This window comes from Silene latifolia, chromosome 10 (assembly GCF_048544455.1).
Source record: "Silene latifolia isolate original U9 population chromosome 10, ASM4854445v1, whole genome shotgun sequence".
NCBI lineage: Eukaryota > Viridiplantae > Streptophyta > Magnoliopsida > Caryophyllales > Caryophyllaceae > Silene > Silene latifolia.
This window is the reverse complement of record NC_133535.1, coordinates 134,211,936-134,284,024: the sequence shown is the minus strand read 5'-3', so window position 1 is coordinate 134,284,024 and position 72,089 is coordinate 134,211,936. Positions and strand designations below refer to the sequence as shown.

At 40.4% G+C, this 72,089-nt stretch overlaps 1 protein-coding gene and 1 non-coding gene across 2 annotated transcripts; both read right to left on the bottom strand.

The window, feature by feature from the left end:
* Positions 1-30,528: 30,528 nt before the first annotated feature.
* LOC141609611 (small nucleolar RNA R71) lies at positions 30,529-30,635 on the bottom strand. Its single transcript, XR_012527536.1, has one exon. It is a non-coding gene; the product is annotated as a small nucleolar RNA R71 (small nucleolar RNA).
* A 6,340-nt stretch (positions 30,636-36,975) lies between these two features.
* LOC141608269 (uncharacterized) lies at positions 36,976-39,135 on the bottom strand. Its single transcript, XM_074427634.1, has 4 exons — positions 39,103-39,135; positions 38,315-38,949; positions 38,044-38,195; positions 36,976-37,940 (listed from the first exon to the last, which is right to left on the bottom strand). Exons 1-4 carry the CDS (start codon positions 39,133-39,135, stop codon positions 36,976-36,978), a joined length of 1,785 nt encoding a protein of 594 aa, XP_074283735.1.
* Between the last annotated feature and the right edge of the window lie 32,954 nt (positions 39,136-72,089).

Here is a 72,089-nt window from a genome sequence, read left to right as displayed (position 1 = left end):
CCAAGGTCACAAAACAGGGGGGTTTGAGTGGGTTTTACTAAACTAATAACAGAATTAAAGGCAGTAAGAGAGATAAAGATGTGGTCAATGGAGAGAAGAAAGTGCTAGGATTGTCGGTTCACCATGGTTTCCTAGGAATGCAAAACTAGAATCAAAGGTCGGCATAAATTCGGTCTGCAGGGTAGTGAAAAGGTCCTCTCGGTTCGCTATTCGCCCTAAAACATTACTAACTTAGCTTTCACCCTCATTAGAATGCCCTAATGTTCACTGCAGGTCTTACCCCTTCCAATCTCTCGATCTAGGTCAAGGCGTAACGCAATTAACTAGCTAAATGTGTCGACTTAAGCAGCTAATTATAGTTAATTGTAGTAATTAACAACACAACACAAACCAAATTTAACCAAACCTAATCATCTAATCTCAGTTTCCTTAATCACCATGGCTCCCCTATGCCCTAGCACAAGGGATCTAGCTATGCATAATAATGAATAAAACAATAGAGAAAGATAAAGCAACAGTTAGCATAGTATAAAGATGATAAAAGAGAAATAGTACTTAGAAGAGAAGAAAGAATTACAAAAAGTTTGAGATCCGGAAGAGAGAAGTAAAGCAACGTTCAACGAGAAAAAGGGTTCAAGAAATATGAAAAGAGATATCCTAAACCTAATTATTTCTATCCTATTTATAGGATAAACAATTATTAAACCTAAGATATGATAACAAGATATTAAAATCTTGCGTCAGATAGAAAAGTACTCGATCGTGGACTTTAGAACTCCTCGATCGAGTAACTTCTAGAAAAAACCTCTCGATCGAGGACATTAGATACTCGATCGAGCACTATCAAAAAGGCAGCACTCGATCGAGGACATTAAGTACTCGATCGAGCACCATCTGACTCGATCGAGTGGTTTCCAGCGCATAATTTCTGCTTCGCGCACTGAACTTCAAACGACTGCCATTTATTCGTTATTGGTCAAATAGAGAGTTTTTGGTGGCGTTGGAAAGCTAAGAGGATAAGCTTTCATCTCCAATTGGAATCACCTAGATATCAGTTGTATAACTCAAGATATGGCTCCTCAAAGTAAGCACTAGTAATTTAAAGCTCTTCCTTTGCTCGCCTAGCTACCTTACTTCTACGCGCATCACAATTAGTAGTTTCCATGCTCCGAATCAACTCATATCCTAAATGCATGTATAGGGACATGTTCTAAGCTTGATTCCACTTCTCCTTGGTTCATTTCCGCAAATAGGACAAGAGAAACCAAAGTAGACAATTCGGGGGATATTTGTAGCTAAACACTGCTAAATATGCATAGAAATAGCAAATACGGTACAAAAAGTCTATATAAAATGCACGCATCAGCCATAATCATTGATTAAGTTTTTTAATTCATTCTATAAGTCGAGAGGCACGGAATCGAATTAGGCTAAACATGTGTTAGTAGGACGACCTAGTCATAACGAGAGTTCTCTAGGATCCGGTCTATGGTTGACAATAAGGCCGAGAGGTGGTTGTCATAAGACCTAAATAATTAACAATGTTATTTATTCTGAATTTAACATGAACATCTATATACAATTGCATGTGTGACCCGACTCCCCTATCTAGACTCTTTTATCATATATATTTACATCATTTTAAGTACAAGTTTTAAAACCAATCAAACAACCAATCGTAATCGACCTTGATAGAACTCTATTCGTAGCATTTCATAGCGCAATTCCCATCTCCTTGTGTTCAACCCCTTGTACTACATTCATTTGTGTCTAGAGAATTTTATCTTTGATTAGGTACATGATAAACCTATCAAATTTTGGCGCCGTTGCCGGGGAGCACGATTTTATTGCGTTTAGAATTGCTGATTTCTATCTTGTTTACTTTTATCCTGAAGAATACTTGTTTCTTGAGACTGTTGCTTACAAATTTCTTAAGATTGTTGTCCTATGCCAAGTGTAATACTACGGTTTCTATGTCTATGAGTACTCTATCGATTAGAACTTACCCTGTCGAGTAAGTAGCTTTTTACGCAAAACAGTAGTCTGCCTGACGAGTACTCGATCGAGTAAGTGTGACACTCGATCGAATAAGGGGCACTCGATCAAGTAAGTTACTTACTCGATCGAGTAACTGTGTTTTACGGGTTTGATTAGCCGGGTTTTGTTAATAACACGAGATTAATATAAAAGCTTCCATCATTGTTTTCTAAACACTTTTATCATTCTAAACTTTTCAAGAGAACATTAAAAGTTACGTTGTTCACATCTCTCGCATTATTAGCAAATTCCAAGGCTAGGATCGTCGGATTGTCTCGTTCGTTATACCGTTGTGATCATTGCGTCAAGGGTAAGCTTCTTGTATAATTTTTATAGTATTTCATTGAGTTTGGTTAAACCTTAATTGGGTAGATTTGGGAGTTTTGGGAGTGTTTTGATGTGTTGGTAGTAATTATATGTATACATGTTATAGGAGGAGGATTCGTAGAGGAGAAGTTCTGATTGGCTGCTAGACGGTCTCGTGTGATTGCTATTCCAGGTAGGGTTTCCCTACTCAGTATTGATGAGCGGATGTGCACATTAAGGAACATGGGTTTATCGCTCGGATGAGATAAGCGGGGCTTAGGTAGGAACAGCTGTGGTCCCCGACTGGCGGTGTGGAATACTTGTTGCGATGAGTATTCTGGATGGACTACACACTTTAGTGTGCAGTCAGGTGTGTGGTGATGTGACGGAGTTGGGTTGATTGGATTGATTTGTAGTATTGTTTTATTGCAGCTGTTTGTTTTGTGTAATCAGTACTGAACCCGTTTAATTATTTTAAAAACTGTGGTGATCCATTTGGGGGCGGTGAGCAGTTATTGAGCAGGTATGCGTTGATGCGCATGGGATAGCTGTGTTGAGTCATCACGAGCTGTTTTAGAAGTCTTCCGCTGTGTCGAACATTCTTTCATTTTGTTTAGTTGGTTTAACATTTTGAGAATAGTTGTACTTTTTACTTTATCAGTTTTGGTTGGACTTGTATCACGTTAAACTGTTTAATAAAGTACGTTTCGTTATTGTTTATTTGATATACATTGCCTCGGGTAACCGAGATGGTAGCACTTCAATGCCTTAAGTGGTCTTGGTAAGGCACTTGGAGTAGGGGGTGTTACAAAGTGGTATCAAAGCGACGCTTTTGGAACCTGTAACTAATGAACCTAATGAACTTAGGGAGTCAAAAATAAAATGAACCCGGGTAGGAGTTTCTAGGAGTTAATGCAAAGACTTGGGAGACGTCCTAAAGTCGCGATCTCGCCCTACAACTTTGAACCGGTCACTATGGGGTGTGTGTCGGGATCGTTATGTGTTTACCTTGTGTGTTGTATATCTATATAGTAATGTGTTGTGTGAATTGGTGGATGAATGCATGTGGAGAATGAGGAAAGTGATGGTGAAAGACGATGAGTAGTATGAATGTGTATGATCATTGTCTAGCGGGAATTGTATGATGAATAATTTATAATGTGGCATTTTAGAAACATGTGGAGTAGGATTGTTGTTTGTGATATATATATATATATATATATATATATATATATATATATATATATATATATATATATATATATATATATATATATATATATATATATATATATATATATATATATATATATATATATATATATATATATATATATATATATATATATAAAATGCTATGTTGTCGTTTGTCGTTTTGTATATAAACATAGCTGGTTGGTAGTGTTGAGATACGCATGCGGGTATTATACGAGTGAGCATGAATCGATCGAGTGGGTGTGACTCGATCGAGTGGGTTGTTTTTCGTTTCTGGGCAGTAATCTGTTTTTGGGCACTCGATCGAGTAGGTTTGGGCACTCGATCGAGTGGGGTCAGCTCGATCGAGTGAGGAGGTGGCTCGGTCGAGTACGTTTTTTTTGGATGCATTATGGTCAGGTTGTGGAGTCGAGGAACTCGATCGAGTAAGTGGGCAACTCGATCGAGTGGCCTCAACTCGATCAAGTGGGTTAGGTACTCGATCGAGTGGGGTCTGTACAGGTCGTTTTTGTGTTTTGAGTATGGGATGTGTGTTTATGTTTACCTTTTCTTATATAGTTTCAAGATGCCGCCAAAGAGAAACGCATTGTATGCCAGGGCTGAGAACATGAGCGTAAATGAGATAGTTAAGATGTTGGAGCACCAAGATGCTCTTACTGAGGCTTTAAAAAAGTTCGGAAAGGATAAACAGGCGGGTGTAGATTTCTCCAAGATGAGTATAAATATAGCGAGGTTTAACCCTAAAGAGTACATGGGCACTGAGGCGCCAATTCTGCTGGATAATTGGCACAGGGAGATGGAAAACATACTCAATGTGGTTCATTGCCCATAAGACTTTCGAGTGGAACAAGCTGCATTCTACTTGAGGGAAGCAGCCGGATAGTGGTTGGATAAGGTTAGTGTGAGTGCTCTTGATCTATATGTGAGACAGGGGTTATCTGCTATACCTTGGGATGAGTTTAAGAGGGCTATGAGGCGAGAGTTTGTGCCTGAGCATGTGCGTAGCAAGCTGAGAGAAGAATTTCATGACTTCAAGATGACTTCTGATATGACATTTGCTGAGTATTATCACAAGTTCAACGAGAAGTCTAGGTACTCAGAGGATATGGGGCTGAGCCAAGAGAACTTGGCATTGAGATTTGAGAAGGGGTTGACACCCAAGATTATGGAGAAGTTGCCGGTAAGGGTCCTTACTGGTGTTAAGGAGGTATATGAGCGTGCTGGGAGAGCTGAGAGGTTGGTAGAGATGACTAAGGAGAACAGAGAGAGAGCTTCTAAGAAGAGGAAGGCTGAGAGTGAGGGTGGTGGTCAGTCTAGTTACAAGAGGGGCGGCCAGAACCAGGTGAGAGCTTACTCTTCGGGGTCGGGGTTTAGCGGTGGAGCTTCTTACGGGCGTGGCCGTGGTGGTGGTAGTAGCAGATGTGGTTTATCTTGCTTACTTGTGAAGGTGTGGGCCACAAGAGACACGAGTGTACCAGTGCTATGGGCAGGGGTTTTCAGAGGCAGTCACAGGGGAGTTTCTCTCAGGGTCCATCTCAGAGCTATGCTAGTAACAGACCGACTGGGTCGTGGAATAACAACAATGGTGGGGCTAACCGCAATGGCGGTAATTCATATCAGAGACCGGCGACGAACAATAACAGGGGTCGGCTGCTAAGCCGTCTACTTCAACTAGTACTGTCCAGGGAGGTGGACAGAAGACCAGTGGTAAGCTGTTCATGATGGAGAACAAAGCAGCTGAGGATGATGCTCACGTTATCACGGGTACTTTTCTTGTTAATGGAGTCTTTACCTTTGTTTTGTTTGATTTGGGGGCGTCACAATCTTTTGTATCGTCGAGTCATGCTAAGCTTTAGGGTTTGAGAGAGTTTGACTCTGTAAAAATTGGAGGTGTTCATACCATCGGGTGAGTCTGTATCTTGTGGGAGGTTGTATAAGGGTGTGTCTATGATAGTTGGGCAGGTTGACCTACCAGTGGACTTGTTAGAGTTTCCCTTAGATGGTTTTGAGATAATAGTTGGTATGGACTGGTTGGGTAAGTACAAGGCTAAGATAGACTGTCATCAAAAGAGAGTCTCTTTAAGAGGTCCTAAGGGAATTAGTGTGTCTTATCGTGGGTTTGTTGTCAAACCCTACATCAAGTTGATTGCAGCAGTGACCTTGATGTCTTATCTGAGGAAGGGATGTCCGTTGATCTTATGCCATGTGAGAGATCATAGTATGGTGAGTCCAACAGTTGACCAGATACCAGTGGTGGGAGAGTTTCCAGATGTTTTTCCAGATGAGATACCGGGTTTGCCACCGAAGAGGGAGATAGATTTCAGTGTTGAGTTAAAACCAGGGACGAGACCAATCTCTAAGGCCTCGTGCCGTATGGGTCCTAAGGAGTTGTAGGAGCTGAAGAAACAACTGGATGATTTGATTGAGAAGGGGTACATTAGACCTAGTGTATCACCGTGGGGAGCACCAGTCTTGTTTGTGAAAAAGAAAGATGGGACTTTGAGGTTGTGTATCGACTACAGAGAGCTGAATAGGGTTACCGTGAAGAACAAGTATCCTTTGCCGAGGATAGATGATTTGTTTGATCAGTTGAACGGTGCAGCGGTCTTTTTCAAGATTGATTTGAGGTCGGGTTATCATCAGATGAAGATTCGAGATGAGGACATACCGAAGACAGCTTTTACGTCGAGGTATGGTCACTATGAGTATGTTGTGATGCCGTTTGGCTTGTCTAACACACCTGCAGTGTTTATGGATTTGATGAACCGGGTCTTCAGTCAGTTTTTGGATCGGTTTGTTGTGGTCTTTATTGATGATATCTTAGTCTACTCTAAGACTAAGGAGGAGCATGAGGAGCATTTGTGGTTGGTGTTACAGAATTTGCGAGACAATCACCTATATGCAAAGTTGTCTAAGTGTGAGTTCTAGTTAGAGGAGGTTGCTTTTCTGGGGCATGTGATTTCAAAGAAGGGTGTAGCTGTGGATCCGACAAAGATAGAGGCAGTTACTCGGTGGGAAGCACCGAAGAATGTAGCAGAGATCAGGAGTCTCTTGGGTTTGGCAGGGTATTATCGACGGTTTGTGAAAGATTTCTCTAAGATAGCCAGACCTATGACAGCGTTGATGAGGAAAGAGAACATGTTTCATTGGGATGAAAGTTGTTAGACGGCGTTCCAGACACTAAAAGAGCGTTTGACCACAGCTCCAATCTTAGCATTACCTGAAGGGTGTGAGAACTTTGAAGTGTGTACAGATGCTTCAAAGAATGGCTTGGGTTGTGTGTTGATACAGAATGGGAAAGTAATTGCATATGCTTCTAAGCAATTGAAGCCTTATGAGGAGAACTACCCGACACAAGATCTGGAGTTGGGTGCAGTTGTGTTTGCTCTTAAGATTTGGAGGCACTATCTTTATAGGGCGACCTTTAAGGTGTTTCAGATCACAAGAGTCTCAAGTACATCTTCACTCAAAAGGAGTTGAACATGAGACAGAGGAGGTGGATGGAGCTGATTGGGGATTATGACATGGATATTATATACCATGAAGGGAAGGCTAATGTGGTTGCCGATGCGTTGAGCAGGAAGACTGTGCATTCTCTTTGTACAACTATGTCTTTGATGAGGTTGAGAGATGAGGTGGGGAAGATGGGGATACATATAATACAGAAAGGGGATGCTAGAGGGGACTTGATAGTGGTGCCAGACCTTTATGATGATATTCGCAGGAAACAGGCTTTGGATCCTAAGATTGAAGAGTGGAGAGCTGGAGTGGAGAATGGGACAGTGTCTAGATTCTCTATTCATACAGATGACAGTGTGAGATTCGATGGTAGGTGGTGTATACCCAATAATGAGGAATTGAGAAAGATGATCATGATAGAGGCTCATTGCACACCATATTCGGTACATTAATCCAGGCGGTGTCAAGTTATATAAAGATTTGAAGAAGACTTTCTGGTGTCCTGGGATGAAGAAGGAGACAGCTGAGTTTGTGGCTCGATGTTTGACATGTCATAGATTTAAGGGGGAGAAGCGACGACCACAAGGTAAGATTCAGTCACTTGAGATACCTGAGTGGAAATAGGAGTCCATCTCTATGGATTTTATAGTGGGTTTGCCGAGGAGCCAACAGGGTAATAACATGATATGGGTTATAGTTGATCGGTTGACCAAGTAAGCTCACTTCGTGCCGATGAAAGATAATTGGACCAAGATACAGTTAGCTTTGGCTTATAGGAAGCATGTGGTTTATTTGCATGGGGTGCCTAAAGATATAGTGTCAGATAGAGATGTGAGGTTCATATCACGGTTTTGGAAAGAGTTGCAAGAGTTGATGAGAACTACTTTGAAGATGAGTACTGCATTTCATCCTGCAACAGATGGACAGACAGAGAGAACCATTAAAACTTTAGAGGATATATTGCGAGCTTTGATACGTGCAATTTATATAGACTTTTTAGCCTCTTATTACACGCATTTTTATGTCATTCTCGTTGTTTTGTATTGCAAAATGACCCGAATTGGCTACTTTTGTTTGTTTCGTCTCATTTGCAGGAATGGACCTTAAAGTGGTGGAATCGTACCTAATTCGTTCCTCCTAGCACGTGTTTTAAGGAGACGAAGATTTAGAGCGGAATGCCGTACCACGGGAAGCGTGAAGGAGGTCCTTGAAAGCTAACCAAACGGAGTCCAAGCTGTTTTCAGTGGCTAACTGCTCGATCGAGTACTTTATTGGTCGATCGAGTATGGTTTTGACGATTGCTAGTATTCGATCGAGTCCCTGCTTTACTCGATCGAGGTATGTTGTATTGGAGATCTTCGATCGAAAGCTATACTTGTTCAATCGAAGGGATTGGCTGAGGATTCACTCGATCGAGAGGAATGAAATGCCTCGATCGAGTGATTTACTTTATTACTCGTGATTTTTATTCCGTGTTTAGTTTTATTCTAGTTAATAATATCTTCCCTATATAAGGAAGACGTCATTAGGTTAACACACACATTACACTACTCTTAATTACTCCTTAAGCAGACAGCTTTCTTTCTCTCTTTTGGGTTTCACGTTGCTTCGCCCTTTGTTTTGCCGGATTCATCTTCTTGTAATCTTCCCTTACTCTTACTCTTAATTTAATCTTTATTTGTTCTTCTCTTAATCTTTATTCTCTAATTTCTGTTTTTATTGTTTTCTTGAATAGTTTATGATTCATCCCTTTAATCTCTTTAATGTGTCTTTCTTTAGTATATTCAATAATTGTTATTGTTAGTAATATCAATAGCATGAGTAGATAATTTACTTTATGTTAGGATTAGGGGAATTATGATAGTGAGTCAACGATGTTGTGAATAGATCAGATAATTAATTGTGAGAACTGTTTTTATAACAATATAACTGTAATTGTTTAGATGAGTGCACGCTTCTAAACCCGTTAAATTGGTTAAATTCAATCCTAGATCGGAAGATTGGAATGAACAGACCTGTTATGAACTGTAGACTACCCTAATGAGGACGGAAGTTAAGTTAGTTGTATTCTAGGGTGGATAACGGACCGGAAGGACCTTTCCCTTGCCCTTCTCACAGTAGATCGTATGACCTATTTATGACTGAGTTAGTAAACTGCCATGGTGAACCGAATTCCTAACATATCTTTCTTTAACTGATCACATTTTCAATCTCCTCTGCTTTTATTGCTCTTTAGCCTTATTTCTCTTACCTTAATTCTTTATTAGTTTAGAAATCATTTAAAACCCCCAATAGTTACTAGACAGACTTAATTAGCAGATAGATACAATAGCCTCCCTGTGGAGATCGGCCCTACTTCCGCTAACTTCTGTTAATTGTTCTAGGTAATTATTTTTGGTACTAAAACGACGGTATCAAATTTTGGCGCCGTTGCCGGGGAGGCAATTAGCCTATTTATCTGTCTTATTTTTGTTTGTCTTAGTCTCAGGGAATTTTTAATTCCTTGAGACAGTTCTTATTTATTTTCTCTAGTGTTGTTTATGCCCAGATCTAACAGGTCAGAGTTAGTGCCAGCTGATCCTCAACTAGAGCGGGCCTTTCGCTATAGACAAAGACTACTGAGAAAGAATCAAAAGGAAGTCTTAAGTACTTTTGAGCCTGATTTGGAACACTTTTCATTTGCAGAAGATCAGTCTTTTCAACAAGACAATTCTATTTCTGCTGCTATTCCTGTGAAGATGCATAATATCGCGAATCATTCGGAGCCAACAGCTACTTCTATCCCTAAAGGTTTCAATCTTGCAACCAAGGATGGGAACACATTTGACATTCGGCCGTCTTACATCAACCTGGTCGAAAGAAATTTATTTCGTGGGGTAGCTGGAGAGGACCCGCGGAAGCATATGGAGGTGTTCATAGACTACTGTTCTACCATTCCCGCCACTAAGGGAGTAACTCAGGACAGGATTAAAGAGGTCTTATTTCCTTTCTCTTTAACCGATGGAGCCCGAGAATGGCTCACTGATCTTGACAGAACCGCGGTTGGGATCAACAACTGGGAGACCCTGGCTCTTGCTTTCTATAAAAGGTACCTTCCTCCACAACAAACTAATCAGCTAAGAGGAAAGATCATGAGCTTCAAGCAGACACCAGATGAGAATTTTTATGAAGCTTGGAGCCGGTTTAAGAAATTGGTGCAGTCTCTTCCTCATCACGGTTTCGACCAGTGGTTTTTATGCAACCAGTTTCATAATGGGTTGTATGACGACCACCGTGCTATTTTGGATGCTTCATCAAATGGGCGATTCCGAAAGAACATTGACGATGACAAGAGATGGGGAATTATTGAGGAGATGGCTACCCATTGTGCTGAATATGGGAACCCGAGCGGAGGAATTAGAACAGTTTCTTCTGTTAATAGTGCAGTTGTGGCTCAACTGGAAGCCATGAATGCCCATTTTGACAAATTAGAGTTGCCGAATGCTAGAGATCAACAGACGGTTCACTTGTTGACTAGACAAGAAACCGTCTCATCTGAGAGATGTGGAGGAGAAGATGGTCACACTGCTGTTGACTGTCTAGCTGAGAAGGAGCAGGTGTATGCCTTTCAACAATTTAGGCAAGGAGGCTCCTATTACAATAATCAGAGTGGAGTCCATCCTAACTTGAGATGGACCAGTCAGAATGTATTGAATCCTACCCCTCCACCGCACTAGCAACAACAAGTCTACGTTCCGCCTCATAAAGCTCATCAAGGCTTTCAAAAGCCTTTGTCTTTTCCACCGCTGCATCAAGGTGCTTCCTCTAGTTGTGTAAGTGAGATGACTGAGTTGAAGTCAATGATACAAGCGTTGACTGTCCAATTGCAAAAGAGTGACCAACAGAAAGATGCATCCATCATATCAATCGAGTCTCAAATAGCTCAACTTGCCACTAATCAAGCTTCAAGGAAGCCAGGTCATTTACCATCTCAACCTGATAAGAACCATCATGAGACGGTGAATCTGATAAATTTGAGAAGCGGTCTTTCCTACGAAGGACCAAAAATGCCGACTGACGATGACAAATCAGACCCGGAAATCACTGTTACTGAGAGTGAACATTCGTCATTGGACGAAAGTATGCTGAACCCGAGAAAAGTGCTCGATCGACTCATTTCATGTGGTCGATCGAGAGGAATTGCAAAGGATAATGCTCGATCGAATGAAATCACTATTCGATCGAGTAATGTTGAAATTGAAGACTTCGATCGAGTAGATGATAGTCCTCGATCGAAGGAAACTGCTGAAGAAAGTACTCGATCGAAAGGCAGAAGAGGTCGATCGAGTAAAAATGCTGAAGACCGTGTTGAAACCTTAGAGGAAAGAAATAAAGGATTGGAAATCCCCATTACGGTCCCTTTCCCTAGGCAATTGCAGAACAAGAAGGCCTAACAACAGTTCGGATAATTTGCTGATATTTTAAAGAGCCTTCATGTCAACGTTCCATTCACCGAACTGCTTACCCAGGTACCCTCTTACATGAAATTTATGAAAGAAATATTAACGCGTAAGAGGCATATTAGTGATCATGAAACGGTAGCTTTGACTGAAATAGGTTCTGCCTTAATTCAGAATAAGACGTCACCCAAACAATCTTACCCGGGTAGCTTTTCTATTCCATGCCATATAGGGACCCACTTGATTGATAATACGCTATGTGAATTAGGAGCTAGCGAGAGTGTCTTACCGTTGTCTCTCGCTAAGAGACTGGGTTTGACCAAGTTTCACTACACCAACATGACCGTTCAGATGGCCGACCGTACATTATCACGGCCACTAGGTGTCTTAGAGGACATACATGTAAAGATCGGGAAATTCTATATTCCCGTTGACTTTGTGGTTTTAGACATCCCCGAAGATTCTCATACTCCTATTATTTTAGGACGACCATTTTTATTCACTGCTCGTGCAGTAATAGATGTCGGGGGGGAAGACCCTTACTTTTTAGGTAGGTGACGAGGAGCTGACCTTTTATCAGACCAATGCTCGTAGGGCCCCTATGCAAGTTCAACCTTGCAATGCCTTACCCTCCATAGACCCCGAGACAGATTCTCCAATTAATAATGTTGAGTCTTGTGCTGCTATATTGACACCTCCGCCTCAGACTGAGAGCGATATGGAGGACCATTCTGTTATTTCCATTGTCGCAGGTATAAACAGAGTGGATATTGGAGACTCCGTCGGTCAAGGTGCAGTGAAAGGCAAGCTAAATGATGGGAATAATGCGAAAGAAGGTGCCAAAAAGAATGTCAAAGGGAAGAAGAAAGTGAAGGCGTATGTAGACGCGAACTATTCTTCTTCAACCAGTTCAAGCTCATGGCGATCCAAGAGGACGGTCCGCGATGCTGAAGGGACCTCCTCCCGTCAGAAACCCTCTTTTGGGCTGTCAAAGTGTTTCGGAAGATAAACGGGAAATGTCCCGTTGTAAAAATGTTGTATTTTTGAATTTTTGTTAGACTTTTTATTTTGCATTTAGACTTTTAGACAATAGCGTAGTTAGTTTTTAGCATAAGACCGAATATAGACTGCGTTTTGTGATTTTGGTATTTGCGGGAAGTGTTTTGCTGTGTTTTTATGCAGGTTTGGGGAGGTTAGAAGCTTTGGGATGCGTGCCAATGGAAATAGCCTCGATCGAGCACTTTTTGTACTCGATCGAGCAGATTGCCCAGACAAAGTCTTTAATCGAGTAAACTAGAGTACTCGATCGAAATGCCAATAATGAAGGTCCCTCGATCGAGTTGTCCTGTACTGGATCGAGAAGAATGGGAGGGCAAAAGTCCTCGATCGAACGTGTTGCTGTTTTCGATCGAGTAGAATTAAAGGAGGAGAAGGAACCTTTCGATCGAGCCACTCTGAAAAACTCGATCGAACAAGGATGATAAAGGAATGTCTCGATCGAGTGGTTTCAAATCACTCGATCAAGTGAAAATGCTGATTATACCACGGGAGTGTCTCTATTCCCTTTTCTATTTTTATTCTTACTTCTTCCTCTTCCTTTTGTTTTTGCGAAAATCCATTAAAATCCCCCAAAATCTCCATTTTACTTCCCCTTTTTCCAAATCAAATACCCACATTTCATTCTTTGCAATAAACTCGACAAAAGCCCCTCGTTTTCCCCTTGAACATTCGTACTTTTGTGGGTTTTTCGAAGGATTAGAGTTCGAAAAATCGTGATTTTTTCGATTATTTTGTGCTTAATTTGTCGGATTAATTGCCTATTTTTCTTGGGTATCTTATCAAGTAAGTTCTTCTCCCTCCTCTTTAATGGTTAATTTCATGATTTCGATTAATTTGTGCAATTAGGGTTTCGGATTTTTGTTCGAAATTAGGGGAAAATCATGCTGTTATTGGTTTAATTCGCTGATTTTAGGACTTGTTTGTTTAATAGGATGGTTAGTAGTATGCCTTCCTCTAGTTCTCCTGCTATTCTGTCTAGTTATGAGACAGTGGTTCCTGCTGCCACCACTATCGCTAGCCCTACTGTTGCTCCTGCTGTTACAGTTGCTGCTACTGCTACTTCTACTGTACCATCCATGGTGTCGATCCCTGCTGCATCGACACCCACTGTCATAGTTTCTACTTCGTTTGCGCTTGTCCCTAGACCAGTCTCAGGCCGCGCTCCTGGACTGGCTGCCTCTGCTTTGGGTGCTGCTGCACAAGGACGGGGACGGGGACGAGGGGTCCATACTGCTGCTGGACACACAGCTGCCAGGTTCGTGGCAGACAACTCCTTGGACTCGCTTCCCGAGTTCCCTCAGGTAACTTTCGTGAACTCGCTTCATCGTAAACATTTTAAATATTTGATGAACTGTAACATTACATCTACCAAGTTTTTGTGTCGTTCTTCACTTGAAAAGTTGGGGATTTTAGAACCCGTGGCTGAACTTTTAAACGGGACGGGGATGAATGGGTTGACCACAATGAGTGCACTAACCTATGAGCAATTGACCCTTGAGTTATTTACCTCTTTTACTTTCTCAGCTGGTGCCTATGACACTGACCCGGAGAGTTCATGTGTCTCCTTTTGACTGTTTAACCAGACCACCACTTGGAGTTTAGCTGAGTTTGGGAGCGGTTGGGTTTGTCTTCTCACGGCCATCAGGACCCTCCTCGGAAGGTCCTGGCTCTACTTTGGTCCACTTTGGCACAGACTCCCTACGACCAGCGGAAGGTGGCTCACATCCATCTTCCCCCGGCCCGTTACTTTCTTCGTCTCATCAGAGGGACGATTTTCGTCCGAAAGGAGCCTAACAACGTTAACAACATTGAGTTGTCTATTTTAGGGGGCTATTTGAACATTGATAGCGCTGGCCCCTTCGTATTTAGCATTGCTTATCTGACAGCTCAACATTTTAACGCTGCCGGGCAGAAGAGGACGGGCACGATTTCATGTGGAGGGATAGCCTCATTTATTGCCCGTTACCTCTTCACTGAATTCCCCCGAGGCTTGACACATGTAGATTAGGATGTGTACTTAGATATTAACGCCATGCGGGCGATGTTTTGGTTAGCTAGGGATCAGCGGACTTGGAAGATCTATAGTTCCGAGTCCGTGACCTTACCGTTTCTCGACCTACCCCGTCTTTTACCTTTGACCACTGTGTCGGGTAGGTTGCCTCCACCTTTACCTTCCTACCACCTTACACTTGCTCCTTCCACTTATTCCGCTTCTAAGAAGCGGAAGCGACTTGAGACTGGAGAAGGGTCCACACCGACTAAGGCTGGTCAGACGTCCACGTCCACGCCCACGCCGACCGCTATCCCTACTCCTTCTGTTACACAGACGGTTTTGCCGGTTAATTTTGTTCCTCCTCCACCCTTTGAGGCGCCCGAGGTTATGGACCATGGGCGTCGTGACGGTTTGTTGCTTGAGATGTGTAGTAGAGTAGCTTGTATGGAGCGGGACCAAGCACTTGCCTTGTTTCCTCTATACGAGTACCACATGAGGAGAGAACGTCCCGTTCCAAACGGCTGACCACACCCTTCTTTCTACCGCTACTCGGCGGAGGGGTACCCATAGCCAGAGAGTGAGGCGAACACAACTGAGCAGGAAGAGAGAGCTAGAGCTGACGAGAGGAGGAGACGGGAGCAGGAGCGAGACCCTAGCTTCACGGTAGTTCCTGAGGTGGAGGAGGCCGACGAGTAGCTACTGGCCTACTCACTTCCCTAGTTTTCTGGCTGGTTTGGCGAAGTTTGCTTATTTTGTAAGTATTTCTGCTTTTCTTTATTTTTTTCATCTCCTTTATTTATTTATTCATTCATTTATTGGCTGTAATTATCCCCTTCCCCGTATATATACTGCTGGTGTATGCTTGAGGACAACGAGGGCGTTGTCCGTTTTGGTTTGGGGAGGGTATTGCATCCTTTGAGTCTGCATTTGCATTTGTTTTGCATTCACGTTTATTTTCTTGCTTGCATTTGTTTTAATTTTAAAAAAAAATCAAAAAAATAGTAAATTTCGAAATTCAAAAAATATCACATTTATTTTTGCATATAGGTCGAGTCGGAACGGTAGATTTCTGTGATGATATTGCACTGTAACTTGTCATTTCACTTAAGCCTTGCATCAGATTGGCACTTTATTAGCTTTGTCATGCGCATTGTCTACGAGTTAATGTTAAAAATACAGCTGAACATATGGATTTGACCTGAAAAATTGGCAAACTACTTTAAAGTTTCTAAGTTATTAGAGCCGTATAACTGGTGTCATTTATGACCAGTTCATGTAGGAATTGAGAGTAGTATACTCCTTGCATAACATGTTCATCACTTTGCACTTTTATGACATTCGATTGCTTTTTGCTTGCATACATTCAGGTTTGTGGTCGGTGTCACTTGCAGAGAGGTGGTTTCAATATTTCCCTTTCTTTCATTTTCACCCATTTAGCTCCACATTAACCAAACTTAGCCTTTTGACCTATTAACTACACCCAAATTAAGCCTGCCTGTCAAGCTAGTTTAGTGTAATTTTGTGGTATATTTTCCATCAATGCAAGTTGGTTCTTTCTATTTCGTATGGAGTTGGTAGAAAAGAAAAAGAAAGGAGGATATGTTTGTATTGAAAGGAAAAAAAAAGTTGTGAAAAATGAAAAAAAAAAGAAGAAAAAATGGGCAGGAAAATGAGAAAAGCATGGAAAAGAAAAAAAAAAGAGAGAAAAAAAAAGAATAGACCGTATAAAAAAGGGAAGTTTGTGACGGTCTTCCTCCTATATTTTATTTATATCTTTTTGAGGAGATTGTGTATTGGTTAGTGAGCTTTGTGCCAAAGAAGGGCACTTGTGTTTGATTCCATAATCAGCTGAGAATCGGATTTGCTTAATATGGTTCTGTTTAGGTGCTAGCTTGACGCTCTACCTCCACTTTATCCATAACTGTTCTGCCTTTTCTTACCTGTAGCCTCACTTTCCCATGACTTTTGTAAGCCCTCGGCTGTGACAGACACTGTTTGGTTGGAATGTATGTATGGCGTTTAGAATCGTCTATCATTTTTGTTGCGAGCATGTTTATGTGGGTCGTAGTTTAGGTGAGTGACTGATTTCTCTTCTTTTCTTACACATTTATACTTACCCCTTGCTTCATGAGAGAAGAGTGACCCGTGAGAGTCTGATTTTAAAGGTCTTGCAAGGTCGACAGTTCAACTTATTTATAGACATCATACAACTAGTTTGCGCTTGACTGTTGTAGCTATAATTGTTAGTCTTGATTGCATTAAACGGTTTAAGTGGACAAGTTATAGCTAGCTATGAGTTTTCGTTTCCGTTCCATTAGATTGCATTTAGTTTACTCGAGGACGAGTAAAGGTTCAGTTTGGGAAGATTTGATACGTGCAATTTATATAGACTTTTTAGCTTTTATTGCACGCATTTTTATGTCATTCTCGTTGTTTTGTATTGCAAAATGCCCCGAATTGGCTACTTTGGTTTGTTTCGTCTCATTTGGAGGAATGGACCTTAAAGTGGTGGAATCGTACCTAATTCGTTCCTCCTAGCATGCGTTTTAAGGAGATGAAGATTTAGAGCGGAATGCCGTACCTCGGGAAGCGTGAAGGAGATCCTTGGAAGCTAACCAAATGGAGTCTAAGCTGTTTTCAGTGCCTAACTGCTCGATCGAGTATTTATTGGTCGATCGAGTGGTTTTGACGATTGCTGGTGTTCGATCGAGTCCCTGCTGTACTCGATCGAGGTGTGGTGTATTGGAGGTCTTCGATCGAAAGCTATACTTGTTCGGTCGAAGGTATTGGCTGAGGATTCACTTGATCGAGAGGAATGAAATGCCTCGATTGAGTGATTTACTTAATTACTCGGGATTTTTATTTCGTGTTTAGTTTTATTCTAGTTAATAATATCTTCCCTATATAAGGAAGACGTCATTAGGTTAACACACACATTACACTACTCTTAATTACTCCTTAAGTAGACTGCTTTCTTTCTCTCTTTTGGGTTTCACGTTGCTTCATCCTTTGTTTTGCCGGATTCATCTTCTTGTAATCTTCCCTTACTGGTACTCTTAATTTAAGCTTTCTTTGTTCTTCTCTTAATATTTGTTCTCTAATTTCTGTTTTTATTGTTATCTTTAATAGTTTATGAGTCATCCCTTCAATCTCTTCAATATGTCTTTCTTTAGTATATTCAATATTGTTATAGTTAGTAATATCAATAGCATGAGTAGCTAATTTCCTTTATGTTAGGATTAGGGGAACTGATAAAGTTATTTTCAGTCGTTTGCCTTAATCAAAATAAATCCTAGCTTAGTACTAACAAAATATCTAGCGGTAAGTAAGGGTCGAATCCACAAGGAGGCGGTGATTATCTATTTTGTTTATATTTAAATCCGTCTGAAAGGTAACAAGTTATGGGGTTTTGATTGGTTTGATTTCTAACAACTAATAGCAAATTAAATAAAGATGATAAACAATAATATTAAAGAGTCTAGGGATTCGGGTTCACTAGGTAGTCATCAAAGGGTAGGATTTAATTCATTGATTGAGCAATTTATATTGTTGAAGGTCATATGATCAGTTGATTCTAATATGTCTTCTTAGATAATCTAACTTAACACGCAATCGCTATCATTAAGTCGGTCTAATTCAATTATCGTGGCCTATACTAGTCTTAACCATGTCGGTGATAATCCAAGTTTATACGATACTAATTAATCAATTCTGATCAGTAATCAACTAATTAGAAGTAATACGATAATTGAACAACAATAGAAAGCAATTTAACAATCAATTCATAATAATCCCTTTTCTAACAACCTAGACCCCCTTTCTCCATAGATTATAGAATTTAGATACTCATACTAATTATAATAGCAACAATGGAATGCATAATTAAGAACATGATGAACGATAATAAAGATGAATAATGAATTAAACAATAATTGAGGAAAGATTAATAGTAATACCGTAGTAATGAAGAACAAACTTAGATCGGAACAATAATAATGAAACTAAACTAAACTAAAAGTATTTGAGAGAATTTTAGAGTAGCTACACTAAACCTACGGAAAATAAAGCATAAAATAACCTAGAGTACGAGTTTTGGTATTTATAGTAGTCATAACCGACTTAAGGAAATTTGCGAAATATTATGGAAACTAGTGGTTCCTTGATCGAGCCTAGGTGCACTCGATCGAGGCACCAATTCTCAGATACCCCAACTCTCGACATTGCGAATTTAATTATTATGGAGGTTCCTTGATCGAGCCCAAGGTGTACTCGATCGAGTATGGAGGTTCCTCGATCGAGCCTCACTGTACTCGATCGAGGCATCAATTTCCTGCTTTGCGCACTGAACTTGAGACGGCCGCCATTTCTTCGTTACTTGTCAAAAACAAGCGATTTTTATGGCGTTGGAAAGCTAAGAGAATAAGCTTCACCTTCAGTTGGAATCAATTGAAAATAAGTTGTAGAGCTCGAGATATGGCTCTTCAAAGTAGGCACTTATAATAAGAAGCCCTTTTCTTCGTGTTTTCTTCTTAACTTCTCTTCCTTCATTCTTATGGATTCTCGTGCCATGCTTCGTGTATCCCTTCATGCCTACTCCGCGATGCCCATTTCATTCCTTTGCTCCTCAAATGCATCATTCCTGCATTAAACATCAAAAAGCGGAAGTATCGACATTCAAACATAAAAGGCATGTAAATGATATAAACTAGCACGAAAATTGTATCAAAAGTAATTAAGGGGAGGCATAAATAAGTATATAATTATAACTCATCAAAATCCCCCAAACCATCGCTTTGCTTGTCTTCAAGCAAAGAAACACACAATACAAAAGGCAATCGTACAAATGGCGAATAAACAACTCAGAGCTAATGTTTAATGCACATACAAATCCCAAGCTATCCATATCTGTAACAATGTAATGACAAAAGTGTACCAATAAAAAAAATTCAAAGGTACGGGAAATATAAAACGTAGCTCAATTCCCAAGTCACCATACTATAGACAAATGTCAAATACCTTTCGATCTTGCAAGACAAATTAGTCGGATTCTCGCAGATTCACTCGTGCACTCATAAGTATTGTAAGGGTGAGTTATATGTGAAGATAAAAAGAAGTAGAAAAACTCACTCAACTTATGAAACATGCATGCAATCTAATGTGATAAGGATTTTCCCAACTAATATGCAATCATCATATGTAGACAAAATTACATGTATCAAGGACAATAAGGGTGGCAAATGGGTTAAAGGGATAGAAATGGTTTGTGCCAAAGCACGTTATGGATATGTGGAGCTAAGACGGTAGTCGCAGCGCTAACCAAAACAAAAACCAAATCTTTGATAATAAATGAACCCAACTTAGAGAAATGATCTCAACTTTACAACATATGAGAGCTAATAAAATACTCTACAATTATGCATTAGACTCTAACAACCATCCTTTTGATCCTTGACAAAACCAAATGAAGGAATCTCTTTTCTTTTATTTTCTCTTTCAATTCTCTTTTCGGATTTTTTTTCTATCTCTTTTTCTTTTCTTTCATTCTTTTCTTTTTTTTTCTTTTCTTTTTTCTTTTGCTTCATATTTTCTTTTTCCAACACAAGGATACAACACAATCGCTAAAAGTATTTTGCTATACCCACATGATAACATTAAGTCCTAACCCAACCATAATAGCAAAATAAACATGATAAACAAGCAAATGCGACTGTCCCGAAAAGGTAGGCAAATTCTTGGATTGTAGCTAATAATATAGGATATGAAATGGCTACAAGAGTTCAAATGGGCTAACAAAAGGATAATGTAAGGCGTATTTGAACGGTAAGAACCGCATATCCACATGTACTTAGTCAGTTGAAAGCAATAAAAGTATCAAGAAACCAATGTCACACTTATGCAGTTTGATATTACACATTCCACAAGGAGAAACCACACTCAAGCCTAATTGACAATTGAGACCAGTTTATTGATGTTCCTGGCCTAGGAAGCCATATAGACCTCAGAATTTAAGTAGTTTACCAACGTAATTGTGTCAAATCTAATCAATATAAGGCATGTCAATACGGTAAAGACTTGAATTATGAGCTTTGTTTTCATGGCTAACGAGTCAAAACAATGTACATGCACAACTATATGGGATTCAAATGCAAAAACAATGCAATTTAACATCATTGTTATTAAATTCACCAAGACTCGACTCAAAATAAAGGAAAAACGTGTTTTTGTATTTTGATTTTTTTTAATTTTTATGGATTTTTATATAAATGCACACAACAATAAATAAAGCACACAACATAAATAAACTCCTCCCCCAAACCTAAATGTCACAGTGTCCTCATTGTGACGCCTACAGCATAGCAATCACAAAAATCCAACAACCTAGAAGACACAACTAATAAGAGGAATGGAAAAGAAATAGATAATACAATTAAAGAAGGTACAAGGGAAGAGAATACCGTGTAGGAGCTTATGATTCCCCAAAATCAGCTGCAAAAATAGGGGAAAAATCATCAGCCGCGCAATTCCACATCAAGTCAGCTACGAAATAAATCCCAAAAACATGGTTACTCGATCGAGCCTCATGCCACTCGATCGAGGAACCATCCTGAAGAGCACATACTCTGTGATACCCGTCGTTGTGAGTATCAAAAATAATATTTATAAAACCTATTAAAACTAACAAAAGCTAGTGGTAACAGGGTCGAACCACAGAGAGGCAGATGTAATTATTAATTGTTTAATTTTAGTCTAAGGTAACAGTATGAGGGGGTTTTGATTTGATTCGGTCTACAACTGAAGGCAATAAAAGACAATAAACTAAATAAACGGATAAAATAGGTATTAAAAGGGTGCAAGGATGGTCGGTTCACTATAGTTTCGGCGGCAGCAAACTAGATGGGTCTAAAGCAATCACGTGAGACGGGAAAATGAGAGGTCCTTTCGGTCCACTCTCACAGGTAGCATCTTTCGATCTCGCTACGGGTCCCTAATATCACTAATACTGATTTTCGTCCTGAAAAGTGACTCAAAAGGCTAGACTACCATATCTTTCGATCTCGTTAATCTAGTCATTTTAATTGGTGGTCTAGCAACTTCCCCTATCTTTCGATCTATTGGGTTAGTCAAAACCTAAACATTCAACTAGTCGCGTGCACTCGATTCGTCAAACATAACGATTAAAACAATTAAAACGAAACAATCTCTGCGTGGCCAGTCGATCGACCAGGGAACCCAGTCGATCGACCGGCATGCGATTTCAGGCCATGTTAAATCTAATGCCGCCTAACCTACAGATCCCCTACATCCTAGCACAATTAATTTAGCTACTCATACTAGGAATGATAACAACAATGAAATTAACGAAATTAACTACTGAATTCATGCTTAGATTAACGGAATAAAAGGCTAGCATAAAACGATAATTGGCTTCGGGAAACTAACTAGCAATTCTATATCTATGAATGCAAATAAAGTAATAAACTGAAAATAGGCAGAGGAATACCGTGAAGAGGAATTGTAACGGAAAGATTAAAAGAACGAACGAAAGCAATATTCCGAACCCTAATTATTTGATATGCTAAAACTGATAAAGAACTGAAGGAAAAATAGATAATTTTCTGAATGAATATTCTGTAAACCTAGCTTACGTTGTATAGAATACAACGTAGTTCTTATTCCAAAACCTTATGTATCATGGGCTTCAAGTTTCTCGATCTATTAATTCACGTCTGAAGTAGCGGTTTGGTCGATCGACCACTGTGACTGGTCGATCGACTGAGCTGCAGTGTACAGTAACCTCTGCTTATCGTGTGTTAGTCGATCGACTAATGCGACTAGTCGATTGACTGCTTTAGCTGATACTTGACTTCTAATTCTCGTGGATTTGTCTTTCGGGCCTTGAAATGCGCATCAAGCTCGTTCCTTGAGTGAATACTTTACGTCAAATGCAGTGCAAGGTACTCAGGGCCGGATTTGGCTCAATATCTACTCATTTCCGCATAAATCTGCAATATTACATAAAAATACGAAAGTAGACGAAATGGGGCAAATAGTAGCATAAATTACACAAATGAGCTCTGAAATGCGTGTAAAATGGGGTGTAAAACATCATATTTAGGACACGCATCAAACTTCCCCAAACCAAAACCTTGCTTGTTCCCAAGCAAGAACTAGACTCGATCCTAAAACCTAATGGAACGAGTTCAATCTCAGAGCGAAATTCAATTGAATATCCTAAACCAATTCAACCAATAATCAATTAGTAATACGAATCATGCAAACGAGTTATGTAGTCGTAAAAAACTGCTGAACCGTCAACTATGGAGACTCATCAAATTGGACTCTCACGGGTCGCTCAAATCACTCAATAAATACAGGTGAATATATGTGAAAGATAGAAAGAATTCATTTTGTTGGTGACACTCACCTAACTACGACCTATAAGAACATGCCTGCAATATAATATGAAATTAATCTCTACAACCGTACATATGCATCCCAACCGAACAAATGACCATGACACATGCCGAGGTATATATGGGATATGTGAGGTAATGAGCAGGAAAGGCAAAACATTTATGGGAATGTGGGGGTACAGGTGATCAAGCTAGTACCGTAACAAAACCATATGACAATATCCACTTCTTGCTCAAACTTCAATTGACACGGTGCTATAGCAAGCACAAAACTCACAATCTCCGAAATAATCAACTCCCCATAAGATACAAATAAAACATGGGAGCAAAAATCGCCATTTAAATAAAGACTTGAATCATGCGAATTGATTTTTCTCTTTCTCCTCTCGGGCTCCAGTCGATCGACCGATGATGCCAGTCGATCGACTGCCTCTACAGTACAACACTCTTTTTTTCTTTTTTCGAATCATTTTTTTTTCTTTTTTTTTCTTTTTTTTTTCTTTGTTTCTTTCTTTCCTTCCTTTTTCCATCTTCCCAACATCATCTCAAAAAGAGCATTAGCCACCAAAAACGAAATAACAATCCCGAGAACATAAACTACCAGCTTGACAAGGGCAGGCTAAATGTAGGATGTAGTAACGGGACAGCAGTGTGGAGCTTATGGGTAGAATGAATAAAGGAAGACCTCTACCACATGTGTCAACAAACCACAACCCGAATGCATACAGGTATTAAGCAGATTAAGTTCATATTTATGCACATTTATGTAACATGTCTCATAAGGAGTAACTACTCACAATCCTAGATAAACCGGTCATAGATGTCACCAGTTATAGGCTCTAAATCTCAGAAATATGATGTAGTTCGCCAAAAATCAAAGTCAAGTCTAAGGTCCAGCAAATAAGTTAACGAAAACTCGTAGACTATGCATATGATTCTACTAATAACATGTCAATTAGCAAGGCTTAGGCAAAAACAGATGCAAATGCAATGTCATCATTGAAATACTACCGTTCCGACTCGACCTATATGCTAAAATAAACGTGCAATTTTTTGAAATTTTTGAAATTTTCATTTTTTTTTAAATTTTTGTGTATATAAAGGAATTAAACAACAATGCAAACTGAAATGCAACGTGAATGCAAAAAACATATGAAATGCAACGCAAAACCCTTCCCCAAACCAAATCGCACAATGTCCCTATTGTGCAAAATCATGTAATGAAGAAAAAAAAAGAAAACGGGAATTTGCGAGAAGATTAAGTAAACAAAACATGAAGTGAAGACAAGGAGACTCATAAGAGTTTAAGCGCAGCAAAAGGAAACCTCCCCAAACCAGTGTGAGCTAGGAGGTTTCAGTAGCTAGCAGTGCTATCAATAAGTACCTGAAAAGACAATAATACCACGCATAAAACCGAGAAAGCAATGTGGGAGCGGTAGTTATGTGTAAAATTAAGAAAATGGAAGAAATCAGATATATGACGGAAAATAAAGTGCAGTAGAAAACTCCCTTAATTCCGCAAATCGACCAAACACAGCAGGGGAGAGGTCGTGAACAGGTACAGCAGCAACAACGGTCGATCGACCATAGCAGGCAGTCGATCGACCAATGTGTCAGGAACAGAAGCTCCTGGAATTGTGCAGCTCAGTCGATCGACCATAAGGGTCAGTCGATCGACTGGAATAACTGCTGTAACTTTCTGATCTCGTTTAATTAGCTCAATAACTTGAGCTATCAAGGTCTATAAACCTGCAAATGCACATAATAACGCGCCCAAATTGCGCAAAACCCCAAAGTAACCATCTAAAGTGCTAAAAATCCTAAGCAAAGTTAAAATGCGAAGTCTCGCGCACACAAAAGCAAAAAATAAAAAGGTTCAACGAAAGCAAATAAAATGTATAGTTTGTGAAAAAGTCTCAATCAACTAATAGTTGATCAAGAACGGCCATGGAATGGCCCACTTGATCAAGCTTCGGCTACAAGAGGTAGCCTCAACAGTGCTCATCTTCTCAGCGGCACTCTTCTCAACTTCATCATCCGTCAAGCTCAACGGATCAACATGTCGGACATCTTCCCACTCAATGACCTCCTCTGTCTCGTCAGAATCCAGATCAGACTCCGTTGCTTTGACCGGCTCATCTTCAGGCTCCTCATCAGTGCCATAGCTAAGGCATCCTAGACCACCTCTTTGAATGATAGGCTCCTTCACAGCTGGAGCAACATGTGTCTCTTCCTTCCCCAAACCAGCTCATGCAATGTCTAAAACAGTAGAATGTTCCTCCACTTTGCTCCCAATCTGGGGCGGAGGTGTCACAACAGGAGTAGGGGTAGAGATAGGCATATCAGGAAGCACAAAATAAGATTTCTTTTCAAAAACCGTATTACAAGTTACGGGCCACATGGGGTCTTTCTTCCTAGCCATGTGGGCAAAGACAATGGAGTGCTTCCCTACCTTAAAGGTCAAAGTACCCGAACCAACATCAATAACTGCACCAGCAGTGTGCAGGAATGGTCTACCCAAAATGATAGGGATGTGGGCATCTTCGGGCATATCGAGCACCACGAAGTCAACAGGGAAGAAAAACTTCCCTATTTGCATGAGGATGTCCTCTAAGACTCCTATTGGCTGGACCGCAGAGCGATCAGCCATTTGTACTGTCATGTTGGTCACTGCGAACCTAGTCAATTTGAACTTCCTAGCAAGACTCAAGGGCATTACACTAATACTGGCTCCTAGGTCACATAAGGCTTTCTCTATAGGAAAGGTGCCAATATTACATGGGACAGAAATACTACCCGGGTCTTCTAGCTTAAGGGGTGCAGTATGGGTCAAATAAGAGCATCCCTCCTCAGTTAGTGCGACAGTATGCACAGTTTCAAGTGACTTCTTTTTAGACAGTAATTGCTTCATAAATTTCATATAAGCAGGCACTTGATTGACTAATTCAAGGAAAGGTACTTGTACGTTTAAACTACGAACAACATTTTCAAACTTACTAAACGATACCTGTTCCTTCGTCGGCACCAATCTCTCCGGATAGGGGGCTGAAAGTAGCAACTTAGCCCTCTCCTCTAAATCTCTCATGCCGACATCAGTGGATTTAGGCTGAAAATCCACCACCTTCTCCTTATTGTAGCTTGACCCTTCTTCAGACCGTCTCAAATGTGAGCCATTAATCGACAAAGGGTCGTACTTCGGAACCGGAACGGACCCATCAGCAGTCGGGTCTTGACTCAATACTTTCGGAGTTGTCGTACCCCGAAACAAGTGATCCCTCAAGTTATTTGGCATTGGAGGACGAAAAGAATCACCTTCAGCAGCAATCTCAGTCGATCGACCAGGTTGGTCAGTCGATCGACTGACTTCAACAGGACCAGAAGCTACTGTTTGTCGCATTTTAGTTGATCGACCGGGTATGTCAGTCGATCGACTGACATACCAGCTGATCGTCTTTTTCTTGTTTTTATTCGCCACTGCCTTCTTCTTGCTTGTTTCCGCCTCATCTTTTTCAGTGACATCCTCAACCATAATGGGCCCATCAAGGGTAGACCCACTCCTCAAGGTAATGGCGTTAAGGGTCTCCTTTTGATCAGTTTGAGTCGATAAATGTCCCGGAGCTCGAGTTGTATTCTTGCTAGCCAATTGGGCAATTTAGCTCTCCAACATCTTCATCCCGGCCTCTCTAGCCTGAGATTCCTTCAGCAACAAATTCTTCAACTCATTGAAATCAGAACCTTGGGTTTGTTACTGCTGCTGTGGGACATACGGAGGCTTTTGGTACTGTTGTTGCTTATGAGGGGGCACATAGTTCGGCTGCTGCTGCTACTGTGGAGGTTGAGTCGGATTCAGGACATTTTGGCTACTCCACCTCAAGTTTGGGTGGACATTCGGCTCATAGTAAGTGTTTGTCTGCCTATAATGTTGAAAGACAGCACAAGACTCAAAGGGACTAGGACAATTGTCTGAAACATGTCCCTCAGCTCCACATCTTTTACAGATGAAAGGACCGTCTGAAACAGCATTTACATGGTAAATCCCTCCTTTACAAGCTCCTCCCAACTCGTACTTGTCAAATCTCGCCGTGAGAGCTTCTAATGCAGCTACCGAAGGAGATTCAGCAGCTCTCCTTTGATTTCCCCGGGAATTCCCATACTCAGCTTTGTGGGTGGCCAAGTCATCAATGATCTTCCACCCTGTTAGGGTGCAAACCCTTGTCCCACATCGGTAGAATAAAGATGGAAGATCATCTTTATAAGTGTCCAGAAAATATAATAGTACGAGGCCTTTTGGGAAGGAGCTCAAGAGTAAATCCGTGAGGGCTTAGCCCAAAGCGGACAATATCGTACTATTATGAGATGTGGACACCGGTGCAGCAGAGGCCCAACACGGGATATTCACGCTTCCGCACAACAAGTGGTATTAGAGCCCAAGGTTCGACTTGGGCTAGACACGAGGATTCATCAGCAGGCCCAAGACTTGAAGTTGTACACTATAAGGCATGGAACTCCTAGCTCGGGGTGAGTCCTTGAGAAGGCCCGGTCCAGGGCTAAATGGATAAAAGGCGTCATAGGTCTTGTGCAGCAAAGACCATTTGTGTACTAGAACTGTTGATCAGGTGGACCCTTATCAGATTGGGTGCCACAGGTCTGGTGGATCCTTTCCAGGTTGGATGTCAGAGACCGTTTGTGTTCTAGGACTTCTGAAGTGACGGACCCGGTCCAGGGTATATTGGATGCAGAGGATGTTCGATATGCATGTGTAGCAAATCCCCAACCAGTACTGATATTTCTTGCGATTGGGCCCTTCCAAGTCGGGGGCCCTGTGTGGCCGCACCGCTTGCACGGCCCCAGGGCCGGCCCTGTAATAGAGCTGAGATAGTGGTTTTTAGGACCACAGATGGTACATGAGATGGTTGAACAAGTTAAGCTGATTAGACAAAAGATGAAAGCGGCCCAGGATCGACAAAAGAGTTATGCAGATTTACATCGTCGTGACATAGAGTTTCAGGTTGGGGACAAGGTTCTTTTGAAAGTGTCTCCTATGGGTGGGTTCATGAGATTTGGTAAGAAAGGGAAGCTGAGCCAGAAGTTTATCGGACCATATGAGATTTTGGATCACGTGGGTGAGGTTGCTTACTGGTTACCTTTACCGGCTGCTTTGGATAGAGTGCATAATGTGTTTCATGTGTCTCAGCTACGGAAGTATGTGAGTGATCCTTCACATGTGTTAGAAGTAGAGAACATCGAGTTGGATGAGTCCTTGTCTTATCTTGAGGTGCCGAAATAGATTCTTGATCGCAAGGTTAGGAAAACTAGACATGGGGAAATGGTGTTGCTTAAGGTTCTTTGGTCTAACCACGAGGTTAAGGAGGATACTTGGGAGGCGGAGGAGGCTATGAGGGAGCGGTATCCGTCTCTTTTTGATCAGGTATGTGTGGTTATGGGGACGTAACCATGTTTCTTTTAGGGGGGTAGGTGATAGTCGCATAAGGTTTTTGTTTGGTTTATGTTGGTTTTAGTACAGTTAGTAGTTGCTTTGAGTCGGTTTGAGTGTTGATTGGGAGTTTTGTTTTGAGTTTTTGCTTTGAGTTTTGTTATGTTATTGTGTCGGAGGAGAGATAGTGTGTTTTGTTTTTGTGTATGAGTTGAACTTCGGGGACGAAGTTCTTTTTAAGCAGGGAAGACTGTAATACTACGGTTTTCTATGTCTATGGGTACTCTATCGAGTGGGGCTTACTCTGTCGAGTAAGTAGCTTTTTACGCAAAACAATAGTATGCCTGATGGGTACTCGATCGAGTAAATGTGACACTCGATCGAGTAAGGGACGCTCGATCGAGTAAGTGACTTACTCGATCGAGTAAGTGTGTTTTACGGGTTTGATTAGCCGGGTTTTGTTAATAACGCGAGATTAATATAAAAGCTTCCATCATTGTTTTCTAAACACTTTTATCATTCTAAAACTTTTCAAGAGAAGATTAAAAGTTACGTTGTTCACATCTCTCGCATTATTAGCAAATCTCAGGGCTAGGATCGTCGGATTGTCTTGTTCGTTATACTGTTGTGATCGTTGGGTCAAGGGTAAGCTTCTTGTATAATTTTTATAGTATTTCGTTGAGTTTGGTTAAACCCTAATTGGGTAGATTTGGGGATTTCGGGAGTGTTTTGATGTGTTGGTAGTAATTATATGTATACATGTTATAGGAGGAGGATTCGTAGAGGAGAAGTTCTGATTAGCTGTTAGACGGTCTCGTGTGATTGCTATTCCAGGTAGGGTTTCCCTACTCAGTATTGATTACATGGTTGTGTTGGTGATTAACTGTTGTTGTTGTATACCGTATTGGCATTGGAATCTGAATTGGTGATTGTTGGTAGTGTAATGTGATTATCGTATAACTGTCTGTGGTTTGCGAGGTGCATCCTCGGCTGAGTGGAGTCACTTACGGGAGTGGCTTCACGCCCTTGATGTGCATATTAAGGAACATGGGTTTATTGCTCGGATCAGATGAGCGGGGCATAGGTGGGAACGGATGCGGTCCCCCACTGGCGGTGTGGAATACTTGTTGCGATGAGTATTCTGGCAGGATAACACACTTTAGTATGTAGTCAGGTGTTTGGTGATGTGACGGAGTTGGGTTGATTGGATTGATTGCAGCTGTTTCTTTTGTGTAATCAGTACTGACCCCGTTTAATTGTTTTAAAAACTGTGGTGATCCATTCGGGGGTGGTGAGCAGGTATGAGTTGATGCGCATGGGATAGCTGAGTTGAGTCATCACGAGCTGTTTTAGAAGTCTTCCGCTCTGTCGAACATTCTTTCATTTTGTTTAGTTGGTTTAAAATTTTGAGAACAATTGTACTTTTTACTTTATCAGTTTTAGTTGGACTTGTATCACGTTAAACTATTTAATAAAGTACGTTTCGTTATTGTCTATTTGATATACATTGCCTCGGATAACCGAGATGGTAGCAAAGTGGTCCTGGTAAGGCACTTGGAGTATGGGGGTGTTACACCCAGTTCTTCTCACATTGGAGAATTGCTTTCACCGGATTCCGAGCTCAAGAAAACCTTGCGTAGAAGACGGCGGTTTTAGAAAGAAATTAAAGAGGCCGCTTCTCCCGTACAAATTGAAAGTGCAAGAAAGTCTTACTTAGACGATATTAAAGCTTTTGAAGAGGAGGAGGTTTCTAGTTTATCATCTCCACCACCACCACCACCACCATCTCCAACCAAAACGATGGTGAAAATTTCCAATCATTCCAAGCCCACCGCAGCTATGCTTCCGTCGGGTATCACTACTACCGAAATTACCGCCCCCGGAGTTCGAGATCAAACCGGCTTTTATAACCTTGTGGAGAGAAAGCAATTTGGGGGAAGTCCTTTGGAGGATCCCAATTTGCATGTTCAAAATTTTTGTGACTATTGCTCCATGATTCGGCAAACGGGAGTCACTCAAGCCTAAATTATGGAAATACTTTTCACTTTCTCATTGAAGGACAAGGCAAAACTATGGATAAATAGCCTTGATCGCACCGCCATGGGAATCACCAATTGGTAAACTTTGGCTCTTGATTTCTATCAAAAGTTTTTTCCACCGGAGAAAACTCAAACTTTGAGGAGCAAAGTCACGGGATTCCGTCAACAAGCTTTGGAAAGCTTATATGAAGCTTGGTAAAGGTACAAGGAGTTGCAAAGGCAATTCCCACATTATGGGTTGGATGCTTGGTTCCTAGCTATAACATTCTACAATGGATGTTGTGCCGAGTCCCAAAGAATTCTTGATTCTGCCAATAATGGGCGGTTTGATCAAATTGACACGGATATTGCTCATTCCACGATTGAATCCATGGCGATTCATGATGCCCAATATGTCAATTTCCGGAGTACACCTATCAAAGAAAAAGAGGAATCTTCCGACACTACCATTTTGAAAGCTCAAATCTTATTGCTCCAAGAAAAGTTGGAGGCTCAAAATGCGGTTTTCTCTCTTCAACAACTCAATGTCGTGTCCTCTACTAGTCAAATTGTTGTTTGCGAAGGTTGCGGAGGTGCGGCTCATTACACCACTCATTGCCAAGCTACTATTGAAGAGGTAAATGCTTACCAAAATTTTAGGCAAAGTTTATTTCCATCGGGTACCTTTTCAAATACTCATAACCTGAACACGAAATTTCACCCGAACTTGCCTTACAAAAGCAACAATGTGCTTAACCCTCAACCTCAAAAACGACAAAATGCCTATGTTCCACCACAACAAAGGTACAATTACCCACCGGACTATCAGAATCAAAACCAACAACAAAGGCCACCTCAACAAACTTTCCAACTAAACCAAGGTCCACCACCCCAAAATGCCCAACAAAATAACCGGGGGGGGACAAACTAGAAGCCTTGGTGATACAAATGGTTAAGGCTCAAACCGAGTTGGTGGCTCAATATCAAAAGAGTGACCAAGCTCACAATGTCGCAATCAAATTGTTAGAGCAACAAATGGCTCAACTAGACGCATCTAGCTCTCAAAGGAAGACAGGTCAACTACTACCCCAAGGCGAGCAACCACATGAGATGGTTAATGCCATTCAATTGAGGAGTGGTACGAGTTATGATGAGTCATCCATAACTTTGGATGATGAGGTGGTAAGTAAAGGAACCAAACTTGAAGGAAGTGACAAAAAGAAGGCTAGTGAAGAGCCTCCCATTAAGATTCAAGTGTCATTTTCTCACCGTTTAGCAATGTTTAAGAAAAAGAGTAAGTTTGGTACCAAGGATAATGAGCCCCTTATGCCTAAAGAAAGTGAAGAGGTGATTGTTGGGAAGGAGATCTCTCCTAATGCTAAGGAAGGTGATACCGTTTTAAAGAAGGTGGATGATCATAAGGTGGTCGAGAATGAAAAAGATGTGGAGGATGCTCCTCCAAAGGAAGTTGTTGAAATTCAAGTGCCATTTCCCCACCGTCTAGCAAAGAACAAGAAGGAAAGTAAGTTCGGTAAGTTCTTGGAAGTTGTTAAGAATTTACAAGTTACCGAACCATTTACTGAATTTCTTACCCAAGTCCCTTCTTATTCAAAATTCATGAAAGAAATCCTCTCAAAGAAGTGATCCTTCAATGAGGTTGAGACTATTGCTTTCACCTAAGAGTGTAGTGCACTTTTACAAAACAAGTCTCCCCCGAAAATTAAGGACCCCGATAGTTATTCTATTCCTTGCACTATAGGCATATATACCATTGACAAGGCCCTTTGCGACCTAGGTGCTAGTGTAAGCGTTCTAGACCTATTCCATTTGTGAAAAACTTAACATGGGTGCTCTAAAATGCACTAATGTTACTTTGCAAATGGTGGACCGTTCTTTAAAGCAACCTTTAGGCGTCTTAGAAGATGTGCCCGTCAAAGTTGGCAAGTTTTTCATACCCGTTGACTTCCTTATACTTGATATGGCCGAGGACTTACAAACCCAAATTATATTGGGTAGGCCATTTTTGTACACTGCAGGCGCGTTAATTGATGTGAAAAATGGGAAGTTGACCTTAGAAATGGGCAATGACCGGGTTACCTTTCGCAAGAACACCGCCATTAAGAGCCCAATGTCACAAGAGTCTTGTTATTTACTTAACACTGTGAACTCTATTCTTGTTTCTTCTACACCTCGATCTTTACTGACGGATCCGTTGGAGATCTATATTGGTGTTGATTGTATTGTAGGTAAAGATTTCAAGAGCACTAATGCTAAAAGTGCTAAGAAAGGATGCTCATGGAAGAGCTTAAAGTGGATGAGGAATGTGAAAGAAGCTATGAAAGAAAGCTCGGAAGGTGGCGAGACAAAGGACAAAAATTGATCAAATGAGCTTCTTACGTCGTGCGGGACATTAAATCAGCGCTTCTTAGGAGCCAACCCAAGCTTTTATTTGTTTTTGTTTTTAATTTTTCGCAAATTTAATGTTTTCTTAGAATTAGGAATAATTTTTAGACTAGATGGTGTTTTATTTTTGTGATTTCTAGGTGAAAAGGAAGAAAAGAAGGCTCAAAGAGGATATTCACACATCTCCGTGCAAGAAACCCCGTTCGGGGACGTAATATTCAAAAACGGAGCAACAATTGAATTATACGGAGAAGGGGAAAAGTCAAAGCAGACTCGATCAAACCCGATCGGGGTTGCATGTCCCCGATCGGGGACGTGTGTTTGTATTTTCTTGGCTTTTGTTCAAGTTACGGGATAAGGCAAAGTTCTTCTATCATTCTTCATTCTACCTGACGGTATACTCCCTCTATCTTCACTCATTTTTCTTCATTTCTTCACTAAAATCACAAAGAAACATCACTTCCATCATCAATTTGCAAGATTTGTTCATCCATTAACATCACCAAGTAAGTATCCATCTCATTTCTTTTTAATTTTATCTATTTTAATCAATTAAATCAACTTTCTCAAACCCTAACTCAAATTGGGGGAATTCGATTTTGTGCTTGTTTATGCTAGAAATTGATTAAATTGTGTTCTATTAATGTTTATAGGATGAATTAGTTCACTAATTTGTTCTATTATACTTGTTTGGATGGATTTTTGTTTGTCTTAAGATGAATTTTTTTTTTTTGTCTTAAAATTTCAGAAATGGCACCTAAAAAAGCTATTACCCAAGGTGCTAGAAAGAGAAGGAGAGGTGGCGCGGAGTCATCTCGAGCTGCGGAGGATGTCGAGATGCAAGAAACATCGGAATGGCATGATCCAACATTTCCCCAAGTCATCTTCAATAGTAAAAAACAATGGGATAATTGGGTTATCTTGAGAGCCAAAGGTATGAAGGCTACTAAATTTATCAATCAAGCTTTTTTAAAGAATATTGGTATTGAGAAAAATGTTAAAACCTTGTTTAAGAATCTTGATATGAAGGATTGTTACACCATGAATTATAAGACCTTCCCCAAATTCACCCTTGAGTTCCTGAGCTCCTTTGAATTTCATAAATCTAAAAAGAATGATTTTATATATGGTGTAAGTTTCCGGTTGTTCAGATAGAAGTTTGGTTGGGTTATCCTATCCCCAATCAAAATGTGATTTCTTGGTGGCTAGGTTACAGAGATCGGTCTTTGTTGAGGAAGCACATTATTGCAGCTTGTATGGCTCATGTAATGTATAGTATATGGCATGCAATAAACAGATGTCGGCTTCAGAATGTTTTATCTTTACCTGTTGTTGTTATAAAGCAGGTGAAGACGCTTTTTCTATTGCAACTGAGAGCTAGCAGTGTTGGGTCCAGTATTAGGAGTGTGCAAAACTGGATAACACGACTAGCATGAGTCTTGTAATGAGCTAGAGTTTGATCTCTGGCAGATTTTGTTTGTTTGGATATCAATATAATCACTTACATTTCCCAAAAAAAAAAAACGTTTCCGGTTGTTCAATAATAACTATAGATTGAATTTAGTGGAATTTGATGAAATATTTCAATTGAAACATGAAAATTTGCATATTGACTCACCCGAATATTACAACCCCAAAATTACATGGGAATCCATTTCTCACTACCCCTTTGTTGATTGGGATCATGTCCCTCATCAATATATTCACTACCCCGAAATTCGCATTTGGCAAAGGTTTATGAGGTGGACTTTTGTTGGTAGAAATGAGCCTCACTCGGTAAGGAGAACGGATGTTGAAATTCTTGGTGCTTTTCTCAATGTTTTTTTTTTTTTTTGGTAAAAAGGTAAGCTTATATTAATAAGTAAACCAAAATACAAACGTTTAAAGCTCGACTAGCTAACAAAGCTAACATACTGATCAACAATTTTTAACTCCCTAAGCAACAGCACAAGGGATAAGAACAAATCATTACATAGCAAAAATTCTATCCTTATCAAATCTGGCTATTAGGAATTCAGGACGCAGTAGGATGCTCTCTAGTCTGCAATGATTCCTGCTCCACCATATGGAATAGATGAGGGCCAACAGCAACACTGCAGTCTGTTTCTGTAGCATCTGGGATTGAAAAGTCTGTCTAGTCCACCAATCAAACCAGTCATGCCCAGGTAGATGGCACCCCAGCCTAGAGGACATGATCTGAAGGCATTTCTTGCTATAGTCACATTCAAAGAAGAGATGAGCATGTGTCTCAGGAGCAGCATCACATAAAACACAAGCATCATCAGTGATAGCCCTCATTCTCTTCAGTCTATCCCTGGTTAACAACCTGCCATGCATCACAAGCCACCCTAAAAAACTAAGTTTAGGAAGGGCTCTTGTATCCCAGACAAATTTTGCCCAAGTTACATTCACATAAGGAGAACCAAGCCAATCATATCCACTACGTATAGTGTAAACCTGTTGTTGATGTATCCACCAGTCTCCCACATAACCAACTTTCATAAGATCTGTGATCCTACAAAGCTTCCTTCATGCCCAGCTACCATTAAGTTTAGGTTGATAGGTATGCCAATTACTAGCTTTTATATAAATAGAATGCACCCATCTTACCCATAGGTGATCCTTCTTCTGAGCTAACCACCATATATATTTCCCTAATGCAGCTGTGTTCCATCTAATTATGTCAATTACTCCCAAACCTCCATGTCCCTTCCCCTGACAGATCTGATCCCAAGAAACTAGAGTGTTACCCTTGTCATTATCTATCCCAGTCCATAAAAAGTTTCTGGAAATCTGTGCAATTTTCTTAAGAATAGAGCTGGGTAAGATAAAAATTCTTGCCCAATAGTTGTGCAAGTTAGCCAACACAGACTTAATCAACACTAACCTCCCAACATAGCTCAGTTTCCTGCTACCAAGGCTTCTATTCTGCTGACCACCTTATCAACCAGACTATTACATTCCAACACAGACAGTTTTTTTGAGGCAATAGAAATACCAAGACACTTGAAGGGGAGAAACCCATGGGACATGCCTGTACACTTGATGATTTCAGTCAACAAAACTTTATCCGCCCCATTACTAAAAATGCTAGACTTACCCTTATTCATTTGTAACCCAGATGCCCTAGAAAAGAATTGGAAGGCCCTTAGCAATCCAATAATGGACCTTTTGTCCCCTCTACAGAACAAGAGAAGATCATCAGCAAAAGCTAGATTCTTCCACAAAGAGGGTGGTACCTAAACTTAGTAAACTCTTGAATCTTGTCAAGAATTCTACTCAAATACTCCATGTAAATAACAAAAATGAGGGGAGATAAGGGGTCTCCTTGCCTCAATCCCCTCTTCCCTTGGAAAAACCCAAAAGTTTCCCCATTGAGGGCTAAAGTATAATATGGTGAAGTCACACATTCAAGAATCAGATTAGTAAAATTGGGGGGAAAATTCAAGGAATTCAGCATGTTTCTCACAAAACTCCATTCAATGGAGTCATAAGCCTTCTGCAAGTCAATTTTCATTATAACCCTTGGAGACACAGCTTTCCTATTGTACAATTTCACCAGGTCTTGACAAATAAGGATATTCTCTACAATATCTCTACCCTTAATAAAAGCACTCTGAGATGGGCTAATAATATCAGGTAAAATCAGGCTCAGTCTGTTGCATAAAATCTTACTGATACACTTATAGATGGTGTTGCAACAAGCAATAGGTCTGAATTGAGTCACATCATGAGGTAGATCATTCTTAGGGATCAGAGTAATTAAAGTATTGTTGACTTGTTTAAGTAATTTACATGAACCAAAGAAATCCTTCACTGCCTTTATGACACTCCCCCCTGTGATATCCCATGTATCTTTATAAAATTGGCTACTAAAGCCATCAGGGCTAGGAGCTTTATTGCCACCAATGTCAAACATAGCCTTTTTAATCTCCTCAGAAGATACAACAGCATTTAAAATCTCATGATGTGCATCATTCAAAATAGCTCCAGAAGCAATAATAGAATCACAAACAGCATCAACAATTTTACTACTCCCTAATAAGTCCTTGTAGTAAGCAATGAAGGCTTGTTGGATATCAGAGCTAGAAGTATAAAGTTTCCCAGAACAATCATTGATTTGAATCACTTTGTTCTGAGCTCTTCTATGGTTCAACTGAGAGTGAAAGTAATGAGTATTATCATCCTCCATGTTAGTCTAATCCACTTTAGCCTTCTGATCCATAAACATATGCCAGGCTGTTTGCAAGTGCAAGAGCTCATCAGAAAGACCTTTGGCAGTATTCACCATGATAGGATCCATAGGGTTAGAGATAAGCTCTTCCTGAATTTGGTAAAGAGCCAATTTAGCCACCTTCACCTTATTCTCAATATCACCCAGAGGACCTTTATTCAACTGCTTTAGACCCTGTTTTAAATTTTTCAATTTACAAACATGCTGGAACATCTGAGTCCCCTTAAACTCCTTTTTCCAATCCTCACTAATCACTTGTTTAAAATTGGGATCAAGTCTCCACATGTTGAAATACTTGAAGTTAGGTTTCCTTGTGACTGGCTTGCCATAAGGGTAGACAACACAGGGACAGTGATCAAAATATCCCTCAGGCATAAAGTAAGCATAAGCCTCAGGAAAAACATTCAACCAGTCATCATTAATTAGGCACCTATCAATTCTGATATACACTAAAGTCTCGAAGTCATGCTTGTTGTTCCAAGTGAAGAAAGACCCAATTGCCTTAATGTCAAATAAATCATTGTAATGTAAGCAGTCTTGAAAAGGTTTAATGTCAGCTAAAGTAACCTCAACTCCCCCCAGTCTTTCATTAGGGTAGAGAAGATTATTAAAGTCCCCTCCAACCATCCAAGGACCTTGGCTCATATGCCTGTACCTCTGCAAACTATGCCAGAGCTCAACCCTCTCAGCAGGTTTGTTGAAACCATAAACTAATGTGAACCTGAAGGCAATTTGACACGCTCTGATAATAATATTAGCATGAATAGTCTGTGAACTAATATCCAGAATATCCACATCAAAGAGCGGAGAATTCCATAATAACCAGATCCTCCCACCATTAGCAAAGGAATTATTAGTACATATAGACCAATCACTACAAATAGAGTTCCTAACTTTATTCCAATGAACAGCCTTAACTTTAGTTTCAACTAATCCAAATAGCCCGAAATTATTATTATGTAAGAACCATTTTATTTCTTTTTGTTTATTCAGGCTATTAAGACCTCTAATGTTCCAGAATCCAAAATTAACCATTCTCAAGTACCCCTCCTATTCCAGTCCCAGTCCCCTTTCTCTTCAACTGTGTGTTTCTTATAGTAGCCATATTTAGAGCATCCAAAAAAGTGTTACCACGATGAACAGAAGGTCCACTTCCATCTTGCCTCATTAGTGTAGTAACTATTCTAGCAGGGGTTTACACAACAGCAACCCTAGGCCCTACAGGGGTAGCAGGCACACTGGGAGCTTTACCCTTATCCAGACCTTGCACCAAAACATGTTGGACAACCTTCTTTTGCCAGACCTGTTAATTTTCTTCACTTCTTTTTTCTTTCTGCATTGATCCTTACTATGGCCTATACCATTACATTGAATACACTTGACAGGAACCCAATCATATTCAACCTTAATATCATGAGTCTTACCCTTCTCATCCTTATATTGAAGACTATCTGGGAAACATTGATCCACCTGGACATCAACCAACATTCTAGCATATCCAAGGAAGGCCTTATGGGTAATGGCTTCATCACAGCGGACAAATTTCCCTATGAGACCACTAATCTTTTTCAGACAAGCAACCCCCCAGAATTTAAGATCCAACCCAGACAGTTTAAGCCAAATAGGAACAGTTTGAACAGTACTTTTAACCAAGTCAACCTCAGGCGACCATTCATTAATGATATCTGACTTATTATCAAACATAAAGTGACCCGCTTTCACCACCTCTTTCATCTTTTCCACAGTTTTAAACCTAACAATGAAGATTCCATTTGGCATAAAAGAGATCTTATCAACATCGTAATTCTTCCAAATACGTTTAAGATACCCAGAGACCACATTCCAAGGTGGATTAGTCCCCATAATGTACCCATACAAGAAAGAAGACCAATAGTTGATCTCAGGTATCACATCAGCTTCAGATAATTGAAGAGTAACCTTACCAGAGTCAGCCGTAGGCTAAATAGGAGTAGTCGAAGGCGTTTTCTTCCTCCGAATAACTTCCGTCCAAGCCCCAGCATGTTCCTCAACAAAGTCCTCCTCTTCCGGTATAGGAACCATCGTCCGAGAGAGGTCCAAAGGTAAAATCACCTGTTCCACCTCCTCCTCAGAGACATCTTCCATCACCACATCCTCTTCCAAAGATTCCTAAACTTCATACCTAATCTTCGACGCAGAACCTGTTGATCGTTTATTAGAATTCGTATTTTTTGTATTTTTTGAATTTTTCCTGGTTTTAGCCATCGTTGCGTGAAATTAGGGTTTATTAGATTGAGATGAGTTGATTTTTTTGGATTTTTATCTCTCTAACTTTCTCTCTCATCGTTTTTCCATCTACTGATTAGTTTTTCTCAATGTTAATGGGGATGAGAAATGAGGGATAAATATCCCTTACCACTTTGCGGTGCATTTGACCAAACAATGCCACAAAGGCACTAGTGCTATTGTCTTTCGTGGGTTGGTTACTAAAATTGCTCATCATTTATGCCGTTTTAACCAAGAGACCACCGACATGCGACCTTTGGATTCTACAAGGGAAAAGGGGGATGGACTTGATTATGAATATTTTCTATCATTGAATTGGTTAAGAAACTCTCATCCACACATGATTTGGGAAATTGGTAAAAATAATTCAATTAGTCTACTAGATGAGAAAAATGAACTAAAAGCATGTAGATACCTCATTTCTGCACCTCCCGCAAACCACCCGGTGATGGTTGGACCGCATGTTTGGTACACGGAATGATTTATGACAGTTCGTAAGTTTATCGTCAAGTGATAGCTCAAATACTTGTGTCTACCCCTTTGGTTGTCATCTACGCACCGATACGGTCGTTTTGACAGTAATTAGAGTTCATTTGGAGTTCGGGTCAAAAACCGCTTCATTTTCTAATAACCGTTTTAAAATGTCGAGTCGGAAGGTTCTAGAATGTTCCAGATATTTATTCCATAAAATCGATTTTTCAATCTTTTGGCAAAATATATCCCGAAAATTTTATGATAAAGAATAAGGAAGTCGAGATCTACCGCAATTCCCTAAAAGAAACGCGAAAAATCTTTCTTCCGCGGGAGGAAACCTCCAGGGAAAGGATGCAGCACCTGCTGCGCCTCTTCGAAGGATCGCAGCAGCTGCTACGCCTCTTCCCCGGCTCTTTTCTGCATATTTTCAAATCTTTTAGAGATTTGTTTCCAAAGTTTTACCGTAACCCTGATTCCTCCGTGTGATTAGTATAAATAGGGACCTTCGTTCCACATATTTCTCACGCGAGTGTCCGCTCTTCTCTTCTCCCTTTGCATTCTAAGACCGTGCTCTACGCTTATTGACGCCTACATGCTTGATCAATCGACCACGTAAACTCGGATCCTTCCGAGTACCAGTCTCGTTGCATGACCGACCAATTTGACCAACTCCACTCAATTAATTAATCAATTTAATCTAAATCCTCTCACGAGGGCACTTTCATCATACATTCGAGTCGAGCAATCACTAATCGTTAACTTAGTTAATCTCGTTTCATCAAACATGTAAGTCTGAGGGTGTAAATCCCATATTTTATTGTTGTATTTTATTTTTGTACTAATTATTGTAAGATTTACGTCAAAAATATGTTTAAGAACGATTTCTAAAACCCTTTTGTCAAATTATTTTACGGATTAACGGAAGACAGGCGTCGAGAAGAAACGCATCAACTGTTGCGCCTCTTCGAAGAGTCGTAGCATCTACTACGCCTCTTCCTGAGGCTGCTGCAGTTCCTGCCTTTCTTCTTCTTCTTCTTCTTTTGTTCTCTGTTAATTCGTCTCTTTTGTTTCGTATTTTCTTATTTTCCTCTTATTTCATTCGTATAACAATTTTAATGCATGTCATAATAAATAATCTCCTTTTAAATCCGGCTTAAATCCCTAATAATCCATATTTGCGAGTTTTCGTCATTAAACCAAAACCCGGATTTTAGAGACTCGATCTATTAATATCAAGTTTCTGAGATTCGACGTTTTGTACATGTTTTCATCTGTTTATCACGTCTTTCACATCGTTTCCATCTTCAATCTAACCTAATTCGTTTTAATTAACTTTAACTTGTTTATGATTCGTAATTAATAGTCTTAATCCATTTTAACACATGTTTCATTGCTTTTGTGACAATTTCATAGTAAATAATCTGTTAAATCACTTTTATCCGAGTCAAATGTCGATAACCAACCATTAAATCACCAACTTAGATTAACAATTTGCAGTCCCGGCTTCACAGCCAGACCTCACCTCAGGAACAGACGCAGTGACCATTGCGCCTCTTCCAAGAGGCGCAGCATTGCTGCCCCTGTTCCGGGTTGAGTTCTGTCTCTGAACTTCCGTTCTTGCTTTGACCTAATTCATTAGTTTACGTATTAATCGACTATTAATCGTAGTATCGCTTCTAATTTGTTTATTTTCTAACCTAACCTATTTTCTTTTATTTTTCTCAAATTGTCCGTCTTAGATGTATTTTTGACGTAAATCAATTAATCCGTTGTAATTATTGTAATTTCATTTATTGCATTTATTTAATTATCGCATTGGATGATTTATTTACTTGTTTTCACATATAATTAATCTAAACCCTAATTCGACCTTAATGAATGTTAATTACGTGTCCACCGACTTAGTTAATTTTCACATGTTAGGATCAAAACGTTATTTGTTGCATTGCATACATATCATCGACAGCATATCGAGTATGAATAATTTCCCTAATCATTAGTAGAGGCCGCTATCGAGGCGGGCGGGATTAGGTGTTCAGTAAAAGGACTTCCTAATACGTACCCTCACCCCTTACTCCAGATCTCTGTGAACATCCGTGTTCATTGCCATCCACGAGAGTCATTCTAGACATAGAATGCTAAGGGTAACGAGTTCTTAGTGTCTATGTCACTACTTTGTGTCTTGACATGACGCGAAGTATTCGAACGGTTTCCAATTTTCCAGAATAAATTGGTGGCGACTCCACATATACAAACGCTTGTTCCCAATTGCCCCCGTGGGACCGTGTCCACAGTGTTGCGACTCCCCTGGGGAGTAATACACTTACGTGTTGCCAAGGGTGAAACTTGAACAAGGTTAGGGAATAGTTTATATGAGACAGTTGTCGGTTTTCATTACTCGATCTTCTTAGATCGTTTTATTCGAACTTCCTAGGCCCAACCCAACCCATTCGACCAATCGTCCCGTCTGGACGGTCCAAATTCTTATCTGGGCTTTAGGATGGATAGCGATTGACGTCAACCATACCGTGATGCTTACTCATGTCTATATCAATGGCTTTCACTACTCGAGGAAATGGACTAGGAACCAACCTTACTCATGTTTGGCGCGGACCTCTCCACAGACCAGGGTTTAATTGCTCGGTATGGCAACCCACCTTTTAAGCCAAAACCCTTCTAAATGCACTCAGCATACCGTTATAATGCCTGTATAAATGCTTGTATCATATGTGATCACCATTTCATAAATGAAACTATGACTAATTTTGTAAAATCAAAACCATTTGAAATGTAAACCCTTTTTTCGAAAATAGCCTAAATTAGCGCAAAATGAGTCGAAACTCTGTCCAAATGTCGAGTCAAAATTCGGGCCTCAAAACCCATTTCCAAACCTCACTTCGAGTCAACACTCCTACAACTACACTACAGTTGGTAGGACAAACATTTCCAAACTTTGTCATTTTTAAATCAAACTTAACACAAGTGGCACACTCCCACTTCACGAGTCGGGTCTTTTCCTTGAGTAAGTGTGCTAGAATGGTCGATCATGTTTTGATTCGTCGTAGATCTCTTATCCAGTTTCCAAGATGCCTGAAACTAGTGCCAGAGGTCAACCAAATGGTAATGATCAATCCTAGCTGCGCTCGCTCGTCTCCAAGCAAGCCAAGACCAAGCCTATAATCGGCTCAATACTATCAAAGGCCGAATTGTTGCTGTAGAAACTAGACTCCCTCCTGCAGAAGAGGATATTCCCAGCGAAGTTGTGCATGATAATCTTCCACCCTTCATTGGGTCACAATAAATCAACCCTCCAGTAGGTCTTACCGAAGCTGAAAAGCGACTCCAATACTTAGAGGAACAACTAATGTACCTCAAGGGAGGCGACATCTATAAGGAAAACAATCGCAAGTATGAGGCCGTGAACGCCAAATTTCCAACCAACTTTAACATGAATGACATCCCAAAGTTCAAGGGACATGAAAACCCTATGAACCACATTCGGGCTTTTAAAGACTACATGTCTATCAAAGGCATCAAACCTGAGATGTTCCTAAGGATCTTTCCTTCATTTCTCGACACCATTCCTAAGCAATGGTTCTATTCCCTAGAGCATAAGAAGATTGCCACATGGGATGACGCTGCAATTGAGTTCGCTAAACAATACGCAGATAATGCTGAGATCCAAGTCAACATGCGCACTTTGGAGGTTCTTACCCAAAATGAAAAAGAAGGCTTCACCGACTTCCTAAGTAGGTGGAGAAAGACTAGCACACAACTTGTTGAGCGTCCAGATGAAGCTACCCTCATGGAGAAATTCGTGGATAACTTGAGACATATTTATGCAAACCACTTGAGGTACCAAAACATAAAAACCTTCAAGGACTTAACTGTGCTAGGGACAAGAATTGAAGACGACATCCGTAAAGGGCTCTTATCCAAAACGGAGGGTCGTGGATATCAAGGCTCAACAAGTCGTTCCTACAGCTCTACTAGCAAGACTGATGAAGTTAACCTTCTCGAATCATCAAAGAAGAATAACCCACAAAGGAAATTCACAAACATTGGCGATACCTACTCCTATGCTCTGAAAAGATTGATGAAACAAGCTAAACTCCAACCAATAGGACCTACACCTGACCCAGAGAAGAAGTCTAAGTTCTGGGACGAAAGTGCATACTACGAATATCATAGAGGTAAACGGCACGATACAGAGAAGTGTTACAAGCTAAAGCACGTACTTCAGGATATGATCGAAGATGGTCGTTTACCTATACCTCCCGGAGGTAAACCTGGCAATACTCAGAATCCTCTTGGAGTTCTGATGATTACAAATGAAGAATCTACCTTATATTGTTCACACCTCATTTCTCCAATCGAAGATGAGATCCATGCGTTAGAGGATGAGGGGAGTTATTCCACCATTTCTCCTACCATCGCCGACTTTATCGCATGGGCAAAGAGCGTAAATAGACAAGTTTCAGAACTAGAAGAGATAGTAGCATCCCTTCGCAATTCAAGCACCATACCCAAGGAGAGCAAGCCACTAAACCTGTCTCAAAATTCTACAATGCAAGAAGTAGTGACTGTGGTTGATAGCCTAGTCGATGAATTAATCCACTTAGAAGCTGAGATCATCAGATTGAAAGAGCTTGCTACCGTCAATAGAATATGGGCCGATGACGATAAAGATGAATATCTCACTGAACACTAACTAGTCAAGGTTAGTGAGGACATAGTCAGAAGTAGTGAAGACCAAGATATAGACCACCTTACTCGTTCAGGGCATCCATATCAAAATATTTCTCAAATGGTCCTATAGCTAACGGTCCAGTTACCAACACCAATGTCACCACACCAAGCGATGGCGAAGACACATCTACTGACCATTTACTAAAGCAACTACAGAACACAAAGGTTGATCTTTCAGTATAGCAATTAGTGGCAATTTCATTTCCTCATCGCCAAGCTTTGCTGCAAGCCTTGGCTAAATTAAATGTAGCACACAATTCTACGCATGACGACATAGTCAACTTGGTCTTCCAATATTCAACTAAGCTAAGTAACCCAGTTACTTTCTCAGATGAGGATTTGCCTCCCTTCGGCGCCAGTCATAACCTAGCTCTATACCTCACCGTCATATGCTTAAAGAAATACGTGCCAATGACATTGGTAGATGATGGATCTGTGGTCAATGTCATACCATTGAAAACAACATACAAATAGGGCATGAAAGAATCAGATCGGACTCCTACTAACCAAGGTGTTCGAGCATATGATGGAACGCGCCGTAAAGTGGTAGAACTAGTCAACCTCACTATAGCCACAGGGTCGGTTGAGCGAAAGGTTAATTTTCAAATAGTGGATATCGAATCATCCTTCAACATACTTCTGGGAAGGCCATGGATTCACGCTTCCAAAGCAGTAACATCCACCTTGCACCAGAAAATAAAAATCCCACTAGATGGCAAATTAATGGCGATCACTTCGTCACCTATCAAGGCAGTGATACAAAATATGTCAAGCAACCAAGTAGTCACGGATCCAGTATACGAGCTTGGGGGCTTCCATAGCATAAATCTTGTAGAAAGTGAACTAGCACTTCTATACTTCAATCCATACTCCATTTTAGTGGTCAACCACATACTCAAGTCTCAGGGATAATTGCCGGGAATGCCTTTAAATCCTGCCAAGAAGAACACCTTTGCACCTTGCAAAGAAGGAAACTCCCAAAGGATACCATTAGGACTGGGGTATAAACCCACGAAAGTAGAGGCTTTGGAAATCCTTACTTAGTTTCAGAATCGAAAGAACCATGGAATTCAAATGCGATCTTACCTCCCAACCCTGAACGGATATTTCGTTAGAGAAGGAAGTCAAGAATACTTTCACGGGTTTCCCGAACCTTGGCACTACAAAGGAACGCAACTAGCTGGAATTGAGGTCTTCCACGATTGCTACTTCATTCCTCCAGAAATGGTTCCTACCGTCAAGACTCGCCAAACACCTTGTTTAGACGAACAGGCTGTTAGTCTTCTGTTTGGAGAAGACCGCTTTGTTAGAGCCGCGCAGGACGAGATCATTACCATGATACTTCAGGATGATCATTTCAACCCTACAACACTAATCACCGAGGCCAATTCAGATCAGCAGAAAGGATGGATAAAATCGATCAAGTAGACAAACAATCAAGGAAAGCTCTTCAAAGTCACCACTGGAGAAGGAGAGATGTTCAGGGGAGAACCTGAAGACAACGAATTCGAGTCAGAGTCGGAGTCGGAGTTGGAATCAGAGTCTGAGTCTAGGGAAGTCCTTAAAGAGTCTCCTCCTGTCGTCACTCCCAGTCCCCTTGTTTCTCGTAGCTTAGCGTCAAATAGTAACAGTAGCTTGGGAAATATCCCAGCATCTATCCCTTTACCGCCACTGACTACTGAACAGATGGCTTCTTTGTTTCAACTTTTTTCAAAATTTAATATGAATAAATCAGATTCTGCTTACTCTTTGTGTTATTCTGAATGCAATTCTATTTACGATGATAATGAGGATAATCCTGACCCAGACTCAGCCAAAGAAATGCTGCAAGAGGGAGAAGGGGCACTAGTTATAGAGAACACCGAACCCATCAACGTGGGAACCGAACTAGAACCCCAAGAACTTAGGATAGGGACCACCTTAAACCCCACTGAAAGAGCCGATTTTATAGATCTCCTACATGAGTTCAAGGATGTTTTCGCTTGGTCCTACAAAGACATGTCAGGGATCGACAGGGATATTGCAGAACATAGAATTCCAATCAAACCAGGTTTCAAACCCGTAAAGCAGAAGCTTCGTCGAATGAGGACCGAATGGGCTCTTAAAATCAAAGAAGAAGTCGATAAACAATTCAAAGCCGGGTTCATCAAAGTTTCCGAGTATTCAGACTGGGTATCTAACATTGTACTTGTACCCAAAAAGGATGGGCGAATCCGAGTTTGTGTTGATTTCAGAGACTTAAACAAAGCAAGTCCCAAAGACGATTTCCCTCTGCCACACATCGATATATTGGTAGACAACACAGCAGACCATGCATTGTTATCTTTCATGGACGGCTATGCAGGATATAATCAGATCACGATGGCCATAGAAGACATGCATAAAACTGCCTTTGTTACCCAATGGGGCACCTATTGCTATACCGTCATGCCATTTGGGCTACAATGCTGGAGCCACATATCAACGAACTGCGACCACGTTGCTACATGACATGATGCATAAGGAGGTAGAAGTGTACGTTGACGATATGATTGTCAAATCCAAGGATAGAAAGGGGCTCATTGACAACCTTCGTAAGTTCTTCTTGAGGTTGCGAAAGTACAACATGGGGCTCAATCCCCAGAAATGCGCATTCGGGGTAACATCCGGAAAACTCCTGGGATATGTCGTCATTCAAAGAGGAATAGAAATAGATCCATCCAAGATCAAGGCTCTTATCGAAATGCCGCAGCCTCAAACAGAGAAGGAGGTTAGGGGATTCCTAGGCAAAGTGCAATACATAAGCCGATTCATATCAAAGCTTACAATGATCTGCGAACCCATTTTCAAGAAGCTCAAGAAAATAGACCACACCATATGGGACGATGATTGCCAACAAGCGTTTGACAAAATCAAGGAGATATTAACCAAACCACCGGTGCCTCCTCAGCAAGATCAACCTCTCGGTTTATATCTCACAGTAACCTAAACAGCCATGGGGGCTATGCTAGCACAAACCGTAGGAAAAGAAGAAAAAGCTATCTACTACCTTAGTAAGAAGTTATTGGAGTATGAATGCAAGTACACACCCCTCGAAAAGACATGCCTCGCTCTTGTGTGGGAAACAAAGAAGCTACGCCATTACATGCTTAGTTATTCTTTCAAGGTGTATTCCAAAATGGATCATGTCAAATACCTCTTTGAAAAACCCGTCTCAACGGATGCTTGGCAAGATGGACCCTAATGCTATCTGAATTCGATCTCAAGTATGTACCTCTGAAAGTTATAAAAGGGCGAACTGTTGCCGAGTTCTTCGCCAATAATCATATCAATGACACCCAAACAGTAGACACATGGTCGTTTCCAGACAAGGATATACTACAAACCAGTGTAGACTCTTGGGACCTCTACTTTGATAGAGCATCGAACCTAAGAGGATTTGGAATATGAGTGTTGCTCATTTCTCCTGAAGGTGAGCATACACCACTCTCTGTCAAACTAGACTTCGAGGTGACAAATAACGCAGCGGAATATGAACCTTGCCTCATCGGGCTACAAGCGGCAATAAGTTTGGGCATCAAGAATCTTCGAGTTCACAGAGACTCATCCCTGATCATCAAACAAATTACTGGATCTTGGAAAATTCGAAGTGAAAGTCTAGCACCCTATCAGGCTAGGATAGATCAAGTTGCCCAATTCTTCGACCAAGTCACTTATCTACACCTACCTCGCGAAGAGAATCAATTTGCAGACGCTCTTGCAAAACTTGCATCTTTGATTAATATGCCAGACGACATGGTAGAAATGCCTTTGTGCATTGAACGACGGTCAGAACCAGCCTATGTACACCAGATTACAGATGAGGCAGAAAATCCAAGGGAACCTTGGTTCCAAGCCATTCTAAACTTCAAACTCCATGGTACATGATACCGTCGTTTTGTATCAAAATTAAATTTATAATTCCAAACTAAAACTATAGCTAGTGATAGTAAGGGTCGAACCACAGAGAGACAAGGTTGATTTTGTTTGCTATTTCTCAGTCTATAAAAGTAACAATTAATTGGGGGGTTTTGAGATTGGTTGACTAAATTGACTAAATGCTAAATGAAATTTCTCAACAAGATAAAAAGGGGATCGGGAAATTCGGTTCACCACGGCAAAGGTCAGGATCATAAGGTAACACAAATCCTATAATACGGTCTCAGGGGTATAAGCAAGCCTTTCGATCTATGCTCAAATTAACCTTGCGGTCTTCTAATTCCCCGAAATTTCTCAAAGCTTTCACTCAAGAGAAATTCCAATCTGATGATAGTTCTAATTACTAATCTTTCAATCTAGTAAAAAGACACATCAACAGACGACGAAACCGAAATGGAAGAATTCATGCTAACAAACAACCCCAATTCATGCCATGGTTCACCTCATTCCCAATCAAAACAATTAGCTACGCATGACTAAAACTAAAACAATTGCTAAATTGATAACAAAGAACAAGATTGACATGATTGAATCTAAATAAAAGACAAGGAACAAGAGATGAATTTCTGGAATTAAATTGATGAAACAAGAATTGAAACAACAAGAATTTAAAGAAGAAAGGAATTGCATAAAAACTTACTAACTGAATTCAAGAACAAAGTATCGAAATCGAAGGTTTCCGTCTGCCAAGCTAGATCTAAAAACTGAGTTTTTGCAATAATGAAAGCATAACCTAAAAGTTGCTGCGTTCTACTGATAAAAAGATACTGAAAGTTAGTTACAAGTTGGGCTTTTAAAAGTCTAATACGAAGAAATAAGTATCAGCTCGAAAACTGGTCGATCGACCGGTCAGCATGGTCGATCGACCGGTTAATGCGGAACAGTAGCGTCTGATGAGCTTCAGTGGTCGATCGACCTTACAGCATAGTCGATCGACTGATGGTGCTGTGTAGAAACACTTCTTTTCATGAAAAACAGCTCCTCACTCCAATGCACGCATCCCGAGGTGAGTGAGTACGACTCTCCTTCTTCTGGGCTTCCTTGAAGTTGCCTCCGGAGGACGAATTAGGCTTGATTTAGCTTACTTCCACTCATTCCTACAATAAATCATAGAAAATGCAAAGTAAACCGTTTCGGGAGAAATAGTAGCCTTAAGCTAACAATTATGCATAGAAATACGTGCCAAAACCACAGATAAAGTGTATAGAATATGCACGTATCAGTACATATCCACCAGATATGGATAAGAGAGGACAACGCGGAAAGATTAAGTCGCTATCTACCGCAATTCCCTAAAAGAAACGCGGAAAATATTTCTTCCGCATGAGGAAACCTCCAGGGAAAGGACGCAGCACCTGCTGCGCCTCTTCGAAGGATCGCAGCAGCTGCTGCGCCTCTTCCCCAACTCTTTTCTGCATATTTTCAAATCTTTTCGAGATTTGTTTCCAAAGTTTTACCGTAACCCTAATTCCTCCGTGTAATTATTATAAATAGGGACCTTCGTTCCACATATTTCTCACACGAATGTCCGCCCTTCTCTTCTCCCTTTGCATTATAAGATCGGGCTCTAAGCTTATTGACGCCTACATGCTTGATCAATCGACCACGTAAGCTCGGATCCTTCCGAGTACCAGTCTCGTTGCATGACCGACCAATTTGACCAACTCCACTCAATTAATCAATCAATTTAATCTAAATCCTCTCACGAGGGCACTTTCATCATACATTCGAGTCGAGCAATCACTAATCGTTAACTTAGTTAATCTCGTTTCGTCAAACATGCTTGATCAATCGACCACGTAAGCTCGGATCCTGCCATTCTTCTTCGTCTTTTGTTCTCTGTTAATTCGTCTCTTTTGTTTCGTCTTTTCTTATTTTCCTCTTATTTCATTCGTATAACAATTTTAATGCATGTTCATAATAAAAAATCACCTTTTAAATCCGGCTTAAATCCCTAATAATCCATATTTGCGAGTTTTCGTCATTAAATCCAAACCCGGATTTTAGAGACTCGATCTATTCATATCAAGTTTCTGAGATTCGACCTTTTGTACATGTTTTCATCTGTTTATCACGTCTTTCACATCGTTTCCATCTTCAATCTAACCTAATTCGTTTTAATTAACTTTAACTTGTTTATGAATCGTAATTAATAGTCTTAATCCGTCTTTAACACACTTTTCATTGCTTTTGTGACAATTTCATACGTAAATAATCTGTTAAATCACTTTCATCCGAGTCAAATGTCGATAATCCACCATTAAATCACCAACTTACATTAACAATTTGCAGTCTCGGCTTCACAGCCATAACTCACCTCAGGAACAGACGCAGTGACCATTGCGCCTCTTCCAAGAGGCGCAGCATTGCTACGCCTGTTCCGGGTTGACTTCTGTCTCTGAACTTTCGTTCTTGCTTTGACCTAATTCATTAGTTTACGTATTAATCGATTATTAATCGTAGTATCGCTCCTAATTTGTTTATTTTCTAACCTAAGCTATTTTCTTTTATTTTCCTCAAATTTTCCGTCTTAGATGTATTTTTGACGTAAATCAATTAATCCGTTGTAATTATTCTAATTTTATTTATTGCATTTATTTAATTATCGCATTGGATGATTTATTTACTTGTTTTCACATGTAATTAATCTAAACCCTAATTCGACCTTAATGAATGTTAATTACGTGTTCACCGACTTAGTTAATTTTCACATGTTAGGATCAAAACGTTATTTGTTGCATTGCATACATATCATCGACAGCATATCGAGTATGAATAATTTCCCTAATCATTAGTAGAGGCCGCTATCGAGGCGGGCGGGATTAGGTGTTCAGTAAAAGGACTTCCTAATACGTACCCTCACCCCTTACTCCAGATCTCTGTGAACATCCGTCTTCATTGGCATCCACGAGAGTCATTCTAGACATAGAATGCTAAGGGTAACGAGTTCTTAGTGTCTATGTCACTACTTTGTGTCTTGACATGACGCGAAGTATTCGAACGGTTTCCAATTTTCCAGAATAAATTGGTGGCGACTCCACAAATGCAAACGCTTGTTCCCAAGTGCCCCCGTGGGATCGTGTCCACAGTGTGGCGACTCCCCTGGGGAGTAATACACTTACGTGTTTCCAAGGGTGAAACTTGAACAAGGTTAGGGAATAGTTTATATGAGACAGTTGTCGGTTTTCATTACTCGATCTTCTTAGATCGTTTTATTCGACCTTCCTAGGCCCAACCCAACCCATTCGACCAATCGTCCCGTCTGGACGGTCCAAATTCTTATCTGGGCTTAAGGATGGATAGCGATTGACGTCAACCATAACGTGATGCTTACTCATGTTTGTATCAAGGGCTTTCACTACTCGAGGAAATGGATTAGGAACCGACCTTACTCATGTTTGGCGCGGACCTCTCCACAGACCAGGGTTTGATTGCTCGGTATGGCAACCCACCTTTTAAGCCAAAACCCTTCTAAATGCACTCAGCATACCATTATAATGCCTGTATAAATGCTTGTATCATATGTGATCACCATTTCATAAACGAAACTATGACTAATTTTGTAAAATCAAAACCATTTGAAATGTAAACCCTTTTTTCGAAAATAGCCCTAAATTAGCGCAAAATGAGTCGAAACTCTGTCCAAATGTCGAGTCAAAATTCGGGCCTCAAAAACCCATTTCGAAACCTCACTTCAAGTCAACACTCCAACAACTACACTACAGTTGGTAGGACAAATATTTCCAAACTTTGTCATTTTCAAATCACACTTAACACAAATGGGACACTCCCACTTCACGAGTCGGGTCTTTTCCATGAGTAAGTGTGCTAGAATGGTCGATCGTGTTTTGATTCGTCGTCGATCTCTTATCCAGTTTCCAAGATGCCTGAAACTAGTACCACAAGTGCCAGCGGTCAACCAAATGGTAATGATCAAATCCTAGCTGTGCTCGCTCGTCTCCATGCAATCCAAGACCAAGCCTATGATCGCCTCAATGCTATCGAAGGCCGAATTGTTGCTGTAGAAACTAGACTCCCTCCTGCAGAAGAGGATATTCCTAGCGAAGTTGTGCATGATAATCTTCCACCCTTCATTGGGTCACAAGAAATCAACCCTCCAGTAGGTCTTACCGAAGCTGAAAAGGAACTCCATTACTTAGAGGAACAACTAATGTACCTCAAGGGAAACGACATCTATAGGGAAAACAATCGCAAGTATGAGGCCGTGAACGCCAAATTGTCAACCAACTTCAACATGACTGACATCCCAAAGTTTAAGGGACATGAAAACCCTTTGAACCACATTCGGGCTTTCAAAGACTATATGTGTATCAAAGGCATCAAACCTAAGATGTTCCTAAGGATCTTTCCTTCATCTCTCGACACCATTCCTAAGCAATGGTTCTATTCCCTAGAGCACAAGAAGATTGCCACATGGAATGACGCTGGAATTGAGTTCGCTAAACAATACGCGGATAATGCTGAGATCCATGTCAACATGCGCAATTTTGGGGTTCTTACCCAAAATGAAAAAGAAGGCTTCACCGACTTCCTAAGTAGGTGGGGAAAGACTAGCACACAACTTGTTGAGCGTCCAGATGAAGCTACCCTCATGGAGAAATTTGTGGATAACTAGAGACCTATTTATGCAAACCACTTGAGGTACCAAAACATAAAAACCTTCAAGGACTTAACTATGCTAGGGACAAGAATTGAAGACGACATCCGTAAAGGGTTCTTGTCCAAAACAGTGGGTCGTGGATATCAAGTGATACGTGCATTTTATATAGTCTTTTTAAGCCTCTTTATGCACGTATTTCTATGCTATTCTCGTAGTTTTATGCTACGAAATGCACCGAATATTCTACTTTGGTTTGTTTTGATTTATTTGCAGAAGTGGACCCGAAAGTGGTGGAATCAAGCCTTTTATCATCCACTTTGCTTGCATTTAGAGGACGATTGGATTTGGAGCGGGAAATACTGCTGTTACGGGATGCGTGAAGTGATTTCGGAAGCTAAATCACCAAGTCAATGATGAAATTAACGAAACAAGTAGCTGGCTGAGTTAAAGTCACTCGATCGTAGGCTTTTATGGTCGATCGAGTAGTTTTTGATAGCAGAAGAGTTCGATCGATTAACATCCATGATCGATCGAATTGCGCATAATTGGAGTTCCTCGATCGAGTAGGTTTTCTACTCGATCGAGAGGTTTTTGCTATGATTCTGTTCGATCGAGTTGTTCTAAATGGCTCGATCGAGTAGTTATCTAATGGGCTCGGGCTTTTTCAGTTTTATTTCATTTTTAGGTCAAATAATTGACTTTACTATAAATAGGAAAGACGACAGACGACTTAGTGGGACTTGACATCACTTCATACATTACTCTTCTCCCTTTTTCTCTGTTGAACATTTCTTTTCTCCCTATTTTCCGGATCCTAATCTGTAATCTTCTCTTCCCTTTATTCTCTCTTTAATTTGCAATGTTCTTTGTTTCTTTATCTTCTGCTTCCATTTTATTTATTATGCTTAGCTAATTTCCCTGCTAGGATTTAGGGGATTCGATGAATTATTGTTAGTTGCTAATTAGGTTAGAGATCTTTCGTTATTGTTATGTCTATGTTGTTAATCACTGCTAATAACTGTAACTATCTACTTGAATCGATGCATTTAGCCTATTTAACCTTGGTAAGCCTTAACCTAGACCGGAAGGTTGGAAGGGGTGAGACCCGCAGTGAAAAATAAAATGCTTTAGTGAGGGCGGAAGCTAAGCTAATAGTATTTTAAGGCGAATTGAGACCGGAAGGAAATATTCGTTTCCCCTTAGACTGATACACGCGATCGATCTGTGAACTTTGCTGCATTTAACTGACGTTCATTGATGACCCGACAATCCTAGTTCTCTCTCTCTTCTATTAATTCCTCTTATTCTTTTCTCTCTTCCTTTAATCTCATTTAGTTTAGTTTATTCAACTCAAACCCCCATCTTGTGACCTCAGACGGACTAAATTGACAAGTAGATAGTGACCGCCTCCCTGTGGAGATCGACCCTACTTACCGCTGACTTCTGTTAGTAGTACTTAGGTATTTATTTTTGATACTAAACGACGGTATCATATTTTGGCGCCGTTGCCGGGGAGGCAACTACTTATTTGCTTGTTTATTTTTGTCTGTTTTTAGCCTCAAGGGATTTTTCCCTTGAGGCCTTTCTCATCCTTTTCTTTAGTGCTATTTTGATAGGTCCTACAGGTCCTACCTAGACAGTTCTAGGTAAAAGATCATCAAAGGGAAGGCTTGAGTACCTTTGATCTTCCACCTATGTTCCATCCTATGGCGCAGCAGGTGGTTTACTGTGAGAGATGTGGTGCTGCGGGGCACAATGCTGTTATCTGTCCAGAGGGAAATGACCGTGTCAAAATTTGGCGAGACGAAATCTATGCGTTTAGGCAGCATAGACAAGCTAGTCATTCCCTTACACATGTGCCGCCACATCCGCTTCAGCAACGAGGCTATCAGAAGCCTCCGTTTATCTCGCCCCCACAACAACAAACCCTTCCTCCCATTGAAGAGAATGAAGAGACTGCCGAGTTGAAGTCTATGGTGAAAGCACTTATACATCGAATGCAAGAAACCGAGAAATCTAGGGAAGCTCACCTCAAGCTACTTAAATCTCAAGTATCTCAATTAGCTGCCGAGTTGGATTCTAGAGACTCAGAGATGGTATATGTTGTTATTCCTGTCAGTAGTATTTCCCATGAAAGACCTGAGTTGTCTATTGATGATGAAGACATGTACGACTCGGAAGTTGAAGGTGTTAATGAAGATGAAGCTTTTCTCAAACACTTCACCACGGTGCAGCATAAAACCCTCGATCGAACAGCTCACTTTACTCGATCGAGTGAATTATATGAGGAGGAAGTCGATCGAGCACAAATGTCAACTCGATCGAATGGTTTGTATGAGGAAGACCTCGATCGAACGCCCTGCTTTGTTCGATCGAGTAAACTGTGTGAAGAAACCTCTCGATCGAGTTCTATCTTTGCTCGATCGAGTAGTTTAGCCATGGAGAGCAGTGAAACGTCATCTTGGTTAGTTTTGGATAGCAATTTTGACGAGGACAATGGCTACGGTGAATCTCCCCTTTTCAAAGCCGAGTTGGATGCTCTAGAGGCTGCGATTTACGGGACGGAACCCACCGAGGAGGGTAACGAGGAGGCAGCTGAGTCAGTAGACGTTCCTAGCACGGAAGAGGTAATGTATCCTTTTATCAATGATTCCAACGTTAGGAGCGACCGACCCGAGGTAATCAACGATAATTATATTATTATTTGTATAAACAGTACATTACCTCATTTGACTTATGCTTTATGTTTTAATGCTCTACCCCCTCCCAGCTGGTCAAATAAGCTAATAATGTTTCACCGTATCTGTCATCGAAAATCTGTTAGGCTGAGACGATACTTTAGATTGCTTTCATATGCTCCTGCTTTATTTTGGTGCTACTTATTCTCTTGTGTAGCACATGCGCAGATCTATGATATACTACTAAGGGCTTTGAATTGCTTTGATTCTGACTAACTGGAGCAGCTGGATGAAGAAAAGAAGGTCGAGGTAGGACCTGTCTGAAACTAGCGTTGTCCGGGAGGCAACCCGGAGCTTTAATTTTTAGTTGCTTTTCAAACATTACAGCTGTGTGTGTAATAATTGGTTTTTAAACCATAGACTAGAACAGTTAAGCTTGTTTTGTTAGTTTTGCGGGCTGTTTATTGCGTCTTTGCAGGAGTCTATTGTGGATGGCTCGATTGAGTACTCTATTTACTCGATCGAACTATTTTGCTGCTGATTTCACTCGATCGAGCTTATCTTCTTCTCGATCGTGTGCCTGCCAAAGAGGGTTTTTCGATCGAGAGCCTTACTTCCTCGATCGAACTGCCTAGATGCCTAGTTCCCTCGATCGACCATTGTTCCATTTCGATCGAGTGCTTTTGCTTGGATTTGCTTCCAATGACGCTACTGTGCAGCTGTTAGCGACCTCCCATGTTTCTGGCTGGTTTGGGGAGGTCCCTACTTCGCGTATTCTTGTTAGTTTTCCGCATCTCACTCTCTCCTTCCTAGTTTGCATTTCCTTTCCCTATTTTTGAGTACAATGAGGGCATTGTATGGTTTGGTTTGGGGAGGTTATGCATCCATATCCGTGTCTACATTTATGTTTTTATTGCATTTCTGTTATCACGTTTAATTTCTGTATGCATTTTTGTTTATTTTTATAAAAATTCAAAAAGTCTCATAAAAAATTAAAAAAAATTGAAAATTAAAAAAATTCACATTTATTTTAGCATATAGGTTGAGTCGGAACGGTAGATTTCAATGATGAAATTGCACTGCGATTGTCTTTTTGCTTAAGCCTTGCATAAATTAATATCTTTAGCATTGTCTTTTGCATATCTATGAGTTAATGTTAAAATTCAGCTGAACGAATAGACTTGACCTGATAATTTTGGCAAACTACTTATAATTTCTAAGATTTAGAGCTTTATAAACTGGTGTCATTTATGACCAGTTCATGTAGGATTGTGAGTAGTATACTCCTTGCATAACATATTCATCACTTTTGCACATTTATGAAATTCAATTGCTTTTTGCCTACATACATTCGGGTTAGTGGTTGGTGTCATATGCAGGGAGGTGCTTACATTCCCTTTTCTTTCATTTTTACCCATTTAACTCCACATTAGCCAAATTTGCCTGTTGACCCTAGCTACATCCAAATTTAGCCTGCCTTGTCAAGCTAGTTTAATGTATGTTTCGCGGTATATATTTCATTGTGCCAAGTTTGGCTTGTATCTGATGATTTGGAGTTGGTAATTTATGAAGAAAAGGAGGGTGAGAAAAGAAATTTGAAAAGAAAAGAATTGAAAGATGAAAAAAAAAACGTGAATAAAAAAAAAACGTGAATCAAAAAAAAATGAGAAGAAAAAAAGAAAAAAGAAAAATGTTTGTTGACGGTTTCACTCCTATGCATTATTTCTATCTATTGAGGAGTATGTTCAGTTCGGTTTGGTGAGTTTGAATCCCAAATGAAGGGCACATGTGCTTAATTCTATAATTGAGTGAGAATCGGATGTTGTTATATGGTTCTGTTTAGGTACTAGCTTGGCCGCCTATACCTCCACATTCCCATAAATGTTTTGCTTTTTCTTACCCATTACCTCACTTTACCATAACTTTTGTAAGCCCTCGGCTGTGACAAGACCTTGTTTGGTTGGAATGTATGTACGGTACCTAGAATTGTCTATCATATTAGTTGCATGCATATTTATGTGGGTCGTAGTCTAGGTGAGTGACTTCTTATTCTTTCTTTATTACATTTAATTGCTTACCCTTTGCTTCATGAGAGAAGAGTGACCCGTGAGAGTCCATCATTAAAGGTCTTGAAAGGTCGACAGTTTAGCTTTATTACAAACATCTCATAACCCGTTTGCATTTGACAGTTTTCGCTATAAGTGTTAGTGCTTGCATTAAATTGCTTAAAGTAGGCATTTGTAGCTAGCTCTGAGTTTTCTTATCTATTCCTTAGTTTGCATTTAGTTTACTCGAGGACGAGTAAAGGTTTGGTTTGGGGAGATTTGATACGTGCATTTTATATAGTCTTTTTAAGCCTCTTTATGCACGTATTTCTATGCTATTCTCGTAATTTTATGCTACGAAATGCCCCGAATATTCTACTTTGGTTTGTTTTGCTTTATTTGCAGGAATGGACCCGAAAGTGGTGGAATCAAGCCTTTTATCGTCCACTTTGCTTGCATTTAGAGGATGATTGGATTTGGAGCGGGAAATACTGCTGTTACGGGATGCATGAAGTGATTTCGGAAGCTAAATCACCAAGTCAATGCTGAAATTAACGAAACAAGTAGCTGGCTGAGTCAAAGTCACTCGATCGAAGGCTTTTATTGTAACACCCCTGATTTTCGGCAAACTTAAAACTAACTTTTACATACAAAAATGGCCGAAATACAAGGATATTATAATTAATATACAAAGTCTCTTATTACAATTCCTTTTATACAAGATTAACTCAAAATAGAATAAAACATTTACAAAGTCTTTAAATAAATTCTCCACTCGAAAATCTTTTTGAACTGCAGCGGAAATAACCTGAAATATGACGAGTAACCCAAAGGGGGAAAACATATCCCATACTATCTCAACATAAGCAGTATTTTATCAATTTAAATATTAGAACAAATCAAAAGAGAAACAAGAATTCTTTAGTTTAGTATTTCCAATGATAAAACAAATGGACTAACTTTGTCTCTACAAAATGGTTGGTACAAAATGGTTCGTCACAATTCAAGTGCTAGCAAAATAAGAGCCTTTTATTTCCTCAAGACTAAAAGGTTAACAAAACTAACCATAGCCTTAAGGTGCACACTTCGTATCTAACGTATCTAACGGTTGGCTGATGTATGAGTCACTCTACCTCATACGACTAATAAACGCATTTTTATATGCCCGGCTCGCCACTGCGGGTTATGAGCCAACTATAATCCTTGGCATTTTTATATGTCCGGCTCGCCACTGCGGGTTATGAGCCAACTATAATCTTTGGCATTTTTATATGTCCGGCTCGCCACTGCGGGTTATGAGCCAACTATAATCTTCACTGGGCATTCAAAATGCCCGGCTCGCCACTGCGGGTTATGAGCCAAACTTTAATCTTCTAACCTTATGGCTTAGAATTTTAGTGAATACGCTAAATAAAATGTAAAATTCTGAAACAAAATTGAGTTGTTTTATTAAAAAGAAAATAGAATTATTACTCCAAAAATTAATATAACTCGAGTACTTAACTGTGTGTAAATAAAAAAAATAAACATAGAGTATAAACTCCAAGCTACTCGCCCACGAGTCAAACTAAACGATAAGTAAATATATTACCATGCCAAAATCAAAATTTTAAAGTCTCCATTTATAATCATCTCGGCTACAAGGCCAAATAAGATTCTTACTCATATAAAAACTTCACTAGGACAAGGAAATCAAGAGTTTTCATTGTATACTGCAAGTTTCACTATATAAATTCATTGAGTTAAAATCAATGGCCTTTAACTGTACTTACTGCTCTATCCCCAACAAACTGATAATTCATGGTACAAAACTTATGAACAATACTTACTAACAGTTAATACCAACCATCAAACCCATTTATGGAATCAACTCATCTCGGGACCATCCTCACCAACCATTACCATGTACCACTTATTAATAAAACTATACTTTTAGCTAGTAATATTATATAAATATATACATATTATAAACTATTACCACAATACTCGGAGTAAAACTCCGAGCTACTCTCCCTCGGGTAAATGTCAAAGAAAACGACAATATAAAATACAATACTACAAAAAATGGATATCGATCTCAAAGTCGTAATAAAGCCACAAAGATACTATATATTGACATGATCATAACCTGACTTTGCTAAAAGATCATTATCAAAGCAAAGTTATCCTTATTACCGTACAAGCTCTCATTACTACTAATCACAGGTGCCACTATCATTCTAACTTGATAACGAATGTCAACAATATCATTACGCTCAACTCATTACTACTCTTCCGTCTCAATCATTACTCCGATTAATAATATAATACTCTAACGTAACCAGGTATCATATTCTCATCATCAACCCTAAGCCAAGACAAGGGGTGAGTGAACTGGCGGGTAAAACCGCAAAACAATATTTCCATCAAAATATCGATTTCAAACTCATAATAATATAACTCAATAACCATGACCGCTCTGGACCGTAAACATATCTTGGCTCAAAGGCCCCATGACTCAATACCAATAATCAATTTTTATCTCAATTTCAATATCGATATCGATATTATCAAAAGGTTCAAAGAACCTTGCTCAACACTTAAAATAAAATTCTAAGCCATTCACCCACGAGTCAAGATCAAAGAGGAAGACGATTTAAATAAACTACCCAAATTTTAAAACTCAGCATAAACATCTGATGAATTCGTTGATATAATTATATAATATGAAATTTTCCATCAATATCACATAATCATGCCTAGCTCATTCTACGGATACCTGCAATCACCCATCATACTTTGTAAAAATTGAATGTTCCACTTAACCACAATAATATTCCATCCTTATTCAACTTCAAACCCATTGAAGAACATGAATCCTTAACAACATCAGATCCTAGCTCTTCCAATTCTAAAACACAATATAACCACGGACCTATCTCACCAACAATATAAAGAACAAAATATTATTGGTACCAATAAATAATAATCACAACTGTTACAAATCCTCGTTACAAATAAGCACTGAATCATCAAAATCATCAATGAATATAAATAACATATGATCAAGCAACCCCGAATAATAATATAATAATAGGATTGGTAAAATCGTGTTACCTTCACTTTGAAATATTAATTGGAATTGGGCGCAGAGAAGATTGACAATACAAAGCCATGACAAGATAGCTTGACCACCAGATTAAGAATATGAATCATAGTAGATAATAAGGCAGGGAGGCAGGGGAGTTATCGCCGTCGATTCCGAAGACTCTCTTTTTTTTCCCCCAAAGTGATAGCTATTAAGTGTGTAAAAAAAAAGACAAAGGAAACCGCTTCCAAACATATAGCCAGCTATTAAGTTCCAATTTCAATTTTTTTTTTTTTTTTAAAATATTTGAAGTATTAAAATAAGTTTTAAAATATTTGGGGTATTACATTTATGGTCGATCAAGTAGTTTTTGATAGCAGAAGAGTTCGATCGAGTAACATTCATGTTCGATCGAATTGCGCATAATTGGAGTTCCTCGATCGAGTAGGTTTTCTAGTCGGTCGAGAGGTTTTGCTATGATTCTGTTCGATCGAGTTGTTCTAAATGGCTCGATCGAGTAGTTATCTAATGGGCTCGGGCTTTTTCAGTTTTATTTCGTTTTTAGGTCAAATAATTGTCTTTCTATAAATAGAAAAGATGACAGACGACTTAGTGGGACTTGACATCACTTCATATATTACTCTTCTCCCTTTTTCTCTGTTGAACATTGCTTTTCTCCCTATTTTCCGGATCCCAATCTGTAATCTTCTCTTCCCTTTATTCTCTCTTTAATTTGCAATGTTCTTTATTTCTTTATCTTCTGCTTCCGTTTTATTTATTATGTTTAGCTAATTCCTCTGCTAGGATTTAGGGGGTTCGATGAATTATTGTTAGTTGCTAATTAGGTTACAGATCTTTCGTTGTTGTTATGTCTATATTGTTAATCACTGCTAATAATTGTAACTAGATACTTGAATCGATGCATTTAGCCTATTTAACCTTGGTAAGCCTTAACCTAGACCGGAAGGTTGGAAGGGGTGAGACCCGCAGTGAACAATAGGATGCTTTAGTGAGGGCGGAAGTTAAGCTAATAGTATTTTAGGGCGAATTAAGACCGGAAGGTGATATTTGTTGCCCCTTAGACTAATACACGCGATCGATCTGTGACCTTAGCTGCAATTAACTGACGTTCAGTGATGGCCCGACAATCCTAGTTCTCTCTCTCTTCTATTAATTCCTCTTATTCTTATCTCTCTTCCTTTAATCTCATTTAGTTTAGTTTATTCAACTCAAACCCCCATCTTGTGACCTCAGACGGACTAAATTGATAAGTAGATAGTGACCGCTGACTTCTGTTAGTAGTACTTAGGTATTTATTTTTGATACTGAACGACGGTATCATCAAGGCTCAACAAGTCGTTCATACGGCTCTACTAGCAAGACTAATGAAGTTAACCTTCTCGAATCGTCAAAGAAGAATAACCCACAAAGGAAATTCACAAACATTGGCGATACCTACTCCAATGCTCTGAAAAGATTGATGAAACAAGGTAAACTCCAACCCATAGGACCTACACCTGACCCAGAGAAGAAGTCTAAGTTCTGGGACGAAAGTGCATACTGCGAATATCATAGAGGTAAAGGGCACGATACAGAGAAGTGTTACAAGCTAAAGCACGTACTTCAAGATATGATCGAAGATGGTCGTTTACCTATACCTCCCGGAGGTAAACCTGGCAATACTCAGAATCCTCTTGGAGTTCTGATGATTACAAACGAAGAATCTACCTTAGATTGTTTACACCTCATTTCTCCAATCGAAGATGAGATCCATGCGTTAAAGGATGAGGGGAATTATTCCACCATTTCTCCTACCATCGCCGCCTTTATCGCATGGGCAAAGAGCGTAAGTAGACAACTTTCAGAACTAGAAGAGGTAGTAGCATCCCTTCGCAATTCAAGCCCCATACCCAAGGAGAGCATGCCACTAAATCTGTCTCAAAATTCTACAATGCAAGAAGTAGTGACTGTGGTTGATAGCCTAGTCGATCAATTAATCCACTTAGAAGCTGAGATCATCAGATTGAAAAAGCTTGCTACCGTCAATGGAATATGGGCCGATAACGATGAAGATGAATATCTCACTTAACACTACCTAGTCAAGGTTAGTGAGGACATACTCAGAAGTAGTGAAGACCAAGATATAGACCACCTTACTCGTTCAGGGCGTCCATATCAAAATATTCCTCAAAATGGTCTTATAGCTAACGGTCCAGTTACCAACACCAATGTCGTCACACCAAGCGATGGCGAAGACACATCTACTGACCACTTACTAAAGTAACTACAGAAGACAAAAGCTGATCTTTCAGTATGGCAATTAGTGGCAAGTTCATTTCCTCATCGCCAAGCTTTGCTGCAAGGCTTGGCTAAATTAAATGTAGCACACAATTCTACGCCTGACGACATAGTCAACTTGGTCTTCCAAGATTAAACTAAGCTAAGTAACCCGGTTACTTTCTCAGATGAGGATTTGCCTCCCTTCAGCGCCAGTCACAACCTAGCTCTATACATCACCATCATATGCTTAATGAAAAACGTGCCAATGACATTGGTAGATGATGGATCTGCGGTCATTGTCATACCATTGAAAACAACATACAAATTGGCCATGAAAGAGTCAGATTGGACTCCTACTAACCAAGGTGTTCGAGCATACGATGGAACGCGCCGTAAAGTGGTAAGACTAGTCAACCTCACTATAGCCACAGGGCCGATTGAGCGAAAGGTTAATTTTCAAATAGTGGATATCGAAGCATCCTTCAACATACTTCTGGGAAGGCCATGGATTCACGCTTCCAAAGCAGTAACATCCGCCTTGCACCAGAAAATCAAAATCCCACTAGATGGCAAAGTAGTGACGATCACTTCGCCACCTATCAAGGCAGTGATAGAAAAGATGTCAAGCAACCAAGTAGTCACAGATTCAGTATACGAGCTTGGGGGCTTCCATAGCATAAATCTTGTAGAAAGTGAACTAGCACCTCTATACTTCAATCCATACTCCAATTTAGTGGTCAACCACATACACAAGTCTCGGGGATACTTCCCGGGAATGCCTTTAAATCCTGCCAAGAAGAACACCTTTGCACCTTACAAAGAAGGAAACTCCCAAAGGATACCATTAGGACTGGGGTACAAACGCACGAAAGAAGAGGCTTTGGAAATGCTCACTCAGTTTCAGAATCGAAAGAACCATGGAATTTAAATGCGATCTTACCTCCCAACCCTGAACGGATATTTCATTAGAGAAGGAAGTCAAGAATACTTTCACGGGTTTCCCGAACCTTGGCACTACAACGGAATGCAACTAGCTGGAATTGAGGTCTTCCACGATTGCTACTTCATTCCTCCAGAAACGGTTCCTACCGTCAAGACTCGTCAAACGCCTTGTTTAGACGGACAGGCTATTAGTCTTCTGATTGGAGAAGACCGATTTGTTAGAGCCGCGCAGGACGGGATCATTACCATGATACTTCAGGATGATCATTTTAACCCTACAGCACTAATCACCGAGGCCAATTCAGATCAGCAGAAAGGATGGAGAAAATCGATCAAGTAGACAAACAATCAAGGAAAGCTCTTCAAAGTCACCACTGGAGAAGGAGAGATGTTCAAGGGAGAACCTGAAGACAACGAATTCGAGTCAGAGTCGGAGTCGGAGTTGGAATCAGAGTCTGAGTCTAGAGAAGTCCTTAAAGAGTTTCCTCCTGTCGTCACTCCCAGTCCCCTTGTTTCTCCTAGCTTAGCGTCAAATAGTAACAGTAGCTTGGGAAATGTCCCAGCAGCTGTCCCTTTACCGCCACCGACTACTGAACAGATGGCTTCTTTGTTTCAACTCTTTTCAAAATTTAATATGAATAAATCAGATTCTGCTTACTCTTTGTGTTATTCTGAATGCAATTCTATTTACGATGATAATGAGGATGATCCTGACCGAGACTCAGCTAAAGAAATGCTGCAAGAGGGAGAAGGGGCACCAGTTATAGAGAACACCGAACCCATCAACTTGGGAACCGAACTAGAACCCCAAGAACTTAGGATAGGGACCACCTTAAACCCCACAGAAAGAGCCGATTTTATAGATCTCCTACACGAGTTCAAGGATGTTTTCGCTTGGTCCTACAAAGACATGCCAGAGATCGACAGGGATATTGCAGACCATAGAATTTCAATCAAACCAGGTTTCAAACCCGTAAAGCAGAAGCTTCGTCGAATGAGGACCGAATGGGCTCTTAAAATCAAAGAAGAAGTCGATAAACAATTCAAAGCCAAGTTCATCAAAGTTTCCGAGTATTCAGACTGGGTAGCTAACATTGTACCTGTACCCAAAAAGGATGGGCGAATCCGAGTTTGTGTTGATTTCAGAGACTTAAACAAAGCAAGTCCCAAAGACGATTTCCCTCTGCCACACATTGACATATTGGTAGACAACACAGCAAACCATGCATTGTTATCTTTCATGGACGGCTATGCAGGATATAATCAGATCAAGATGGCCATAGAAGACATGCATAAAACTGCCTTTGTTACCCAATGGGGCACCTATTGTTATACCGTCATGCCATTTGGGCTAATCAATGCTGGAGCCACATATCAACGAACTGCAACCACGTTGCTACATGACATGATGCATAATGAGGTAGAAGTGTACGTTGAAGATATGATTGTCAAATCCAAGGATAGAAAGGGGCACATTGACAACCTTCGTAAGTTCTTCCTGAGGTTGCGAAAGTACAACATGAGGCTCAATCCCCAGAAATGCGCATTCGGGGTAACATCCGGAAAACTCCTGGGATATATCGTCAGTCAAAGAGGAATAGAAATAGATCCATCCAAGATCAAGGCTCTTATCGAAATGCCGCAGCCTCAAACAGAGAAGGAGGTTAGGGGATTCCTAGGCAAAATGCAATACATAAGCCGATTCATATCAAAGCTTACAATGATCTGCGAACCCATTTTCAAGAAGCTCAAGAAAACAGACCACGCTATATGGGACGATGATTGTCAACAAGCGTTTGACAAAAACAAGGAGATATTAGCCAAACCACCGGTGCTCATGCCTCCTCAGCAAGATCAACCTCTCGGTTTATATCTCACAGTAACTGAAACAGCCATGGGGGCTATGCTAGCACATACCATAGGAAAAGAAGAAAGAGATATCTACTACCTTAGTAATAAGTTTTTGGAGTATGAATGTAAGCACACACCCCTCGAAAAGACATGCCTCGCTCTTGTGTGGGCAACAAAGAAGCAACGCCATTACATGCTTAGTTATTCTGTCAAGGTGTATTCCAAAATGGATCCTGTCAAATACCTCTTCGAAAAACCCGTCCTCAACGGACGCTTGGCAAGATGGACCCTAATGCTATTTGAATTCGATCTCAAGTATGTACCTCCGAAAGTTATGAAAGGGCGAGCTGTTGCCGAGTTCTTCGCCGATAATCCTATCAATGACACCCAAACATTAGATACATGGTCGTTCCCAGACGAGGATATACTACAAACTAGTGTAGACTCTTGGGACCTCTACTTTGATGGAGCATCGAACCTAAGAGGATTAGGAATAGGAGTGTTGCTCATTTCTCCTGAAGGTGAACATACACCACTCTCTGTCAAACTCGACTTCGAGGTGACAAATAACGCAGCGGAATATGAAGCTTGCCTCATCGGGCTACAAGCGGCAATAAGTTTGGGCATCAAGAATCTTCGAGTTCACGAGACTTATCCCTGATCATCAACCAAATTACTGGATCTTGAAAAATTCGAAGTGAAAGTCTAGCACCCTATCAGGCTAAGATAGATCAAGTTGCCCAATTCTTCGACCAAGTCACTTATCTACACCTACCTCGCGAAGAGAATCAATTTGCAGACGCTCTTGCAAAACTTGCATCTTTGATTAATATGCCAGACGACGTGGTAGAAATGCCTTTGTGCATTGAACGGCGGTCAGAACTAGCCTATGTACACCAGATTACAGATGAAGAAGAAAATCCAGGGGAACCTTGGTTCCAAGCCATTCTAAACTTCAAACTCCATGGTACATATCCACCAGATATGGACAAGAGAGGACAACGAGTCATACGCCTACTAGCCTCTCAATACCTCCTCATGCAGGGAGAATTGTACAAAACAACACCTCTTGGTGTAGTATTACGCTGCCTTGATCATTCACAAGCATAAAAAGTGATGGAAGAAGTTCATGATGGAGAATGTGGCCCTCACATGAGTGGACCACTGATGGCCAAGAAAGTCACGCATCTAGGATATTACTGGACAACGATGGAATCCGATTGCATCAAGTACGTCAGACATTGCCATAACTGCCAAATCTTCGGGAATGTACAGCATGTTCCCCCTTCACTACTCTACACCATGACCTCTCCTTGGCCATTTTCTGCTTGGGGAATCGACATCATCGGGAAAATCACTTCTGCCGGAATAGGAGGCCATTGTTTCATCCTAGTAGCTATCGACTATTTCACCAAATGGGTCGAAGCGGCATCTTACACTAGTCTCACAGCTAAAAACGTGGCAAAGTTCATACAAACCAATATCATTTGTCGATACGGTTGCCCACACGAGATCATCAGTGACAATGGATCACATTTCCAAGCTGAGACTGAGCAATTGCTGACCAAATACAAGATCAAGCATCACCATTCCTCGCCATATAGACCTCAAACTAACGGCGCGGTAGAGGCAGCTAATAAGAATGTCGTTATGATCCTCAAGAAGATGATCGACAATTACCGCGATTGGCCTAGTAAGATACCATTCGCATTATGGGGTTATCGCACGTCAGTTAGGACGCCCACTGGGGATACTCCTTTCTATTTAACTTACGGCATGGAAGCCCTACAACCAGTTGAACTCGAAATCCCGTCCTTACGTATCCTGCTCGAAAGTCAAATTCCAGAAGCTGATTGGAAGAGAGACAGATATGAGGAACTCATCCTCTTGGATGAACGAAGATTGCGCGCACTGCATAATGTGCAAACATATCAGGCACACATCAAACGAGCCTTCAACAAACGAGTTAGGCCTAGAAATATCAATGAAGGAGATTTGGTCCTCAAATCAGTCAGAGCTCTACTACCTGTCGACCCACGTGGAAAATTCAAACCCAACTGGGCTGGACCATTCTTAGTCAAATCTATACTCTCTTGGGGGTGCGGTTAGGATTACAGACCTAGACGGGAATGAATTTTCTAACCCAACCAACCTCGACCAACTGAAACGATACTACGCCTAGTGTAGGACAAGACACGCGCCTCACGTAACACCCACGTGCCGCTCATGCGACACGAAATAAAATGGCCCTTGGCCCACCGAAAAAGCTTATGTCACCTTGATCTTGCATTTTGACAATTCGTCATCCTCATATCATCAAATAAATTGAGTTGTATTTTAGGAGTAAGTAAAGCTCATGCTTATTTTCTAAGTTCACTACAAGCTCTAACTTAGAACAATTATTCTTTTACATTTTAGGAGTAAGTAAAGCTCATGCTTAAGGCCTAGTTCGCAAGGGTTTGATTTCATTTCTTAATGAATACGTAGGCAATCCTTCACAGGATACAACCCGATATTTTAAATGTAAATAGAAGGACATTTGCATTTGCATTTGAAATTCGACAAGAATAATAAAAGAGAATACAATAGTTTCATAACTAATTAATCTTTTTATTCATTTTGTTCCATAAATAATAATAATACGCCACATAATATAAAGCGCTGAAAAGTAAATGCTAGGCTAGGATTCTAAAAACCCCGCCATTTGCTATAGATCTGGTATTACTGCTGGAAAGGAGGTTGATATCGGTTTGGTTGATGGACATGGCGGCTCTCTTCGTCCTGCGGATTTATTGCTTTATTCTTGGGACAGGGGGCATGATGTGTGCGTTGACTTGACAGGTTCTTCTCCTTTGACTCCTTTGAAAGTGTGCTAAGTATGGGGATTTGTGCGCAGTGGCAGGTTATGGTTTCCTTCCTTTCTCTTTCTCTTCGCTTGGGGAGCTGGGTTCGGATGTTGTTGCCTTGCTCAAGCGGATCCAGAAATTCTCGGTATCTCAGGATGCGGGGGCTCGAGTGGCTGCTTACATTTTTACTAGACTTAGCTTTGCTATTGCTAAGGGTGTGGGAGCCCAGATTGTCTCTCGGCTCCCCACCAATTTCATGTAAACTTTTATTTTTATTTTAATGAAAGTTGCGCGCATCTCATAATAATAATAATAATAATAATAATAATAATAATAATAATAATAATAATAATAATAATAATAATAATAATAATAATAATAATAATAATAATAATAATAATAATAATAATAATAATAATAATAATAATAATAATAATAATAATAATAATAATAATAAATAATACTATGACTTAGGCTACTCTTCCATCTGTCCTTTGCCTTTGTCATTTTTGTCATACTTCTTGTCTCGACCACGAGCCGGGCGCTCCTGTGCTATCTCTGACCTAATCACCAAAGGTCTCTCTCGCGGTCTCGCCTTACCATTTTTGTCCACCACCATCTCTGCGGCAGGAGCGGTCTTCGGTCTCTTCTTCGGATGAACGACTCGGAATCCGGCCTCTTTCTCTTCCTCAGTCAAATATTTATGGTTCTCCTTTGTTACTTCGCGAATCTTGTAGTTAACAGGCTCATGCTTCCTCAATTTCTCGCGCTTTTCAGAAGTAGTAGCCCTCCTCCATTGCAAGTATGAATCCGATACTCATAGGGAGCCAATAGGAGAAAGTATGAACCACATGTTCCTCTGAGCCCACTTGAGAGCCCACTCTCGACGACTCTCGGTAGTATGTGCCAATGCAGTCTGAGGAATGGTGTCAAGCTTAGGGATTTTCTGCTTAAGTCCTACTTGCCTCATCAATTTCTCCGGGAAGATACAAACCATGAACTCCAGGCCGAGAATGCGAACTGACCGGGTAGGATCTAAAGATGAAACTCCAGTGACTGGCCTGAGATGCCACCATGGCATAATCCATCGGATCAAAGGACCTCCTTCATTCTTCAATTTGTTCTCCCAATAGTTCCAAACCCGAGTGAAGTCCACCATGTAGAGTCGGGTTCTCATCGCAATTGATCGAGCATGATATCCTGACACATTAACTGGGGGCTCGATCAACCGCAACCTCTCCATCAGCCAAACCTATAAGGGATGACGGGAATTAGTGCCCATATTTCAACCGAAAAAAAAAACGAAAAAAAAAAAGAGAAAAAATGAGAAAATGGTTGAAAAACGGGTTCTTACCTGTAAAATGATAGGACTCCCAAGATAAGGAAGCTCGCGGTTAGCTTTTCTGTTGTCCAGCCCTAGAATGATCCCCCCTAGGCACAGACACGCTGGGCTCTTGCGCAGCTCCATCTGTTCAACCAAGCTCAAGTAACGAGGATCCCCTCTCATCTCTTTATCAACATGCCTGATGCGTGTCTTTTATATAAGGTTTCCACCTCATTTTTACACGCATTTCTGTGCCTTTTATGTAGCATCTGGCTACAAATACCCCCGAATATTCTACTTTGGTCCGTTATTTGTAATTTGCAGGAATTGACCGAAGAGAAGCTAAATCGAGCCTTAATTGTTCCAATTGTATGCATTCATGGAAAATAAGGAGCCGGAGCTGGGAAATCTAGCACTTGGAAGACGCATGAGCTGAATTCGGAAAGCGTTTCAAGTTTAACGTGCCTACATAGCTCGATCGAGTGATTTTCTACTCGATCGAATGCTCTATATACTCAGGATTGGTCGATCGACCAGTTTAAGGAGTCGATCGAGGTGTTTTTGCAAGAAGTCCTCGATCGAGTGGTTGTTCCTACTCGATCGAGTGATTTGGTGATGATATTGCTCGATCGAGTAGATTACTCCTACTCGACCGAGGGGTTTCGTGTGCTTTAGCTGATTTCCGCCTAATCTTGTTATGGGCTTTTGTAATTAGTCCATAGATTAGGTTTTAGGATGTTTTTCCAGTATAAGACTGGAAGAGTGAACTACGTGACCGCTCTCTTCTGCTTCCTCACGTTTTATTCAACATTTTGTCACTGTTCTCTGGATTTATTTCTTCCTTTGCATTCTACTACTCGGATTTGGAATTTTGTAATCAGTATTATCAGTCTACTCTTATTCTAATCTTATTTATTGCTTAGTTTCTTCTCTATTTATCGTTGTCATAATAATTGCCTTGTTTGAATCTTGTTTAATCGTTATAATGATTAATCCCAATTCCTTATCTATCGTTATTGTTAATTCTATGGAGATGAGTAGCTAAATCTCCTTGGCTAAGACTATAGGGGATCCATAATCGTGAAGGGACGGTAATCGAATTATCGGGTTAATGCTAGTACAATCTTTGTTGATTAAATGCTACAATTAATTGTATCTTTCTGATTGAGTCGACGCAATTAGACCTATAATTCCCAGTGATCCTTGACCTGGACCGAAAGGTTGGAAAAGGCGAGACTAGTAGCGAACAATAGGGTATTGCAGTGAGGGCGAAAGTTAAGCTGTTTACACTTTAGGGTGAATTAAGGACCGAAAGGTGACATTCGCTACCCCTTAGACCGTATTAGCATTGACCTGAACCTAGATTACTTGACCGGATGATTATGGTGAACCGTTTGTCTTAGCTATTTTCCTCTATCTGTTATTCCCTTTCTTTATTTCTCTTCTCCTTGTTCTTTTTAGTTTAGAAATCACATTTTATAAACCCCCAATTTGGTTACTTGACGAACTTAGATTTAGCCGACAAATTCCTACCTCTCTGTGGATTCGACCCGACTTCCCTAGCTATTTTAGTTGGAGCCAGTTGGTTATTTTTGACAGGTACGCGACAGCCGTGTCAAATTTTGGCGCCGTTGCCGGGGAGGCAATCTATTTATTTATTTGTTTAATTTTATCTGTTTTTAGTCTCAGGGGATTATTTCCCTTGAGGCCGTTCTAATCTTTTATTTAGTGCTGTTTTGATAGGCCTTACAGGTACTACCTAGACAGTTCTAGGTGAAAGATCATCAAAGGGAAGGCTTGAGTACCTTTGACCCGTCACCTATGTCCCATTATATGGAACAGCAGGTGATTTACTGCAGGAGATGTGGTGCTGCTGGGCATGATGCAGTTTGTTGTCTGACAGGGAATGACGAAGCCTACGCGTTCCAACAGCGTAGACGAGCTAGTCAAGCAGCTGTAGTTGCGCCGCCACATCCACC

Excerpts from the sequence above, each read along its gene's own strand:
- LOC141608269 (XM_074427634.1), bottom strand. The coding sequence starts at position 39,135 with ATGGAAGATGTCTCTGAGGAGGAGGTGGAACAG. Across the intron at positions 38,950-39,102 it reads CTGAGGAGGAGGTGGAACAG|GTTACTCTTCAATTATCTGA; the intron begins GTGATTTTACCT and ends GACTCTGGTAAG. Across the intron at positions 37,941-38,043 it reads AGGAGGGGTACTTGAGAATG|TTGAAACTAAAGTTAAGGCT; the intron begins GTTAATTTTGGA and ends TATTTGGATTAG.